This window comes from Esox lucius, chromosome 4 (assembly GCF_011004845.1).
Source record: "Esox lucius isolate fEsoLuc1 chromosome 4, fEsoLuc1.pri, whole genome shotgun sequence".
Taxonomy (NCBI): Eukaryota; Metazoa; Chordata; class Actinopteri; order Esociformes; family Esocidae; genus Esox; species Esox lucius.
The window spans coordinates 2998817-3070905 of NC_047572.1; the positions used below are offsets into that span (position 1 = coordinate 2998817).

Consider the following 72089-nt stretch of genomic DNA (forward strand, 5'->3'; position numbering starts at 1 on the left):
TTGTGGGTCATTATCAAGGCCAAACATTCTAGGGTATGTCAACTTTTGATCAGGACCATTTGAATGATTTCTGTTATCAGTGTAATTTAAAAAGGAGCCAAACAGCTATGTGATAATAAATGCCTTCATATGATCACTATCCTTAAATAAGAGATTTTTTGCATGATCAGACATATTTTCAAAATCAATGCCAAAATTTCACAGCATCTGCCAGAGTATGCAAACGTATGAGCACAAATGTATTTGTCTTGAAGTAAAATGAAACTGCAGTCAGGAGATAGTGAGACCTGATATATAAAAAAACAAAAAAAACCCAGAATGTTTAAGTTGCTTCAAATAATTTACCCCATAAAACATTAATCTTAACAGATCTGTAAATTTTTTCTAAATAATTTAAGAAAAATCCTTTCTACTTCTATGATTTTGGAGGCTTCCATTTGGCTTATCTAAGAACCACACCACAAATCGAAATTGGGATGACAAAAGTTGGGCTCACAAGAAGTTGTGTGTGCTATACTCCAGTTCCAATCCACTCACAAACTGGTTGGAACAAACCAGGGATTTGGTCAGACAAACATATCTGTTCAATGGAAATTGTTACATAGTTCAGTTTTTTACTAGTTTTTATTTAATCAATAAATGGCCAATTAATGTTTTACTGAACAAATAGGGGAATCAAAGACCACGAAAAATCAGCAGATTATTTATTACTTACAGAAACATGGAACAACAAAACAAAGCAAAAAGAGGAAAATGTAATTTCTGTTCATATACATGGATTTGTTAATGTGCATACTCACAAATGTTTAACAAGTGGTGAGTATGAATGCGAGCAATTTTGTACATGGTTTACTTCCTGTTTTTTTGTTGGGTTTTACGATATGGACAAGTGTCCTTTGAGACACTTCTAGCTTGTGCTATCTTTGAAAACAGTAAGCAGGTTTGGAGAGAACGGAATGTTCCCTTGTATGTGTGTGCACATGAATCAAGAGTGTTACTCTTAACATAAAATACAGACAAGCAAATAATTTGCAGTGTTTGTGACCTTCTTTCGATCCATCTCATTCTCTCGCAGTGCCGCTCAAAAGAACAGTCCTCTCATTCTCCGGCCGATCCCCTGTCTATCGTACAAGACGTTGAATTTATTGATGAACTGGTTCATGCTGTTGCAGGTCTTGGTAATGGTACCTAGGTAAGCCATGAGTCCCACATCATTGCATTGCTGGGGAGAGGGGTAAAAAGAGGGTTAATATTCATTTACAGTGCTGTGTGAACTCTAACCTGTCTGCGCATGCTCAAAGGATTACACAATCCTAATGCTGTGATCAAGTGTAAGAACTTTTATTTATTCCACAAAATGTATCCTGCTTAACTAGCATAGTCAATTAAGACAGGAAACCCAAGTGGTCATTGGTCAGCGATGTACCATGGCATTCAGGAATGCTCCTATCACAATATAAAATTTCATACTGATTATTGAATTGTTAGATTAGTCACTCAGTTCTGAAGCGTGCTGGTTTCACAAAAAGCGGGCGTGAACCCACCCACTACCCGTTTGATTGTTCTTTTAATGGAGGGATCGGTACCGCATACCTTGCTCATTGCCTATGATATTTGGTCTTTTAATGTGTGTCCCATAATGGGATGAACTCTCCAATAGGTTTCAATGCTGTACATGTTATGCATCATTTATAACAGGTACATGTTTACTGGATGAAGAATCCTTCAAGACCATGGGCCTAGCTTTGGATTTTGATAATTTAATATATGTACATGCGTGAATGTCAGTTTCTTTGTTTTCACTGTTTAGCCAAGGTGAGGTGATCCTATTATAGATGCAATGGGGAGTTTGGAATCAACCTGTCTGGTGGGGATAAATAGGGAAGCTTCACTTTGTTCTTGGAGTCTATCTTTAACAGAAGCTCCTAGCAGACCTTTGTGCTATAGTGTTTACAATATTTACGGTATACTTAGTAGACTGTTAGACTAGTTGGGAGGACGTTGAATCGTGTTGGTATGTAACCAAGTTTTGTATTGTAACTTTTATTACTTGATTTAAATAAATTGTATTACTTTGGAATATAGATTACCACAGCATTCCTCGCTTACCTTCATCCTCAAGCTCTGAGGGCGACTGATTATTACACACACAAGTATATCTAAGCGACCAGACATGTCATCCTTGAGTCCTGGATTTTGAGACAGACTGGTTAGGCCCAAGAACACAATCGACTTGTCATCCCTGAGTCATGTTGTAACCTTCTGTGTAGTCCCAGGAACACGTTATTTTACAGTATGGTTCATGTAACATGTTAAACGACCTACACCTTATGGCCGATTATGATAACTGATTTAGGCACATATGTAAATCGAAGTGACCAGACTGATCATCCATGAGTTCTGGGTTGCTACACATTCACTTGTTCTCTGTACTTCACTGATGAGGAGCATTGAGGATAATGTAGGCCGTGAAACACATGATCTTTGAAATGTTTGGCTTGTGATGAAAGATAAGCTACCATTTCTAAGAACTTCCAGCATATCGTGGTCATTTATGATTGTGCATGTTTTCAAACAATATGGAGTCAGATTATTAGATATTACATTATTACAAAAGGTTATAGATTCTGCACTAATTCTCCTACTGGTCCATTCAGTAGCATTCGAAGGGGTTTACCTTTATCCCCCATACAACAAATACAAAGAAATTGTGTAAAAAGGCAAAAAGTTGATATTCAATACAATGAAAGTACTAATTTGAAAAATAGAATAGACTATACATTTAGCATCCCAATTCTTTCAGTTACAACACTTTCTAAACAAATACCACCGTTCAAAAGTTTGGGGTCACTAAGAAATGACTCTTTACTCTCTTATAAAAAAAAAAAAAAAAAAGATTTTCAATTTTCCATGTCCATTTACATAAAATCAAACTGATCAGATATACATTGTAGACAATGATGATGTTGTAAATGACTATTGTGGTTGGTAATGAGTTGGAAATGCAGATCTTATTTACTGCAGATTTTCTTTTACTAGTCCCTTCACAGAACAGCGCAAATGGACTCTAACCAGCATAGAAAGAGAGTGGGAGGCCCTGGTACAGAACTGAGGAAGAGGACAAACACATTAGTGTGTTTAGTTTGAGAAAAATACGTGTCACAGATCCTCAACTGGAAGGTTCATTAAACAAGAAACCAGGCGAGCCTAGTTCAGCCAGCCCACAATAAAATGTGTTAATCGTGGCTGCCCTTTCGTTAACCAATACGCCACCGAACTGCACACATGCTGGGCATTAGTATAGCCTCTTCACACTATATTATTTGCACTTATTAACATCACGCCATGTTTGAATATTTTGTTAGACACCATTAGCTAGCGTTAAAATGAGTAACTTTTATTAAGTTTACCTCCACCACAAATAGTATCTATGAACTTTATGGCTTTTGCCACTGTATGCTTTAAAAGCGTATTAGCAAGTCATGTGGCGGGAGACTGTTGTTTGTGCATATGCCCCGAACAGCAGTTCGGAGTATTTGGCCTTCTTGGAGACCCTGAATGGAGTCCTGTATGAGGCTCCAGTAGGAGACTCCATAATTCTGCTGGGGGACTTCAACGCACACGTGGGCAATGATGGAGACACCTGGATAGACACGTGATAGGGAGGAATGGCCTCCCTGATCTGAACTCGAGTGGTCGTTTGTTGTTAGAGTTCTGTGCTAGTCATGGATTATCTATAGCAAACACCATGTTCGAACATAAGGATGCTCATAAGTGTACGTGGTACCAGAGCACCCTAGGCCGAAGATCAATGATTGATTTTGTGATGAGGCTGCATGTTTTGGCCACTCAGGTAAAGAGAGGGGCGGAGCTGTCAACCGATCACCATCTGGTGGTGAGTTGGGTCAGGGGGTGGGGGAAGACTCTGGACAGACCAGGAAAGTCCAAACGGGTAGCGAGGGTGAACTGGGAACGTCTGGAGGAGGCCCCCGTCAGAAAGATCTTCAACTCACACCTCCGGCGGAGCTTTTCTGGCATCCCTGTGGAGGTTGGGGGCATTGAACCTGAGTGGTCGATGTTCAAAGCCTCAATTGCCGAAGCTGCGGCGGGGAGCTGTGGTCTAACGGTCTTAGGTGCATCAAGGGGTGGTAACCCTTGAACACCCTGGTGACCGGTGGTCAGGGAAGCCGTCCGACTGAAGGAGGCGGTTGCAGTGTACCGACGGTCCCGAAGGGCTGCGACCTCTGCTGTGAAAGAGGCAAAACAACGGATGTGGGAGGAGTTTGGGGAAGCCATGGAGAAGGACTTTCGGTAGGAACACTTTGAGGAACTCCTAAATACCACTAACATGCCCTCTATAGTGGAAGCAGAGCTGGAGGCTGATGGGGAAGCATCGTCAATCTCCATGGCAGAAGTCACTGAGTTAGTTAAACAACTCCACGGTGGCAAAGCTCCGGAGATTGACGAAATGCATCCAGAAATGTTGAAAGCTTTGGGTGTGGAGGGGATGTCTTTGATGACACGCCTCTTCAACATTGTGTGGGAGTCGGAGACAGTGCCAAAGGAGTGGCGGACCGGGGTGGTGGTGGACCAGAGGGTGTGTGCCAATTACAGGAGTATCACACTTCTCAGCCACCCTGGGAAAGTCTACTCAAAGGTACTGGAAAGGAGGGTTCGGCAGATAGTCGAACCTCAGATTGAAGAGGAACAATGCGGATTCCGTCCTAGTTGCGGAACAACCGACTAGCTCTTTACTCTTGCAAGGATCCTGGAGGAGGCCTGGGAAGTAAGTCAGACTCATTCCAGGTGTGGGTTGGCCTCCACCAGGGCTGCGCTTTGTCACCAATCCTGTTTGTAACTTTCATGGACAGGATATCGAGGCGTAGTCGGGGTGGGGAGGGGTTGCAGTTCGATGGGTTGGGGATCTCATCGCTGCTTTTTGTGGATGATGTGGTCCTGATGGCATCATCGGTCTGTGACCTTCAACACTCACTGGACCAGTTTGCAGCAAAGCACGAAGCAGTTGGGATGAGGATTAGCACCTCTAAATCTGAGGCCATGTTTCTCAGCAGGAAACCGATGGAGTGCCTCCTCCAGGTAGGGAATGAGGCGTTATCCCAAGTAAAGGAGTTCAAGTATCTCGGGGTCTTGTTTGCGAGTGAGGGGACAATGGAGCGGGAGATTGGCCGGAGAATCTGAGCAGCGGGACGGTATTGCATTCCCTTTACCGCACCGTTGAAACGAGTGCAGTCAATGGGGAGAACCACTATTTGATACCCTGCCGATTTTGCAGGTTTTCCTACTTACAAAGCATGTAGGTCTGTAATTATTATCATAGGTACACTTCAACTGGGAGAGACGGGAATCTATAACAAAAATCCAGAAAATCACATTGTATGATTTTTAAATAATTAATTAGCATTTTATTACCTACCAACCAGTAAGAATTCCGGCTCTCACAGACTTGTCAGTTTTTCTTTAAGAAGCCCTCCTGTTCTCCACTCATTACCTGTATTAACTGCACCTGTTTGAACTAGTTTCCTGTATATAATACATCTGTCCACACTCAATCAAACAGATTCCATCCTCTCCACAATAGCCAAGACCAGGGAGTGGTGTAAGGACATCAGGGATACAATTTTAGACCTGCACAAGGCTGGGATGGGCTACAGGACAATAGGCAAGCAACTTGGTGAGAAGGCAACAACTGTTGGCGCAATTATTAGAAAATGGAAGAACTTCAAGATGACGTCAATCTCACGCGGTCTGGGGCTCCATGCAAGATCTCACCTTGTGGGGCATCAATGATCATGAGGAAAGTGAGGGATCAGCCCAGAACTACACAGCAGGATCTGGTCAATAACCTGAAGAGAGCTGGAACCACAGCCTCACAGAAAACCATTAGTAACACACTACGCCATCATGGATTAAAATCCTGCAGCCCACGCAAAGTCCCCCTGCTCAAGCCAGCACATGTCCAGGCCGGTCTGAAGTTTGCCAATGACCATCTGTATGATCCAGAGGAGGAATGGGAGAAGGTCAAGTGGTTTGATGAGACAAAAATAGAGCTTTTTGGTCTAAACTCCACTTGCCGTGTTTGGAGGAAGAAGAAGGATGAGTACAACCCAAGAACACCATCCCAACCGTGAAGCATGGAGGTGGAAACATCATTCTTTGGGGATGCTTTTCTGCAAAGGGGACAGGACGACTGCACCGTAATGAGGGGAGGATGGATGGGGCCATGTATCGTGAGATCTTGGCCAACAACCTACTTCCCTCAGTAAGAGCATTGAAGATGGGTCGTGGCTGGGTCTTCCAGCATTACAACGACCCGAAACACACAGCCAGGGCAACTAAGGAGGCCTAGCCAGTCTCCAGACCTGAACCCGATAGAAAATCTATGGAGGGAGCTGAAAGTCCGTATTGCCCAGCGACAGCCCCGAAACCTGAAGGATCAGGAGAAGGTCTGTATGGAGGAGTGGGCCAAAATCCCTGCTGCAGTGTGTGCAAACCTGGTCAAGAACATATGATCTTTGTAATTGCAAACAAAGGTTTCTGCACCAAATATTAAGTTCTGCTTTTCTGATTTATCAAATACTTATGTCATGCAATAACATTCAAATTAAATACTTAAAAATCATACAATGTGATTTTCTGGATTTTTGTTTTAGATTCCGTCACTCACAGTTGAAGAATACCTATGATAAAAATGACAGACTTCTGCATGCTTTGTATGTGGGAAAACCTGCAAAATCGACAGTGTATCAAATACTTGTTCTCCCCACTGTAGTTAATCTAGTCTTTGAAAAAGAACAGACAAGAATAACATTGGAACGGACATTAAACATAAAATGTAGACAAGATTGTTAACTATATTAACTTATATAGTTCAATGATGGCTTTTTTTTTTTTTTAAATAAGATCTGAGTTAGCACTGCTAGCATAATATCCTGCTGCTAGGAGAACGGAATGGCCATCACTAACAATAACTGATTTTTCTGTCAAGTGAAAAGATGAGAGAATCGTGAAGCCTGCCAAGTGTTTGTCAATCCTGAACAAATCTTAATATCCACCAGAACCGTTTTATTTCAGGCTTCCTATGACGTAGCTACGTAAAGTTGTAGCCAGCAAAGTATTTTCTGTCCTGAACGTCATAATGAGTTTAGTATGTTACCGGAAGCGAACGCGGGACCTGTTGTTCTGGAGCCCGCGTCTCTAATCACTACGCTATTTAACAAGGGGTAGTCAGTCAGGGACGGACTCCGTAAGAGACATTCACTCTTCTAGGCCCGGCTCCGCTTACGCTTAGGTCCAGCAATAATACCCACAAAACATGAGTTTCAATATCAACAGTAAAGAGGCAAGTCTAAACCAACTAAAGGCCAGTTTTAATGCTTCTCTAATCAGCACAACAGTTTTTAGCTTTGCTAACATAATTGGAAAAGGTTTTTGTAATGATCAATTAGCCTTTATAATTATGAATCTGTATTAGCAGATGCAACATGCCATTAGAACATGACTGATGGTTGCTGATAATGGGCCTCTGTACGCCTATGTACAACAAAAAAGTTTGGACGCCTGGTAAAAGGCAAATAAAAAGAGAAAGCAAAGATGTGCAAATCATTTATCCCTATATTTAACTGAAAATGGTACAAAGACAACATATCAAATGTTGAAACTGAGAAATGTTACTGTTCTGGGGAAAATACATGCCCATTTTGAATTTGATGCCAGCAAAACATTTCAAAAAAGTAGAGACAGGTGCATCTTTACCAGTGTGTTGCATCACCTCTTCTTTTAACAATTCTCTGTAAGCATTTGGGAACTGAGGAGACCAATTCCTGTAGTTTTGAAAGTGAAATTTATTCCAGGTCTTGCTAAATAAAGGATTTCAGCTGCTCAGAAGTTCATGGTCTCCTTTGTCATATTTTTCATTTCATAATGCGCCAAATGTTTTCAATGGTGACAGGTCTGGAAATTTCTTTGTGATGTAAAAGAATGGAGACAAAGATAAATCATTTCAGAACTTTTTCCACTTGTGACCTATAATGTGAACAATTAAATTGAAAAACAAACTGAAATCTTCAAGGGGGAAAAAATGAAAAATAGAAACCTTCAAAAAACCTGTTTGCATAAGTGTATAAGTATGGATGTGGCTGTGTTCAGAATTAACCAATCACATTCAAACTCATGGTAAATAGAAGTCATTACACACCTGCCATCTTTGAAAGTGAATCTGTTTACTCACAAATAAAGTTCAGCTGTTCTAGTAGGATTTTTCTGACATTTTCTTAGTTGCATCTCAGAGCAAAGGCCATGGTCCGCAGATAGCTTCCAAAGCATCAGAGGGATCTCATTGTTGAAAGATATCAGTCAGGAGAAGGGTACAAAAGAGAGAAAATATGGAACTACAGAGACATTATCAAGAACTTGATGTCCCTCCAAAATTGATAAAAAGACAAGAAGAAAACTGGTCAGGGAGCCTTCCAAGAGGTCTACAGCAACATTAAAGCAACTGCAGGAATTTCTGGCAAGTACTGGCTGTGTGCTACATGAGACAAGAATCTCCCGTATTCTTCATATGAATGGGTATGGGGTAAGGTGGCAAGACGGAAGCCTTTTCTTACAAAGAACCGGGGCCTTAGTCAAGGTGGAGGGAATTATGAACAGTTCCAAATACAAGGCAATTCTGGCACAAAACCTTCAGGCGCCCATTAGAAAGCTGAAGATGAAGAGGATGTTCACCTTTCAGCATGACAACGACCCAAAGCACACATCCAAATCCACAAAAGCATGGTTTCACCAGAAGAAGATTAACGTTTTGGAATGGCCCAGCCAGAGCCCAGACATTATTTATTTTTGTGTCATTCTTTTACATCACAAGAACCTTGCATTTTAACACTGTATGTGCAGAATGTGGTTTGGCATTGTGTTGCTGAAATAAGCAAGGCCTACCCTGAAAAAGTCATTGTCTGGATTAGGGATGTCACAATACCAGAAATGTAGTAGTCGATACCAATACCAGTGAAATTCCACAATTCTCTATACCCAATTCGATACCATGGTAAAAAACTAAAACAAAACAATAAATCCCATGTACTTCAACATACACTCCTTTAATAAAAACATAATTACAAAAAACAACAACAGTGTCATGTAGCCTTCAAGTATTTAAAACAAACAGTGCTGTGCTTAAAATACAATCAATCAACAACTTACGGTACAGCATTTCAATTGCAATACCCAGCCGAGACATGAAAAAATGAGGTAGACTACAAAATAAAAAGGTAAACATAGGCTAAAGATTAGAATAAGCAGAACACTGATCAGGCTCCAAGTATCAAGTCCTGCACTGGCACATAGCCTTAAAATAAGAAAAGCACCAGACACAAGTTGAGGAAATGTCCAGGTTAAACTATATTGCTGAACATAAAAATAGCAACAGTAAATCTGGATGTCTGTCTTTGAGGTGCTTCGCTAAGTTGGAAGTATTTCCTCCTTTAGTCTCAAAAGTTTCCCATTTGCATACAGGTTTTTGCTGATGTATTACTCCTTGATCAACCGCCTCGAACGCAAAGAACTTCCAGACATGACTCATACTGTTTTCCTATTCGACGAGTCAAGGCAGAGCTGCAGCTGCACTTGCTGCCATCTTTCACGTGTTGTATCCCTGGTACCTATGGTACTGTACTGTCATGTTTTCAGAATTTTGGCATCGCCTTGGTACCAAAGTATCCCTAGTCTGGACGGCAGCATATGTTGCTCCAAAACCGGTATATACTGTTCAGCATTAACGGTGCCTTCACAGATGTGCAAGTCACCCATGCCATATGCACTGATGCACCCACATAGCATTACGGATTCTGGCTTTTGAACTGTGCACTGATAACAAGCCAGCTTTAGTCTGGAGGACACAGCATCCATGATTCCCAAAAAGATATTCAAATGTGGATTTGTCAGACCAAGGGACTGTTTTCCACTTTGCCTCAATCCATCTTAAATGAGCTCAGGCCTAGAGAAGGTGGAGGCGGTTCTGGATCTTGTTTTTATATGGTTTCTTCTTTTCATGGTACAGTTTTAACTTGCATTTGAGGATGCAGCGACGTACTGTGTTTACAGGTGATGGTTTCTGGAAGTGCTCCTGAGCCCAAGCAGTGATGTCCACAACAGAATTGTGTCTGTTTTTAATGCAGTGCTGCTTTAGGGCCTGAAGCACAGCCATCCAATAATCTAATCTGGAATCTTATCTAAATTCTGTTTTCCTTTTCTTTTCACACAGCGTCCCAACTTTTTGGGAAACAGGGTTGTAGATAATCCATAAAAAAATCAGCCATTTCCTACTAAAATAGTAATTTACAACATTTACAACGTCGACACTGTATTTCTGATCAATGGGACGTTATTAAATGGACTGAAAATGTGTTTTTCTTTCGAAAAACAAGGACATTTCTAAGTGACACGAAACCTTCGAACAGTAGTGTATTTGCCATAAATATATAGTTATCTAACTGATACAGCTATTATTCAAAACAACACTTACAGCTACGGAAAGAATTAAGAGACCACTGCACCTTTTCCTTTCCTTTCCCAAAAAGTTGAAAAGGAAGGTTTTGAGTGAGGAACAAAAGGGTTAAAATAAAGAGACCACTGCAAATTGAACGCTTCTGTTCCTCACTCAAACCCTTCTTTTTCAACTTTTTTGGAAAAGAAAGAAAAAGGTGTAGTGGTCTCTTTATTTTTTTCGGAGTTGTATGTTCACACCAGAAACTGAGCTTTGTCAAGTGCCAAGGTGGAGATGACTTACATCGTAGAAGTCAGTCTTGAATTTGATGGTGCTAAGAACAGGCAGTCTATGGCACAGGGCATTGGCTTCTCTGAGGATCTCGTGGTTGAATGGCACCTCGCCTGAGTCGTACCAAATCAGAAAAAAATTATTAACAGAGATCTTGCTGTTGGAATATTTCTAACAAATATCTTTTGAAGCAAGGGCTGGAAATTACATCCATGGTAGTTCACCATTCTAGAGGTTCATTATTTTTGTCATTCTTCACTTATCACATTGGTAGTCTTACCTGCTTCCACTGCTTTGACGTATTCAAGGATGACTTTCACACGGCTGTGTAGCATCTTAATTGCACTATGCTGAGCTATGAGATGTTCGGCCACTGCACAGAAAAGAGAGAACGATAACGGGGAGAAAGTGTTTAATTGTTTTGACTTATCTTAAGAGCAGGCAATAAGGGGGTACAGGTGCATCCCAGTGGTCTAAGATGGTGATGTCGATGGGCAGTACAGAGATTCTACTAGGATCCTTAGCCACAAAGTCAGATTCTATAATCAAAGTTGAAACCAGAAACAAAAAAAGCTTTGAAGTCTTAATTTAAGGTAACGGTACAAGTTACCAGTTTAACAAATGTAATGGTTAAATTTAAAATAAATGAAAATAAAAAACTGAAAAAGTCAGGGGTTATGTTTTTCTGGCTCAAGAAACAAGGGATTAGAGGGACAGGACTCCTTTCAATACTTAACACAGAAGTCACACATGCCACTTTTGGATGCAGAAAGAAAGCGGTTACTATGTGTCCATTCAACATTTCATAGTGATTAATTATAAACCAAAATAAATGTGGTTTTCATGCATCTCATTCCATTTCTATTTTACCCTGTTTCCCACCAAATTCATGCTATAGATGTTATTAAGGCCATGACTCATCCCAGCAACTCCCAATTAACCCTCCATAACAGATTTAAATTACTTCAGCAGTCGCTAGCGGCAGATTAGCTAGAACGCAATCAGTCTTTTTTTAAGTATAATGCACTTACTTTAAAAAGACAGAAACATAATCAGTTGAACTTCCATAAGTTGGAAAATCCCAGCATATTCCAGGACAGGTATATGTTTAAAGAGTTTTTGGAAAGACATGTTCATGTAAGATGTTGTTGAAAGAGGAAATAAAGAAGAACCGTTAAACCCTTAACAACTACCTGAATGCCTGTCTCAACATACTTTAAGTATGGTTTTGCAGGCGAAAACGCTTTTACACCATAATACTTATATTTAGATGACCGAGACTTGTTGCCAGATAAATATATATATTTCTTTTTTTAAATAAATGGTTCAAAATGCCAGTTGGACTTCACCTTCTGAGGTAAAGTGATTTCTAAAGACATCATCTTGCTCAATGTGTATTGGAGTAGAAGGGGCGTTGACATACGAAGTTTGGTTTTAAGTCTATTATACACTGAACCATTATATTCTGATTACATTATATGCTAATTACGTAGTATGATATTTAAATATTATGATCTGTGTCCGTTTCCTATTATTGTTCTTCCTGAAACCTAGTAGTGTACCTTGTCCAGAAATAACTGTGCCTGACTCAGGCATGTTTCAAGTTTCTCTGTTAAATGTACTGAATAACACAGCGTCATCCTGCACAATGACATTTTTGTGACATGGCACCCGACGTCTAAGAATTAAGAAAAATACAAAAAGCACAATATATAGCAAAGATAAATAAATTCAAAGTGATAATATACATAACACTCTAAAACTAGCAGCAATTTAAAAAGAGTACTGAAAAACTAGCAGCAAATGGGTAGTATAATTAAATATTATAGATACAGCAAGTATGGCTATAATGTACATAAAGAAAACTAGCAACTTAGGAGGAGAATGCACAATATGGGTAGAGGCATTGAATAATATAGATATATTTAAGAGTAATATGCTTATGAATGGGAAATGAGAGGGAATATTCTAGTGTACATTGAAAGTATCTGAAAAGACATCAGAGCATCTGGAATGTTCATGTGTGAACAGCACAATCATGAATCTGTGTTGTTGGATGAGGAGTCTTGGTCTGAAGGAAAAAAACAAGTATGATGGTGAGTGCTCCAATGCACCGGTAGCGTCTTCCAGCAGTGCGAACAGACCAAAGCCTGGGTGGCAGTGGTCTTTGATGATGTTCCGTGCTATCCTCTGGCATTGTGTATTGTACATGCCTTGCATGGAGGGAAGATGGCAGCCGATGACGCACTCCACACTGCAATTAGTGTCTGTGTATAAATAGTAAATGAGTTTTTTAGCTCTCACGTGGATGCACTGAGCTGGCTAGATACTAAGCCGTGGGGAGCAGAAAAGAACTGTCAAAAGACCTGCATAACATAGTAATGGAACTTCATAAAGATTGAAAAGGATATCAAAAGATATCAAAAGTCTTGCAAATGCCTGTCAGTACTGTTCAAACACTAAGGTGTGGAGATTTCGGGGATCTCTTGATACCAAGCCACAGTCAGACAGACCAAGAAAGATTTCAACCAAAACTGCCAGAAGAATTGTTCAGGATACAAATAAAACCCCACAAGTAACCTCAGGAGAAATACAGGCTGCTCTGGAAAAAGACGGTGTGGTTGTTTCAAGGAGCACAATACAACAATACTTGGAACAAAAATTGAGCTGCATGGTCGAGTTGCCAGGAAGAAGCCTTTACTGTACTAATTCCACAAAAAAGACAGGTTACAATATGCCCAAAAACACCTTGACATGCCTCACAGTTTCTGGCACTGTAATGTGGAGTTATGAGACCAGAGTAGAGCTTTATGGTCACAACCACAAGCGCTATGTTTGGATTGGGGTCAATAAGGCCTATAATGAACAGAATACTATCCCCACTGTGAAGCATGGTGGTGGCTGACTGATGTTTTGGGGTGTGTGAGCTCTAAAGGCACGGGGTACAGTAGGCCCTGTAGTTATAACCTACAGTTGAATGTGAATCCCATAAGAAATAAAAAAGACGTGTTTTGCCAGCTCACTCATGTTTTCTTTACAAATGGTACATACATTAGCAATTCTCCAAGGGTACGCAAACTTTTGAGCACAACTTTATTTGAGTTCTGACCAGCCACTCGAAGCACTTCATGATGATGGAGGTCAGTGCTACAGGGCGGTAGTCGGTCAGGCAGGTGATGGAAAGTTACTTCAGTACAGGGATGATGGTGGTCTGTTTGAAGCAGGAAGGGACTGCAGACAGAGACAGGGAGAGGTTGAAAATGGAGGTGAAAACCTCCACTAGTTGGTCAGCGAACCCCCTGAGGACACGGCCAGGAATTTCATCTGGCCCTAGTGACTTCAGAGGGTTCACTTTTTTAAGAGCTCTCCTCATGTCATGGTTATGGACAGTCGTCCAGGTCCTATCTCACAAAAGTGAGTACACCCCACACATTTTTGAAAAGATATAATCAAATATTTACATGTGAAAAAATTTCACTTTGCTACAATTAGTAGTTAGTGTACAGCTTGTATAACAGTGTATATTTTCTGTCCCCTCAAAATAACACAACACAAAGCCATTAATGTCTAAACCTCTGGCAACAAAAGTGAGTACACCTCTAAGTGAAAATGTCCAAAGTGGGCCCAAAGTGTCAATATTTTGTATGGCCACCATCATTTTCCAGCACTGCCTTAACCCTCTTGGGCATGGAGTTCACCAGAGCTTCACAGGTTGCCACTGGAGTCCTCTTCCACTCCTCCATGACCACAGAGCTGGTGGATGTTAGAGACTGTGCGTTCCTCCATCTTCCGTTTGAGGATGCCCCACAGATTCTCAATAGGGTTTAGGTCTGGAGACATGCTTGGCCAGTCCATTTCCTTTACCCTCAGCTTTTTTAGCAAGGCAGTGGTCATCTCGGAGGTGTGTTTGGGGTCGTTATCATGTTGGAATATTGCCCTGCGGACCAGTCTCCAAAGGGAGGGGATCATGTTTTGCTTCAGTATGTCACAGTACATTCAATGTACCTCAATGAAGTGCACTCATGCAGCCCCAGACCATGACACTCCCACCACCATGCATGAATGTAGGCAAGACACACTTGTCTTTGTATTCCTCACCTGGTAGCCACAACTCACGCTTGACACCATCTGAACCAAATACGTTTATCTTGGTCTCATCAGACCACAGGACATGGTTCCAGTAATCCATATCCTAAGTCTGCTTGTCTTCAGCAAACTGTTTGCGGGCTTTCTTGTGCATCATCTTTAGAAGAGGCTTCCTTCTGGGATGACAGCCATGCAGACCAATTTGATGCAGTGTGTGGCGTATGGCCTGAGCACTGACAGGTTGACCCCCCACCCCTTCAACCTCTTCAGCAATGCTGGCAGCACTCATACGTCTATTTCCCAAAGACAACCTCTGGATATGACGCTGAGCATGTGCACTCAACTTCTTTGGTCAACCATGGAGAGGCCGGTGCTGAGTGGAACCTGTCATTTTAAACAGCTGTATGGTCTTGGCCAGCGTGCTACAGCTCTGTTTCAGGGTCCTGGCAATCCTCTTATAAGCCTAGGCCATCTTTATGTAGAGCAACCATTATTTTTTCAGATCCTCAGTTCTTTGCCATGAAGTGCCATGTTGAACTTCCAGTGACCAGTATGAAGGCGTGTGAGAGTGATAACACCATATTTAACACACCTGCACCCCATTCACACCTGAGATCTTGTAACACTAACGAGTCACATGACACATTTTCATTTAGGGGTGTACTCCCTTTTGTTGCCAGTGGTTTAGACATTAATGGTTGTGTGTTGTGTTATTTTGAGAGGACAACTAATTTACTGTTAAACAAGCTGTACACTCACTAGTTTACAATGTAGTTAAGTGTAATTTCTTCAGTGTTGTCACATGAAAAGATATAATCAAATATTTACAAAAATGTAAGGGGTGTACTCACTTTTGTGAGATACTGGATATGTGGGGACTGTGGTCACTAAGAACAGTCATGTTCGTGGAACCAACTTGAAATTAGTTGTGCTTTGTGACACTGGGCATTGTCCTGCTGGAAGTATCCATTTTAAAATGGGTAGACCGAGGCCAAGAAGGGATGCACATGATCAGCAACAATGCATAGGTATGCTGTGGCATTAAAATTAACAAGCTCAATTGGTATTAAGGGACCTAATGTGTGCCAAGAAATCATTCCCCACACCATTACAACACCAGCCTGTACGGTTGACACAAGGCAGAATAGATCCAAAGATTAATGTGTTTTTTGCCTAACTTTGACCATACCATCTGCATTTTGCAGCAGAAGGTCAATTGTAAATATTTACAGACCTTGGCTATTATATATTTACAGCTCTATATATTTTTTTTGTTTCCTATTTTGAAATTTTCTGGTAAACCTAGGGTTTCATAAAAAAGTATAAGATTGAACCAGATTGTCTCAAGCCTTGTTATTCAAATAGATATGGGATTGGAGCCCTATGAGATAACACAGTTTGGTGAAGGGATTCATTTATGCAACTGATTTATCACTATGCCAGAGGAAATGATAATGAAATAGGTATTCCAACTGTAAGAAAACAACTACCCATGGACAAAGGAACTATATTACATATTTAATAAAGCAAACCTACAACACAATAAAATTAAGTTACAGTGCAATGTCAACATGATCATGATCAAACAAAAAGTAACACTTACAAAGTAAGATGGTTGACTGAAATGCAACTAAAACCTAAAACTCAAAAAGGGGAAACATATAAAAAATGCCAATGATCCAGAACTCTGTCACTTTTCATCTAACAAGAAAAAAATATCCTTGTGTGCTCAGCTAAGAATTGGGATACTGCCTCCGGCCAATAAACTAGTTAGGTTAAATATCATAAAAGAGGGAGTTGATATTTAGAGTTTTAATATTAGGGAGATTGAGAATGAACTTCAGTTTTAATCTACTATATTTAAAATTACTACTCGGTAAGACGGGTTTAAAAAACAGAAAGCAAATCTATAAAAAATGTGGAGTAGTGTAGAAAACAGTATTTCTGTGTGTGTACATACATATCTACATTTAATCTTCTTAATTTCTATACTGTAAATTTCATCCCTTATTAAGCCTATGTAAGCTGGGTACCATGAAAAGAAGCATATGTAAGAATCTTAAATAACAGCGGTCTATGAGAACTCACTTGAGTTGTGCTACCAAGCGGGATGATTCGCACACTGTGTAGCAACATTAGCAAGGGCAGAACGGGGAAAATAATCCTTACCTGTAGAGTTCTCCCCGGTGCCCGTTGCAGTCATGCGAGCCACATGGTCCACCCCGATTCGCTCAGCCTCTTCTGTAGCCAGAGTGTACCCCAGCTCAGCAAATAACATTGTTGCCTGGGATTGGGACGCACAGAAAAACAGGCAAGTCTTACAAATTAGACAGTCGTAATAACCACAGTGGGCTGTGTGCGGTAAGAAAGCTTACCTCTCCGTTGATGATGTCAATGACAGACTCATAGACACTGACAGGAAGCTGGGGAGATGAGATATAGGTTATAACTACCATACTTAGAACATCTATAAACAGACATATTCTGAAATGTTTATACTTCATTGTAAAAGAGACAATTTTATTAAATATAAAAAAATTGCAACCATGCTAGAGAGCCACATGTGCCACATGTACTTAGATCAATGGACCACCCTAGCCCACACGAGAAGCTACTTCCACTATATCATACTAAGTACCTGTCTTACGTCAAACCTTTATTTAACAATATAATTGTAAACCCCTCCCCCCCATACATATAAAGAAATTCAGTAACACTACTAATTTCAATGATAATATTTAACATAAACTCACATCTGTGTGTTTTGTCATTGGGTTGAGCTTGAGGAAGAGAGGACTCTCAATGATTTCACACACCTGAAGCGAAGAGAAAGGAAAAGCCAAGAAGGATATAGAGCACAGATGGCCAAACAACAAACAAATTCCAACTTCTTTCTTTTATCTACCTACCTGCTTGTGAATGTGGATGTCTGACTGGTCGCATGGACCACCCGTGGTATACCAGCCGAGAAATTCCATGTCTTTGAAGACCTGTTTAACTGAGATCCATCAAAATGTCAGAAACTATTACACAGGAGAGAAAATGGAGCACACATTCGTTTTGGGCCAGCAGCATTGCATCCTCCATCCCACTGTTGGTTTGGCTCTGAGCAGATGCTGCAGAAAGAAGAGGGCCACTAGGGGGCAATGTTCCCTTTTGATCTAAAGATCCAATTCCAATGACCCAGGTGCGTTATGATGCGCAGTTTCCAAATAACTATTTTTCTGAACGACTCCTTTTATCGAATAAAGATTCAAATAGATTATGCTGCAGTGACAAAAAAGACACTAGGTCTACAACTAATACTTCATACAAAATCACAAATAAATACAACTATTTGATTAGTGAATGTTGTTGATGGTCAATGCTTAGTAGTCAACTCTCAGTCAATGCTTAGTAGTCAACCTGCTTGTTGTCAACTCTCAGTCGGAACCCAAAATGAACAAGTTTGCCACCAATAGTCTACGGTGTAATGTGCTGTGCTGCAGTTGGTGAAAGACACTGAGCTGTTCTCCCACTCTATAGAGCCACACACTAAATCACAATTTACAAACATTTTAGTGACAAGTGGTATATGAACCCATGGTTGAAATTACACTGATTAGTATCAAAGTATCAAAGGATATATACACACAAAAAGCAGAAAAATAATCATGTTTGACCTTAAATTTGTTTTTAAGGAACAAGGCTGTAAATTTGTTGGAATCTATGCTGGAAATAAAACATGAAATAGACTTGAAATCATTTTTTGCCTTTTTACATATAAAACTGTAATTTCAGGGTCTCAGAAAGCTGCTGTGATGTCTTTCTGAGGATGTAGCTGAGAGTGTGCATAAAAAAATTGATGATACCTATTACAGAAGTCTCTGTACAAGCCAAAATATCATAGTAATAACAGTCAAAAAACCTATAGTGTTCAAAGGGTTAATAATTACATACAACACATGGACGTTTGTGTGTTCCAAGTTAATCTGTGGCCCCCTGATGACCATTCCATAATTTCTGTGGCCCCCAACACCATCCAAGTTGCCCACCCTTATCTAGGGTTTGTTTGTCATTTTCTGTAGCCTTCCACCACGAGTCACTCAATCTTGTTGGCTAGCACTTGGTTCAAATGATTTTTTTCCAATAAACTGGGATTCTTGTGGAGACATCATGAAATCGATTGTTAAAATACAGAAATACAACTATATAAATCTATACATTTCCTCTTTGGAGTTGTTAAATGAGTGGGATGAAAGAACCAGCCATTGCGATGGGCAATGCTACACATTTGATATGCATTGAGGTATTTATAGAGCTGCTTCACGCTGGCTGTTTCACACAGACATTCAACTCAGCCATGCAGGCTGCTCTAAAACTTACAATGATCGCATGCTTGCATGATCAGGTGATGGACATTGCAAAACAATTTCGCCATAGCACTAAAGCCAGCTATGTGTTTAAAGAGAAGCAGAAATTGCCAGACCTGCCTTCACACCAGCTGCTGATTGACATGGTGACCCAGTGGAACAGTGTGCTGGGGAACCTAGAAAGGTTAATGGAACAGCAGCCAATAATCTCAGCAGGTCTGCTGTCACTAGATGTGGAGTTTAAGCAAATGATTTGTTCTTTTGGAATGACTTTTTACTGGCTCGAGAGTAACAAGTCCTTTTTAATGTTTCGTTCAACTGTATCAATCAGAGGATTTCTATATCATTTGTATCGTAAGTGGTCCTCCAGCTGTGCTCCAACCAACGGCTGCTGTGTACAGATAACGGCAGCCGCATTATAAAGACGTTTTGTTAAATAAAAAGCTTAATGAGAGGCTGTATAATCCATTTGAGTTTTCAGTTCATCGTCTGCCAATAGAGGTTCCTGTGTGCTCTTTTTCAGTGAACAACTCAGTGAATTCAGAGTCTGCAAAAAGAGTCAAACTTCCCTGTCACTACAGGGTAGTGAAGAGGAAATTATAGTAAGAATAAAGTTTTTAACACATGTATCCTGCTCTCTACCTCAGACCATCAGTCACAATCACTAATTGGCTCACAACAAAAAGTAATCTTTGAAGTAATATAGGCACTAAATATATGCCATCAATAACATATGTAAGTTGTGTGGAATAACAGCTAACTGCCTAAAATGTGACCTTGAACTTCCACCAGAATCGGTTATAAAGAGGAGTAGACGACAACCAACATTTTCTTGGTATGGTAAGGTTAGTGAAATGAACAAACTCACACTGCTCCTCCTTGGTGTAGTAGTACTCCTTGTCAATGATTGCTCGGTCATCGACCAGTTGGTGCAGCAGCTCAAAGGAGTTCATCACCTCAATGTTTCTGCCCTCCTGCTTCCCGATCAGTGCACCAATTACTGGTAGAGAGGGGAAATGCAATGTAAAACAGTTGGTTGAAACTAAGGTTATACAAAAGTCCACTGAACATGTTCCATTAACTGTAGCCTCTACCATACAATGCAGTTTATCCACATCACTGATGAGATGTTTTGTTCTCAAGCAGTAATAAGGTTTTTCATCCAAGCTTTGAAAGCCAAAAGTATATGAGTGTAAAATAAATATAGAAACAGGCCCATGTCAATGATCTTTTCAGGCTACATATACAGTCCTGACAAAATCAAATTAAAGCACCATTTTTTTTTTTCCAAGGACTTCACCTAAACCAAGTAATGCCAACATATACTGTCAATTAATCTTTAAAATGTAATATGATCACCATACTATTTATGTATTACCTTTGTACTTAACAATAAGCAATAAAGTAAACCAGCCCATGTATAAACACTTAAGTATTAAATCTCTCTTTTCTTAAATGTTTCTACTTCACCCATTAAAAAATCAATTTATTTAAAATGAATATAGATAGTCCAATTCAATATAGAATTGCATCAGAAAAACAACTGTCCAAAACCAACTGTCTATGCCATACATGGTTCAAATACTAGAGAATATTTTATATGATAATTTTGCAGGTTTAGAGTGAAAATAAATGTCATCACAACCACAACCAAAAAATGGCAAGCGCTTAATCGAACGCTGTAGCACTGGTCCGTATGTGCACACATCGGAGAAGGAATGCATCCAACTGAAGTAAAAAGAACAAACCGGCGATGAGCAGCAACGTTGTCAGCGATGTCAAAGTGCATAAAATTAGAAAACCAAACATTTTGAGCTAAAATGAGCTGAAACACTGACAGCAACAGCAGTTTTGTGCAGTCTTGCCTCTATATTTAAGTAAAAATTACACTTATTGTGGATAGTTTAACTGACAACGCCAGTATTAAAAGGGCATGTTCAGTGCAGTGTGTTGATAATCACATATGGTCAAGAGACTTCAGTGGGTACAACGATTTCAAGAAAAACTGTTGGCTATGTCATAACTAAAAACCAAATGTTGTTTATAAATATAGCTTTTTTAAGTGAGAGTAGTAGTCAACAAATATGGGACAGGTAGCTGGTTAACAAATACCTACAAGTTATGTTTAAAAGATAATTGTGGATAAGCTAGTTATTGGGAGGCAAAAAAAGACCAAGATGTGCAGTACAGTTGCAAGCTTGTGAATTGACAAGTTTAAAGTATGTGCGCAATAAAGGCACAGTTAACGTTCACCTTCAGTGTTTTCGCCTTCAGTCTATACAAACCCGATTCCAAAAAATTTGGGACACTGTACAAATTGTGAGTAAAAAAGGAATGGAATAATTTACAAATCTCATAAACTTATATTTAATTCACAATAGAATATAGATAACATATCGAATGTGGAAAGTGAGACACTTTGTAATGTCATGCCAATAATTGGCTCATTTTGGATTTCATGAGAGCTACACATTCCAAAAAAGTTGGGACAGGTAGCAATAAGAGGCCGGAAAAGTTAAATGTACAGATAAGGAACAGCTGGAAGACCAATTTGCAACTTATTATGTCAATACTTCCAGAAAACATTGTCGGTGAACACAATCCACCGTGCCATTCGCCGTTGCCGGCTAAAACTCTATAGGTCAAAAAAGAAGCCTTATCTAAACAGGATCCAGAAGCACAGGCGTTTTCTCTGGGCCAAGGATCATTTAAAATGGACTGTGGCAAAATGGACTGTGGTCAGACAAATCAAAATTTTAAGTTCATTTTGGAAAACTGGGACGTCATGTCATCAGGACAAAAGAGGACAAGGACAACCCAAGTTGTTATCAGTTCTCAGTTCAGAAGGCTGCATCTCTGATGGTATGGGGTTGCATGAGTGCGAGTGGCATGGGCAGCCTACACATCTGGAAAGGCACCATCAATGCTGACAGTTATATCCAAGTTCTAAAACAACATATGCTCTCATCCAGAAATTTTTTGAGATGTGTTGATGCCATGAAATTTAAAATCAACTCATTTTCCCCTTAAAGTGATACATTTTCTCAGTTGAAACATTTGATATGTCATCTATGTTGTATTCTGAATAAAATATAGAAATTTGAAACTTCCACATCATTGCATTCTGTTTTTATTCACAATCGTACAGTGTCCCAACTTTTTTGTTAACACAACTTGGTCAATATTAATATTATTCACATCTCACAAAAGCCAGTACCAGGTAAAATACATTTTCAAACTTCCTGGATTTTCCTTTACCTGCCATTTTTGACAGAAACAAATGCGACTGTGAGGGGGGCTACAATTGTAGAAAAATTACTGTTTCTGGGAAAAGCAGCTTCCACGTGATTCACACTCATCTCAGAAAAAGTTGAATAATTTGGGAATAAATTGTACTCAATTATGAGATATTTTACTGAAATCTCTGAGTATCTTCAAGTACTTTAAGCATTTCAAGGACCTTGGGTGACCCCTGATTTTTGAATCTATACAATTTAATATGGAACAACTGGCAGTGGAAATGCCTTTATTCATTTTTCCCCCACCATGTTATGCATTATAGGACCAGAAAGTGGTGACAGATAGAAGGGAGAGTTTTTCTGAACAGTGGTCCAGATTAAAACCCATGCTGCAGCAGTACACATGGACTAGAGGCATTAACTTAGACACCTGGAACAACCCCATCCACAATGCAATTAGTCACTGTGAATGAAAATCCACAGGGTAGGGAAAGTACACACTGATGAGCTGTGTATGCACCCGTTCAATAACTATGATATATAATGTCAATCTCAGCTGACCTACCAGCATTGTACATGCAAGGCAGGAAAGCTGTTGGCTAGAGGGCAAGTGTCAAGACTTATGCAAGCCCTAAAATGCGTCTTTTCAAACAAAATGATCAGTACAGATGGGGGGACGACGACGACGACGACATGTTATCACACACTGCTTCATCCACAAAACGTTTACTATAATGAACAAACAAAAAAACATTAAAAACTAAAGGGAAAGTTCATCCAATTTGTTATCTGATAACTTTGTCACTTGTTTCATCAGATATTCTCAGTAACTAAAAACAATTGATTTAAGAAGATTTGAAAGATAAACTTCAAGAAACAAAAGCATGAAAATAAGGCCAGTTGTAAATAAGAGTGAACAGTCTACCCATAAATTATAATTCTTTTCTAAATTGCTTTTCCAGTTTTAAATTAAAATTTACAAGTAACTACTGGAACAAATTGGTTTGGAAGCAATCACATGAATATCTGTTGATTTGTGGATTGAGACTGAGTTAGTGACTTAAATACTTTTGGGGTTGTTTTTGGACTTAAAGACTGTGTGTTTTCAGAGAATATATACTTGAAAGCTGATCAGCTCACATACCCTGCATGGGTCGTCCCTCCTGGGAGCGGATGCGAATCCAGTGGTCTGAGATGTTAAGAATGACAAGAGGATGCAGGGCAACAGAGACACTCCCAGTGACCCCAGAGGCCATAACACTGGGGCTGGCTGTGGGACCAATAGAGAAAAGTAGGGTTTCATTTAATGTTTTTCATCGTGCTAAATGTGACAGATGCATTACAACTTGCCTCAGCGCAAACTTAGAATCTATGTTATTGTCTTATTGAATATTGTTTCACTTGGACAGTTGTTACAATACGGTTGTTAGTACAGGTAAATAGACTGAATAACACGTCATAATCACCATAAAGCCTACCAGAAAATGTGATACTGGTTCTTTTTGCATTTCACCATTCATTTATTCCATAATGAATTTTAGAATCACTTCAAATAAGGCCTGTGTTTCATTTTGGTTTACTCCAGTGACCATGTTAATCTTTGCCAGGACAAGGAGACGTTTGTCAACATATTTGCTTCAATTACCTCTCCAAAATAATATTTTTTGACTTAATTAAGACAACTTGTCTTATATACATTTACTTAATTATGGAATTTGTGAGGTAAGCCTATACAAAACACAAACCTTATTTTAAGGGGATCTAAAAATTCCATCATGGAAGAAATTAATGGTGTAAAAACCTGAAAGAGACGCATTTCCAGTTGTGGCTAAGTTTTATAGAGATTGTACTATATTGTACTATTAACAAATAAGTAACTAAGCAAGAAACAAAACGGAATCACTACGAAATTTAAACAAACCATACAAACATGATTAACCATTTCCAGTGAACATTTTACAAAAACTTTGTTGACAAGAACCGGTTTCTGCAGAGCCAATAACGAGTGTCGATAAATAAATGAACTTTTCTGACAAGCTATGCAACGTTTCGTAACTACAGATATAATATCTACTGTAGATGCGGTCGAACCTCTGTCACCATAGAACTGCCCTGATTTACAGTTTGCTTAGTAACAATGAATGATCCAACTTAAAGATAAAAATGTGATCAGGAAGCTGGAGATATGTAGCCAAATACTTGATATGTTAGGAAAGACCAACTATTGCGCATTCTAATTAAGTCTGGAAAAAAAAGACGTTGTTAGCACCTAGTGTCTAAGAATAAGATAAGCATGTTTACAAACATTGCCACTCGGTCAACAATGTTGCGGCAGTTGAGGTACATAATTTTAGTTAACAAGAAATTATTTTAACTAAAGAAAAGCAATATCGTTACTGCAACGTTACCTAAATTTGATGGCTAACGTTAGGACAACTAGCTAACGACGTTAGTTAGCCAGCTACCGTTAGCTGGCTAAGTTAGTGAATGCGCTTTGGTATGTTTAGATTGCATTAATTTGGCCTGGCTAGTATTTGTTTTTCTACTTCAGCTAGGATAGCTAGCTAGCTACGTTAGCTAGCTATCCTAGCTGAAGTAAAAAAACACATACTAGCCAGGCCAAATTAATGCAATCTAAACATGGGCTAACACCGTCACCAAAGTGCATTCACAATATATATACAACCTCCTGATAGTCAGACATATAAAATATGTCTTCTAGACAAATGATTACCTGCCCCATCCACTTCCATCCCACCACCATTGCTCGTCGCCATCTTGTCCGATTGACAGCTGCGCATGCGCAGTAGAACAACACGTTTTTGCCTAAAAGCTAGAGTCAGTTTTTGTTGCCCGGATTTGCCATGCCGTTTTTTTGTGATGTTTCTGAAATTATGTTATGTTCGTTTATTAGAATGTATTTAGTGCTCTAATATAAGTTATCAACTTGCATTGGAGTTGTCAAGAACGTTTAGGAACGTAACCACTTTAGCAACTGTTTCCGCGAGATTTATTATTCGTACGCTACTTGGTACGTCGATGTATTTTGTCCGTGTACTCGACGGTACCTCGGGCGGTACTTTTTGTTTACAAAATGGCAGACTTTCGAACTTCTACTCTCGATTACTTCCCAGAGAACATTTTAATTGATATTTTATCATATTTAGGTGTGCGAGAGCTCATTAGAACTGGAAGGTAAAATATTTTTGCAGGTGTTGTCGATGAGATCAATATCAATGTTGATATTAGCTAACATTAGCTATTGGTGGTGGCTAGCTTGAAGACCACTTCTTTGTCATGTCATTCATGTTCATGTATGGTGTATTTGCAGGGTGTGTAAGAGATGGAGACGACTTGTAAAAGACCAAAGACTATGGCGAGCTGTTGATTTGACTGCATGGAAAGGGGTAAGGATGGTGTCTAGGCCCTATTATTGAATCTCGATATGTGACTTTCTGTTTTAAAACTTGAAATGAAAATATTTCTGAGGCTGCAATGTCTGTCTAAAGACGTCAGCCATTTTGTATGATACATAATATTGATCAGATCCTAAATGCAATGATATGGTGGCAGTCTTAATTTTATTATTGTGGTGTCAGAGGACTTACATTCTGGAACAACATTCAGTGTTCATACTTGCAATGTAGGTATGTTTCCTACCTGTTGACTAGTTAACTCTACATAATTTTGAAGTAATCACTCAAACACTGATGCAATGTTTTTTCCCAATCTTTCCCTCATTGGATGTTTTCATTCTTCAACTGCTCTCCCTGCCCTTGGTGTCAATTTTGGGTCAGGTGACATCGCGCATGCTGTGGGTTCTTCTGCGCCAGTATCTGGGCACTGGGCTCCGATGCCTTCGGCTGCGTGGCCTGCTGCTCTCTGCAAGGGGTGGGGCCTTTCTCTCAGAGTCCTGGCTCAAGGCTCTGTCCTCCAGATGCCCCCGTCTACGCAGTCTATCCCTTCTGCATGCAGACCTGAGGGGCTTGCGCAGTTGCCAACTCCTGCCTGCAACCTTGCAGGTCCTAGAATTGCGTGGGTGTGAGCTTCCACAGGGCTTTTTTACACAGACTCCACCTAGTCCTGAGAAACAAGCTGGAACAGCATCGACTGCTGCTGCTCAGCAACGGGGACGGGGCGGTCTGACTGGCAAAGTACCAGCCTCCACATTAGGGATCGCCATTGAGACAGTGGTTCTCGATAACGTGCCCTCCTTCACAGACCAGCACTTGCAGAGTCTGGCATCTTGGGAAAAGCTAAGCCGTCTAGAGCTTCGCAATGTCCTCCGGGTCACAGCAGAAGGCCTGAGGCGCAGTGCTGCCAAAGAGACTGAATCAGGCTTAAATGGGCTCATTAGGCTGAAGTACCTGGAAATTGGGCACTTTGGGCGGCCAGGCGCACAGCTGCAGATGGCCTCACTGGGGCTGGGGGTTGGCTGGCTGGGCCTAGAGGAGCTAAGCCTGGGCGGTAAGGAGGTTGGACCAGGCCTGCTTTCTGCCAGCCGTCTGAGGGACCTAAAGCGGCTGCGCCTGAGATGCTGCAAGTTGAGAGAGATGCAGGTGCTACGGAGCTGCAGGACATTGCGTGAGCTGCGCAGGTTGGAATTCTGTGAGGTGTTCTTCCAGGTTTGCCCGAAGACACCTGAGGGGGAAGGGGAGAGGCAGGGAGAAGGGGAGCAGGGGAGGGAAGATGCCTCAGATGGTGGGGACGGGAGCAACGATAAACTGGACGAGAATGACCCCGTGCCAAGCCTTCGCCGTTCCCTTGCTGCTCTCCTGCCACAGTGTGCACTTGTGTTTACCAACTGCACTGTAACAATAACCTCAGACTAGATTTCGTATTACTGGATCTACTGTATGTCACAATATGGTTCCAGTGTAGTAAAATACAAACATTCCTCTCACAACTGTATTGAATCGGTTTGCAAACAATCACATACCTTTTTTTATTCACACACACATTTTTCAAAATAAGATACCAATTATCCCAATCAAATTATATTTTCAATACATTTCACCTGTTGAACACATTATGCAATTGACAGTTGCACATATATGCATGTGCAATGACATTTCATAATGTTCTTGAAACATTTCACCTCAACAGCTACATAAGCACCTGATTCCTGTTCTGCAATTAAAAAAAAAGTAAACAAAGCAAAATGTGCAGCGCTGGTTAAACCTTTTCCCAAGGTTTCAGATTTACACCAGAGCAGCACAGCAATGACCAGTAAACTCTAAAATGTACTGTAAGTGAATACTTGCATTTTCAGAAAGGTTTCATACTTGAGTTTATGTTGTGTAAGTTTTGTTACACATTCTACCATTATGTCTACTAAATGTGAGCAAGAGGCCAAGACATAAAATGAATGCAGTCAAAGTCTGGGGGGAAGGATAGTAATAACCACAGCCAAAGCAACATGTATGTATTCATTTAGAAATGGCATTGTACACATAAAACACCTTTAACCCTTTTACATATGAAACCCGTATGGGCAAATATAACTGTACTGGTCATGAAATATTAGAATGGGAGAATGGCACCACATATGTATTCAGGAAATAATCATTAATGAATACTTTTTTCAGCCAAACATTTTTCTCTTTATGTTTGTAAATAATTCAGAAAATAATAAATCAGTGATATTGGGATACAGTGATATGTTAGCTGGAAATGTACTATATTATAAAATTATCAACTTTACAAATGAGTTTAACGTGCATAAGAGAGAGAAGTAACTTAAAACAGAGATATGTTACATATCCATAAGAAAATAGCCTGACACAATGATTAAAAACATTCTAGATTCTTAGAATAAGGCCTGCAAACATAGTTAAAGTGAACGTAGGTGTGGAATCTCAAATTACTTTGTATTATGAAAGACTCATCTGTAAACCATTTGAAATAAAATATTTTAAAACCACTTTGAAAATGTTATGGATTTACTGCCTCTGAAACATTTTACTTACAGTTTAACTGGATGTTTTCAAAAACAGATTTTGGTATATTTCCCATTTGTATACAGTTGTGCTCAAAAGTTTGCATACCCTTGAAGAATTGGTAATATATGTACCATTTGTAAAGAAAACGAGTGAGCAGGCAAAACATTTCTTATGGGATTCATATTCAACTCTAGGTTATAACAGAATGGCAACAAAATAAAAGAAATTGTTATCTGATGCCCCAAATTCTTGCAGGTGGTATAGCTGCCCATTTCTCTTGGCAAAATCCCTCAAGGTAATGCTAAGTCTTTGGTGGTCTTGCATGAACCGCCCTATTGGGATCTCCTCGGAGTGGCTCGATTAACCCTTTGATTCACAAGCTATGCAAACCCCTTCTAATGCACAACATGGGTTAAAAATGACCCATATTCATTCCCTATGTTATTTCATGCATGGCTGAGTGTTTCTTTGCTATATCTTTTGAAATAAATGTATTTAATCATATAATATTCCAAGAACTTAATAAATACCTTGTTTTTGATTACCACAAATCATAATTAATTTTTTTTCTTACTTTATGAAAATCGTTTTTGTATTATTACATCAACTTTACACAAATGACCCAAGTATGCAAGTGTAATTATAAGCATAAAGACATACTATAATAATATTTTTTGTTAAAATATTTATTATAACAGTGATTTGGACCAAACAATAATAAGTAAAATAATAATAGTAAATATGTAAAATATACTGATAACCGATAACACTGATATTGAACTGTAGTGCAACTGGGTACAGCACAAATTGCCATCTCAGTGCTAACATTCCGAATAAATGACAACAATATGTTTGTGCTTGTACGCAGGCCTGGTGCAATGGGAACAGATCTTGCACCTCTTTCTCTTCACTTATCAATCCAATCTGATGTCCTCCTATGGCTGGGTGGTGGCTGTGTTTTGTTTTTTGATCCCACATCTTCCCATTGCCTCTGTAATATGCTTTTGGAGGTGTGGTGTGCTCTCCATGCCCCTCTTCATAAGTGGCACGAAAAGCTCTTTGCCCAGCTCCTTAATGAATAGCCGCCATGCATTGGTCATACCGCCCATGTAATCAGGGTGTTGTGCAGGGAAGGTGTAGGCATTGGTCATACCACCCATGTAATCACGGTGTTGTGCAGGGAAGGTGTAGGCATTGAGGGGGGGCAACCTCCAGCACATTGTACCAGAGCACCATGGGCCACCTCCGTGTGCTCCGCTTACATGTAGAAGTGCCAACCATCTGCACATCTGTGTCCACTCCTTCTGTCATCATGGTGCTCAGGAGGACAACAGTCTTTCCCTTCTTCGGCACATGTTAATGTTGCCATTTAATCCAAATTCTGAGCAATTTAACTATTAAAAAAAAAATTCAATTCAATTTGGATGGCTTCATGACAGGCGGTATGTCCGGCTTGTTCTGGCGAAGAGTCCCCACAATGGTCAGGTTATTCTCAAGGAGCTTCTCTGCAAGAGGGACACTGGTGAAGAAGTTGTCCATTGTGACGTTGTGACCTATGATATGATTTATGAATAGTTGTCCGTAGTAAATGTTCCTAATTGCAAACATTTACAAATATCAAAAGTTCCTATCAAATTCCTTAGTGAATATATATGACCAACAGTAGCTACTGGAATACATGGAATACTGAATGAAGAAATTAATTTATTACAAAAATAAAAACTCAGTCGGGTCACTTTTGACCCATGTTGTGCATCAATGGGTTAACCTCTTGTCTCTATCCTGAACAAATCCTCATTTGCCACTGGCCATTTTAACAGTTAATTGGCCATTCGTGATTGACACTGATACAGTTAAACTGACTAACGTTTCTTACTAAGTTTACCTCCACCACAAATAGCGGCTATGTATTGCGTTTGCCACTGGCTGTTTTAACAGCCTATTAGCCAGTAATAAGCTTTACCGGTATCTACTAAATTACTGCAATAGTCATAATAATTTAGCAATTGGTAGCGAGTCTGCCAAAGCTTTTTCATTTCATGGCATGAGAAGATATTTCTTTCTTTCATGGCAAAACATTCGTGAATGACATTTATACAATAACTATCAATAAAGGTGATGATAACTATCTTTTGAAGTGAAAAGACGAGAGAATTATGAATTCTACCACAAATAATTAATAAACATTGTTGCTCTCAATAGATTCGAACTTAGGTCTTCCACATGAGAGGCACTGTCTATAACCACTACACCACTGCATTACACATTTCAGCAGTCGCTAAACTCTACTGAGGATTGTGTTAAACTGACTAACGTTTCTTATTAAGTTTACCTCCACCATAACGTCTATGAACTGTTTTGCTTTTGCCACTGGCCGTTACTAACAGCTTATTAGCCAGTAATAGGCTTACTGGTATCTACTAGCAATTGCTAGCGAGGCTGAAGATTAACTATTCCATGCCAAAAACAGTCGCAATATAACCGTATACAGTTTCGGTTAAGGCTTACTATAATGTAGATACTAACGGTTTTAGCCAGCGAAGTTATGTTCTATACAGAATAATTCATAATGCATACTCTGCTTTGCCTGTGAGGAGACACGAACTTGGGGACCTATAATTCACAAGTCCGCTTCTCTAACCGCTACACTATTTAAGGTGTAGTCAGTCAGTCAGTCACTCAGTAAGAGACATTCGCTCTACTTAGCCGGCTCCGCTTACGCGGTCCAGCAGAAATTAAGAGACCACTGGAAAATGATCAGTTTCTCTGGTTTTACTATTCATAGTTATGTGTTTAAGTAAAATGAACAGTTTTGATTTATTCTATAAACTACTGACAACATTACTCCCAAATTCCAAATATAAATATTGTCATTTAGAGTATTTATTTATAGAAAATAACAACTGGTCAAAACAACCAAAAAACATACATGGTTTTCAGACATCAAATAATGCAAAGAAAACGAATTCATATTAATTTTTCAACAACAAAATACTGTTTTAACTTAGGAAGAGTTCAGAAATCAATGTTTGGTGGAATAACCCACATTTTTTATGACAGCTTTCATGCATCTTGGCATGAACTCCACCAGTGTGTCACATTGCTGTTGTGTGACTTTATGCCACACATGGCACAAAAATTCAAGTAGCTCGGCTTTGTTTGATGGCTTGTGACCATCCATGTTCCTCTTGATCAAATTCCAGAGGTCTTCAATGGGGTTCAGGTCTGGAGATTGGGCTAGCCATAACAGGGTCTTGATCTGGTGGTCCTCCATCCACATCTTGATTGACCTGTCTGTGTGGCATGGAGCATTGTCCTACTGGAAAGACCAATTCTCAGAGTTGGGGAACATTGTCAGACCAAAAGGAAGCAGGCATTCTTCCAGGATAACCTTGTACTTGGCTTGAGTCATGTGTTCTTCACAAAGACAAATCTGCCCGATTCCAGCCTTGCTGAAACATCCACAGATCATCACCGATCCTACACCAAATTTCACAATCAGTGCAAGACACTGTGGCTTGTAGGCCTTGTAGAAAATGTATTTATTATTATATCCTTTTTTTCAATTTTCTGTTAGAAGGCCTCCTTACTCTGTTTGCTTGAAACATTAGGTTTACTCAACAACCTGTTTTTCCCTATCAGTAACCCATGATGTCTCTATCTGTGTTCAGGGGCAGTAATTAATGGAATGTTGGCTGAGTAATGCTCCTAGTCTCCATCTATGTGTGGTAGACTAGGCCTTGGCCCTATCAGAGACCACTAGAAGAAGTCTCCCTTTTGGGGGTACGTCTTAATAGCAGCAGTGGGGCTCCTGTTATAGTGGTGAACAGGACTCTATTCCTTATTGGGAGAGTTGAGTTAGCAAAACCACCAATAGTAACATGCACCTGCTGTCGTGTGTGAGCTTTCACCAAGTTGTCTGGGCAACCGACATTCTTTGATTACCTGTCTCCTGGACCTATGTCTGTATGCAACTTTACATTCTCTAGGTTACATCATGGCAACAACAATTCTTTGTATGTACATTTTTGTAAGTGCTGATGTCGTCACCTGTACTGTTAGAAGAGAATATAAGCTTGAACCTGAAATGCCATGATCAGAACAACTGTCATGACACCACTCTGTGTCTCTGTACTTGTACTCTTTTTGTCATGATGCTTTTTCCTGTATATATGATTAAACCTGAAATAATTAACTGTTATGCTAAAGACAAGTTTTTACTTGATAAAACTTGAACATTTTCCATCTTCCACAAACTCTCCAGGTCGCCGTCTAACCATTAGACGACCAGGTTTTGGGCAAAGCTGAAAATTTTAATCGTCAGAGAAGACGACCTTACTCCATTCCTTTACGGTCCAATTCTTATGGTCTTTTGCAAACTTCAGCCTGGCTCTTCTTTGTTTCTCATTGATGAAGGGCTTTTTTCTAGTTTTGACCTCAGCCCTGCCCCTAGGAGCCTGTTTCAAACAGTCCTCATCGTGCACTTCACCCCAGCTACTATTTGCCATTCTTTTTGTAGGTCACTTGATGACATCCTACGGCTGTTGAGTGACAGTCATCTCGGTCAGTGGTCGTTTTCGCTTTGTTGTCCCTAATGTCTGTTGCTTAACCTTGTTCTTATGAACCGCCGTCTTTGAAATGTTCAGGATGGAAGCAACCTGACACTCACTGTATCCCTCTGCCAGTAAAGCCAGTAAACCTATTCTTTTCAACTCTTTTGTCATGCTGAATAGTTCAAATAAGCTTTGAGGTACTACTTGCACAGTTTTTGCCATCCAGCAGGTTAGGATAGTGAAGTGTTTTTTATACTTTTCTTAATTAAATTAGATTTTTTTCAGTTAATCACCTAATCAGCACCTCATTAAGTAAAATGAGGTGTGCCTGTGTTGGAATTTAACAGACTGGAATGGAATGGCTGCCATACATGTAGAGATGCTGATCAACCCTACTATGTACAGCTTGATCTGGTGGTCCTCCATCCACAACTTGAATGAATGACTTGAGTGTCAAAACAGTAACTGACAAACAACCACAACGCTTTCTTCCACAGTCACTGGGTGTTGATCCATCTATAACCCTGCCTTAACCTCAAACTGATCATCAGAAAACAGTTTATTACTCAGCTCTGACAGATACTAAGGAATTCTGATTCAGTCCTTTAACTGGAAGCAGTCACAGCAAGGGAAAGCTTTCCAAGACTCTCAAAGCTGATTAGCGGGGTTGTAGGTAGGATGTCAGTGTGCAATTTTCCACCAGTAGTAGGTCTATTCAGACACAGGCGAACCCACACACACTTGCATTTGTGTAAATTAGCTGTCTAATCCATTACAACATGCCCTCCACTCTGCAGACCCAGTATCAAAGATAACCTACAGAGAGACAATCTAAAAACAGATGTTTCTGTTGTTCTCATTATCTAGGCACATTTTACTTTCAATAAAACATACTGCTGATTTTGTATGCTTGCCCAGAAAAACGCATGTCAAAAATGTTATGAATTGATTTGCATTTTAATGAGTGAAATAAGTATTTGATCCCCTCTCAATCAGAAAGGTTTCTGGCTCCCAGGTGTCATTTATACAGGTAACGAGCTGAGATTAGGAGCACACTCTTATAGGGAGTGCTTTTAATCTCAGCTTGTTACCTGTATAAAAGACACCTGTCCACAGAAGCAATCAATAAATCAGATTCCAAACTCTCTATGGCCAAAACCAAAGAGCTGTCCAAGGATGTCAGGAACAAGATTGTAGACCTACACAAGGCTGGAATGGGCTACAAGTCCATTGCCAAGCAGCTTGGTGAGAAGGTGACAACAGTTGGTGCGATTATTCGCAAATGGAAGAAACACAAAAGAACTGCCAATCTCCCTCGGTCTGGGGCTCCATGCAAGATCTCACCTCAATCATGAGAACGGTGAGGAATCAGCCCAGAACTACACAGGATAATTTTGTCAATGATCTCAAGGCAGCTGGGACCATAGTCACCAAGAAAACAATTGGAAACAAACTACCCCGTGAAGGATTGAAATCCTGCAGCACCCGCAATGTCCCCCTGCTCAAGAAAGCACATGTACAGGCCCGAAATCGAGCTCTTTGGCATCAACTCGCTGTGTTTGGAGGAGGAGGAATGCTGCCTATGACCCTAAGAACACCATCCCCACCGTCAAACATGGAGATGGAAACATTATGCTTTGGGGGTGTTTTTCTGCTAAGGAGACAGGACAACTTCATCAAAGAGACGATGGACGGGGCCATGTACCGTCAAATCTTGGATGAGAACCTCCTTCCCTCAGCCAGGGCATTGAAAATAGGTCATAAATGGTTATTCCAGGATGACAATAACCCAAAACACACGGCAACAAAGGAGTGGCTCAAAAAGAAGCACATTAAGGTCTTGGAGTGGCCCAGCCAGTCTCCAGACCTTAATCCCTTAGAAAATCTGTGTAGGGAGCTGAAGGTTCGAATTGCCAAATGTCAGTCTTGAAACCTTAATGACTTGGAGAAGATCTGCAAAGAGGAGTGGGACAAAATCCCTCCTGAGATGTGTGAAAACCTGGTGGCCAACTCCAAGAAATGTCTGACCTCTGTGATTGCCAACAAGGGTTTTGCCACCAAGTACTAAGTCATGTTTTGCAGAGGGGTTGAATACTTATTTCACTCCTTAAAATCCAAATCAATTTATACAATTTTTGTCTGTCGTTTTTCTGGATTTTGTTGTTGTTATTCTGTCTCTAACTGTTTAAATAAACCTACCATTAAAATTATAGACTGATAATTTCTTTGTCAATGGACAAACGTACAAAATCAGCAGGGGATCAAATACTTATTTCCCTCATTGTATATTCATATGATTCTACAAGTGATAGAGAATCACATGAAATACAGACAGTTTTTTTTTATTTCTGTCACGCCCTCCGCATCCACCTCCTCACAGTCGGGGCCAGGCTTTCTCTCTCTCCTGTCTGTCCGTGTATGTGGGGCTTTCCCCGACTGCCCCTCAAGTCTCTGCACCTGCTATTCATTCCCTCATCAGCCTGCCTATATATACCCTGGTTTCCACCTGCTATTCATTCCCTCATCAGCCTGCCTATATATTCCCTGGTTTCCACCTGCTATTCATTCCCTCATCAGCCTGCCTATATATACCCTGGTTTCTACCTGCTATTCATTCCCTCATCAGCCTGCCTATATATACCCTGGTTTCTACCTGCTATTCATTCCCTCATCAGCCTGCCTATATATACCCTGGTTTCTACCTGCTATTCATTCCCTCATCAGCCTGCCTATATATACCCTGGTTTCCACCTGCTATTCATTCCCTCATCAGCCTGCCTATACTTGTTCTCCCCACTGTATATACCATGGTTTCCGTCTGTCCGGCGCTAGATCGTTGTTATCCATTACTAGGTAGGAACGTTCACGGGCGCTCCAAACCATAGTTTGAGCACCTAGTTTAGTTGTTCCTTCCTACTAACACTGTTTGTTTCCCGTTACCAAGACTCACCTTACCCAGCCTCCAAACACCTCCACCTTTCTGGAAAAAACAGAAAGGTGCAGCCTACCAGCTGTCCTGTATGCCTCGCCCTACCTACCTACCTACCTGCTCAGCCCCAACCCCTCCGGCCTGGCCTCAGTCCTTCCATCCTAGCCACCATTAAAACACCCTTTTAGTTTCCATCAGACCACATGACCTTCTCCCATTCCTCCTGTGGATCATCCAGATGGTCATTGGCAAACTTCAGACGGGCCTGGACATGCGTTGGCTTGAGCAGGGGGACCTTGCGTGCGCTGCAGGATTTTAATCCATGACGGCGTAGTGTGTTACTAATGGTTTCTTTGAGACTGGGTCCCAGCTCTCTTCAGGTCATTGACCAGGTCCTGCCATGTAGTTCTGGGCTGATCACTCACCTTCCTCATGATTATTGATGCCCCATGGGGTGAGATCTTGCATGTAGCCCCAGACTGAGGGAGATTGACCGTCATCTTGAACTTCTTCCATTTTCTAATAATTGCGCCAACAGTTGTTGCTTTCTCACCAAGCAGCTTGGCTATTGTCCTGTAGCCCATCCCAGCCTTGTGCAGGTCTACAATTTTATCCCTGATGTCTTTACACAGCTCTCTGGTCTTGGCCATTGTGGAGAGGTTGGAGTCTGTTTGATTGTCAAACAGGTGCAGTTAATACAGGTAATGAATGGAGAACAGGAGGGCTTCTTAAAGAAAAACTAACAGGTCTGTGAGAGCCAGAATTCTTACTGGTTGGTAGGTGATCAATACTTATGTAATGCAATAAAATACAAATTAATTATTTAAAATTCATACAATGTGGTTTTCTGGATTTTTGTTTTAGATTCCGTCTCTCACAGTTGAAGTGTACGTATGATAAAAATTACAGACCTCTACATGCTTTGTAAGTAGGAAAACCTGCAAAATCGGCAGTGTATCAAATACTTGTTCTCCCCACAGTAAGTGAGGACCAGAAGGGTTTAAATTAAGAGACCACTGCAAATTGAATGCTTCTGTTCCTCACTCAAAACTTTCCTTTTCAAGGTGCAGTGGTCTCTTAATGTTTTCCGGAGCTGTAGTTAACACTATAGTCTGTAAAAAAGAACAGAAAGGAAAGATATTGGAATGGACATTAAACATGAAATGTACAGACTAGACTGCTATATTGCCTAATGTATTTCAATGTTGGCTTTTATTTTGAAAAAGAAAATCTGAGTTAGTGCTGCCAGCATACTATCCTGCTGCTAGAAGAACGGTAATGAAGCCTCGTATGGCCATCACTAGTTACAGCACTCTTTTTGTCTCTGAGTTTGTGAGTGACTGACTCTTGTTAAATAGTGTAGTGGTTAGAGATGCACTCCTGCAACCAATAGTTCCTGTGTTTGAATCTTGTCACAGTCAAAGCAAATTATGCCTTAGGATTTGTTCCGGATAGATAAAAACTTTGCTGGCTACAACCTTCAGTAGTACTATAAATGTGTAGTACTGTGGGGTAGTGGTTAAAGACACAGCCACTGATGTGGGAGAACCGGGTTCAACTTATCACTTTTAATTGTGGCCCTGTGAACTAGGCTTGCCTGGTTCCTTTTCTGGTTATACTGCTGCTATGTGTTATGTACAGTATATTATTGCTTTATCCTCTTGATATATTTTTTGCTGTGTGTCATTTTTTCTTCTTCTTAATTCTCACTACATAGTTGTAGTGTGCTATACCACCATCCATAAGCTTATTGCACTCATATATATCCATAATATTCAATAACTCCACCAATTGCTGCTAGTTCACACTTACATATTACTGCCATACTTGCCATCTCTAAATGTTCAATTATACTACCCAGATTGCAGCTATATCAATAATACTACCCAGATTGCTGCTAGTTTACAATGTTATGTATATTGTTGCTTCATTTTATTATTATTTTCTGTCTAGCTATATATATATATAGCTTCTTCTTAACCCTCACTACATAGTTGTCGGGTGCCATTTCACAAGAATTTCATTGTGCAGGATGACACTGTGTTGTTCGGTGCATTTGACAATTAAACCTTGACACTTGAAATTTGGGCGGAGGAAGAACAGGAGCTGTGTCAAAAGGAGGAGGAGCCAGCGGGCTACTGGGGTCCATGTTTCTGGCCAAACTGTCAGAAACAGACACCATGAGGGTGGCATGAGGCCCAATGTCCTCTAGTGGCCTTTAAGTGCTTCCTTAATGTTTAGCGCAATGTATATCCGAGGCATACGCATGACTTATATGGCAATTAGTTACTGTCCCATTCCAACTCGCATGAACATCAAAGCAAATGCGACATAATCTAACATTTAAACCAGCAGCTTACATTACTTGTCGGATAAATGTGGATTAATAAACCTTACTAACAGGCCTAACACTCAGCACTCAAATATATTGTTGTACAATATACAACCCCGTTTCCAAAAAAGGTGCATAAAATGCAATGATGATATAATAATTTATCCCTGTACTTAATAGAAAATAGTGCCAAGACAACAAATGCTGACACAGAGAAATGTTATTGTTTTTGGAAAAATACATTTTGAATTTGATGCCAACAACACATTTCAAAAAGGTTGGGACAGGGGCATGTTTACTGTGTTGCTTCACCTAGTCTTTTAACAAAACTCAAGTGTTTGGGAAATGAGGAGACCAATTGCTCTAGTTTTGAAATTGATATAGGATTGCAGCTGCTCAAAGTTTACTTTGTTGTATTTTTCATTTCATAATGTGCCAAATGTTTTCAATAGAGGACAGGTCTGCACTGCAGGCAGGCCAGTTTAGCACCCAGACCCTTTTACTACATGGTTTGGCATTATCTTGCTGAAAAAAGCAAGGCCTTCCCTGAAAAAGACATTGTCTGGATCGCTGCATATGTTGCCCCAAAACCTGTATATATTGTTCAGCATTAATGGTGCCTTCACAGATGTGCAAGTAACCCATGCCATATGCACTAATGCATCCCCATACGATCACAGATGCTGGCATTTGAACTGTGTGCTGATAACAAGCTGTATGGTCCCTCACGCAGCAGACAAATAATTATACATTTTGTTTAGTCAGGACAGTTTTCCACTTTTTAAATTAGCTTGGGCCCAGAGAAGGCAGCGGCTGTTCTGGATCTTGCTTATATATGGTTTGTTCTTTGCATGGTAGAGTTTTAACTTGCATTTGTGGATGCAGCAACGTACTGTGTTCACAGAAAATGGTTTTCGGAAGTGTTTCTGAGTCCATGCAGTGATTTCCACTAAAGAATTGTGTCTGTTTTTAATGCTGTGCCTCCTGAAGGCCCGAAGATCATGGCCATCCAGTATTGGTTTTCGGGCCTTGTCCCTTGCATAGAGATATTCCTCTGGATTCTCTGAATTTTTGTATGATATTATATACTGTAGATGATGTGATCCCCAAATTCTTCGCAATTTTACACAGAGAAATGTTATTCTTAAATTGTTTTACGATTTGCCTGTGCAGTGTGGTGAATTTGCCACAGAGTGGTGAACCCCTTCCCACTTCTGACAGACCCATCCCCTCTGGAATGATCTTTTAGTACCCAATCAAGTTACTGACCTGTTGCCAATTAACCAAATTTGTTGTGTGATATTCCAGCAGGTTTCGTTTTTTTGCATTACTCAACTTTTCATGTCTTTCCAGTTGTGGGATCATCAGGGACCCTTCACATCCATGCCACAAACTGTTTGCCCTCCTACCATCAGGCAGGCGGTAAAGGTCTCTTCGTTTCCACACCAGTTGGCTCAGGAACAGTGTCTTTCCATCTACTGTAACCCTGCTTAACTCTGTGACCCAGAGAACTCTGTGACCCATCAGTAACCATACTCACCCCCACCTCTCATGGACCTGGTCGGAAGCAAGGACAAGGACAACGCTGGGGGTAGTCAGCAGAGTGGCAGCTGAAATCATCAGGTATCGTCTTGACCTGCAACACAACCAGGAGGACTTTGGACAAGGACAGCAACAGGCCTTTCAAGCCAAAAATGCGGGCGGGGTATTGCCAGCTGGGTTCAGCCCAATTGCACAATGGGCGCAACAGAGAAACAACAACAAGCCAGTGACTCCGCCCCCAATGACATTGGAGGTAGGGCATCCCAGTAGCGATGAGAGCCCACCTGGCAAGACAGCAAGGCTGGACAGTATCAAGCCTTTCTGGTCACCTTCACACCCCTGGGCCAGACTACACTTAATCATAGACCATGCTAAAGAGTTGAGACTTAGTAGACACCTGAAAGTTTGCACTGAGTCTGCATTTCTTACCTTAATTGGCAAATCATTCCTTAATGGTGGAGCTCTATGAGAGAAGGCCCTGCCACCAGCTGTTTGTTTAGAAATTCTAGATGTATTCATTACAGCTAAAATGAAATGTGCACTGCTTTTTTATTAACTTTACAACTGTATCAAAGAGACATTTTTGATTGTTTATGTTCACCTCAATCAAGTTGGAGAAATAAGCTGATCGAGCAGATGTGAGTTCTATTAGGTATTGTCGTGTACTGTCTATCCAGGCTAGTCTGAATAGTTCCAACCTGGTGGAGCGCCACTTGCGCTGCAATTTTCTGGAGGCTTGCTTGAGTACTCTAATATTGTCTGTGTACCAGGGAGAAGTTTCTTGTTGCCTATTTCTTTTGTTTTTAGTTGTGCAACCATATCAAAAGTATTTCACCGTGTTGAGTTTAGATCCTCGATTAGGTCGGTGGCAGATTTATTTACTCTGTCATCGATGAGCGAGCTTAGAAGAATATCAAGAAATCTATTTGTAGTCCGAGAATTTATAGTACAGCTTTTGAAACTCATTGTTTGTGGAGCAAGTGGGTTTCTTGTTTTAACGGTAAATGTAATAAGCCAGTGATCCGATATTGTCATGGTGCGGTGAGCAGCAGCGCCACCGTGCCATGTTTTCACAAGTTCCCATATCTCACGAACACATCCCGGACTGTCACATGTTTCCAATCTTCCACACCAGGTCCCAATCTAGCTCGTTGTATGTGTATATATGTTTCCCCTCTGCTCCCCACATTGTGGATCATTGTTGCTGTCGCTGTCATTGCTGCTGTTTGTTAGTTAATCGGTGAGTGTTGTTTAATGTACTGTTTGAATGTTTATTGCTAAGACGCATGTTGCGCACTTTTATTTCATTCAGTCATTAGTATTGTTTTCCGTTCGTGTTTGGTTTGTTTGTTGAGTATTAAACCCACAAACGAGATTACTGCCTGCGCCTGGTTCCTAACCAACACTACACCACGACAAGTGTTACAGATATTCCAGGATTTTGTGGGGAAATTATTAGATCTACAATATCTATTTCTCATGACAGGACTAAATCATGATTGTGGCAGTGCGTTGGACCTTAGACATGTTGAACAAAACACATTGAGTCAATTATGGCTTGAAAGGCTTTTTGAAGAGGGTCATTGGACCTTTCCATATGAATATTGAATCGCCAAAAATTATAGAACTATCTGGAATGACTACTACTCCCTTTGTACTACTCTGACAATGCCTTGTAAAGTATAATAATGGAAGTTTTCAGTTGTTACAGGTACGTGTCTACCTCGGGAACTTTACTGCTGCTATCCCTGCATTTCAGTTCCACATGCACCTTGCACATTCTATTAGCCTCTTTTCACATTTAGAATTGCCATCGTGCTTGCATTTTATACAGTTGTTACATACACATGTCTACCTCTGACTTCATTGCTGCCGTCTCTGCATCCCGGTTGCACATGCTACCTTACTCCTTAAATTTGCCTCGATTGCACATCTAGAATGCCATTTAGAATTGTTATCTGTACCCGCGCAACTATTATCCCACTTGTAACATACACTATACTTAATAATTGTAAATTTTCTACCCGCCTCTATTTGCCTTAATTTCACATTTAGTATTTCCATTTGTACTGCATTTGCCTTCATTGCATATCTATACATTCCACTTGTGATATATATATATATATATATATACCTAATGTTTGTAAATACTTGTAAATGTTCTGCCCTCTTATAGTTGCACTTCTGTTTAGATGCTAACTGCATTTCGTTGTACTGTACTTGTTCAATGACAATAAAGTTGAATCTAATCTACCTAATCCAATCTTTTGTTGCCTCTGTCCCAACTTTTTTTAAATGTCTTGCTGGCATCAAATTCAAAGTGGGAATACATTAGACATATCGTCTTTGTACTATTTTCTATGGAATATAGGGTTTAAATTATTTTGATTATAGATCCTCGAAGTACTCCTTCCACCGCCCGACGACATCCCCAGTTGAGGTCAACAGCTGCCCACCTCCACTGTAAACAGCATTGGTAAGGCACTGTTTCCCTCTCCTGAGGCGCCGGACGGTTTGCCAGAATCTCTTCGAGGCCAGCTGATAGTCCTTCTCCATGGCCTCACCGAACTCCTCCCAGGCCTGTGTTTTTGCCTCCACAACCACCCGGGCTGCAGTCCGCTAGGCCTGCCGGTACCCGTCAGCTGCCTCAGGAGTCCCACAAGCCAACCAGGCCTGATAGGACTCCTTCTTCAGCTTGACGGCATCCCTTACTTCCGGTGTCCACCACCGGGTTCGGGGATTGCCGCCTCGACAGGAACCAGAGACCTTACAGCCACAACTCGGAGCGGCCGCTTCGACAATGGCGGTGGAGAACATGGTCCACTCGGACTCAATATCTCCAGCCTCCCTCGGGATCCAGTCGAAGCTCTGCCGGAGGTGGGAGTTAAAGTTCTCTCTGACAGGAGAATCGGCCAGACGTTCCCAGCAGACCCTCTGTCCAGCTTCCTTCCCCGCCATCGGATCCAACTCACCACCAGGTGGTGATCAGTTGACAGCTCCGCCCCTCTCTTCACCCGAGTGTCCAAGACATACAGCCGCAGGTCAGATGAAACGACAAAGTCGATCCACGACCTACAGCCTAGGGTGTCCTGGTGCCACGTGCACTGATGTACACCCTTATGCTTGAACATGGTGTTCGTTATGGACAAACTGTGACTAGCACAGAAGTCCAATAACTGAACACCGCTCGGGTTCAGATCAGGGGGGCCGTTCCTCCCAATCACGCCCCTCCAGGTGTTATTGTCGTTGCCCATGTGGGCGTTGAAGTCCCCCAGTAGTACGATTGAGTCCCCAGTCGGAGCAATTTCCAGCACCCCTCCCAGAGACTCCAAGAAGTTTGGGTACTCTGGACTGCCGTTCGGCCCATAGGCACAAACAACAGTGAGAGACCTATCCCTGACCCATAGGGACAGGGAAACGACCCTCTCGTTCACCGGGGTGAACTCCAACACATGGCGGCAGAGCTGGGGAGCTATAAGCAAACCCACACCAGCCAGCCACCTCTCACCATGGGCAACTCCAGAGTGGTGAACAGTCCATCCTCTCTCAAGGAGTGTGGTTCCAGAGGCCAAGCTGTGCGTAGAGGTGATCCTGACTGTGTAGCCAACGTTTGGTAAATACAATTATTTGCTACTGTGGCTAGTTTTCTATGCCAGGATGATGACTATTATAGGGCTAATGGATAGTATCAATAATATAGCTTGGTAACTTAGCAAACTATGTTTATTAGCTACAGTAGCTCTTGTTGGTATGCTGTTAAAGGTAGTATCATGTTTGTTACAGTACCTGATTGATTTGTACTAGTGATTAATGTTACAAATTAACTGGTTGGCCAAGATTCTGGTTAGTCTGTTTTCCTGCTAAAGGATCAGCCAAGGGTACGTACTAACTTAGCTAGTCTAACAGTCTAATGTGTCTTAGTCAAATGTGCACATTCAGTAGCATCCACACACCATATGACTGGTGTGTAAAGTTACAGCTACACATGTTTTCTATTAGTTTTGTGCCTAGATCTAATCACATCACCCAAAGAACACCATACCCACAGTGAAGCATGGTGGTGGCCGCATCATACTTTGGAGCTGTTTTTCTTCAGCTGGAACAAGGGCCTTAGTCAGGGTGGAGGGAATTATGAACAGTTCCAAATACCAGGCAATTTTGGCACAAAACTTTCAGGTGTCCGTTAGAAAGCTGACGTTGAAGAGGAAGTTCACCTTTCAGCACGACAACAACCGAAAACACACATCCAAATCCACAAAAGCATGGCTTCACCAGAAGAAGATTAACGTTTTGGAATGGCCCAGCCAGAACCCAGACCTGAATCCAATTGAACATTTGTGGGGAGATCTGAACAGGGCTGTGCACAGGAGATGTCCTCGCAATCTGACAGATTTGGAGCAATTTTGCAAAGAAGACTGGGCAAATATTACTGATGTGCCATGCTAATAGACTCCTACCCAAAAAGACTGAGTGCTGTAATAAAATCAAAAGTTGTTTCAACAAAGTAATAGTTTAAGGGTGTGCACACTTATGCAACAAGGTTGTGAGTTTTTTATTTATTTTTTCTCAAAGATTTCAGTTTGTTTTTCAATTGAATAGTTCAAATTATAGGTCACATTAAAGGTGGAAAAACTTCTGACATGATTTATCTTTGTCTCATTATATTACATCACAAGAAGGGGTGTGTGGACTTTTTATATCCACTGTATGCAAATTTTTGTTATAGATACCTTTATATTTAATTACTAAAAATGACATTGCTTTACAATACAGAACTGCATTATTAATCAGTTATGATAAGTTATGGAAAGATAACGTTATGGTCATGGTAGAAATGCAAAATAGGTCAAATCCTATTTATTTTGTAATTGTTTAGCATATTTTAAAAAAACTTAGAACACACATCACCATTAGTAGTGAGTCAAAACAGAAACTGAAACCGATCTGGCACAAAGGCAATCCAGAGGTAACATTTTATATGGTAGATTTGGGTCTGAGCTGGGCCTATGCTGGCCCAAGTCTGTTTTAGATCCGGATTCCATTTCCGTATCGGCATTGGCCCATTGTGCATCTGGACCCCGGGCCGGGTCCGTTACACGCATCCAGAACAGATGTTGCAATACATCCGGTACGGATGTGGCGGTGTATATTCCGCTTTTGAGAAGATCACCGTTCTAGATTTCGCCTCTTTTTTGCGACATAGTAGCTGTTTCTCAATGTCAAGGATCCTTCCTTGGTAGGACTAGTCATCCAAGGAAGGATCCTTCAGAGGCTAGGACAGCCTCCTCCTTAGCATTCGAAGAACACGTACAATGGAACAGGCTAGCAAGTGCACGTCATTGCGTGCTTGCGTCATTGAAAATGTTTCGCCTTCTTTTCCGCGCTACATTTCAAAACACCGGACGAAATCGAGTTGGAACTGTAAACGGTGCTGTTCAATTTTTTGTTGCGATGGAGGAGGTGAATCAGCGTCAGTCTGCTTGCAGGAGGAGAATACTCTGTCGACAACTTTGCCCGCAACGTGCGAAGGTAGGTAACGTTACCGTTAATAATCTATAATATAAGCAATGGTCGTTTTGTGTTATTAATTTCATGTCAATAAAGTAAACCCTCGTGGGAGTTAATGTTTGTAGTTTTCATAACACTTACCGGTAAGGAGAATTGCATTAATTTATCTTATTTACATTAAGCTTTCAGTAGCTAACCGTTTACATTAGCTTGTAGTTTACTGCATGTATGTAACATTAGCTCATTGTCCAGTAGCTTCTAGCTTTCAGACAAATGAGGTGCAAAACATGAACAACAAGGTAAACGCTACCTGCTAATAAAGGTTGCCACAGGCAGTATGATAAGCAGTAAACTGCAAGTGAGAAAGGTTAAATAGTACTGTAAACGCACAAGCTACAACCAACATAGGAAAAGTCATAACACCATTGATAAACACCCACTAACACAGTAAAGGTAGGTTTTAAGTGTGTCAAATGGTCAGCAGTTGTCAAATAAGACCATGATGAAGAAATTACCATTATGTTACAGCATGTGTAAATATACTTTATACAAATGTTATCTTACCAGAACAGGTTGGATAATTAGACTAACCTAAAGCTTTCTCCTTCTGTCTACAGTCTGGAAGCATCCCCATCATCGGCAGCTGAGTCTCATCGCCGCTTCATGTTAAATATACTTGTGTACAGCTTATAGTCATGTTTGAATAAATGTTATAATAAAGATATGTTTCGTTAATGTCTTTTTAGAGCTTGTATACCTAACGAGTTATTAAAACAGGTACAATCTTAATAATTATTCAGCTACAAGTTTCCTATGTGCAGATCACAATTTGATGGAAAAATACACATTGAACAACAGTTTATATAATATACACACCCAAAAAAATAATTACACAGACAAACCAGTTAATTTAATGCATTTATTTTTAGAATGTCAATCTCAAATATAGCAAATAATCTATTCAACATCTGTCTCCCTGCTTGTCTTTGGCTTTCCCATCCCCAGTGACAGTCTACGTTTGTTCCTTAGTCCCTGTTAACAGAGATCAAACACAAGAAAAATGTTTACAGTTATGAATGCTATAACGAAACGTTACAGAACATTATACTTGTAACATGGGAAACTACACATACATTTTAGCTTTCATTTAACGTTGCTAGTGAAGTTAACAAGGTGCAGCGTTACCTACCATCCTGAAGCTACAACTGATAAACACATAATTTTCAAAATATCTGCTAACGTGACGTGCCGTGACATTAACGGCTTATAAAAAGAGATGAAAATGCCACCGGACATTAAACTTTACAAACACAAATGGTAAAAAAGACGGCAAGCTAGCTAACAGCCTAATGTTAAAAGATAGGTTCAGTTAGCTAACGTTATATATATCTACCTAATTATGATAGCTATTTGTACCAGCATTAAAGCGTTAAGCTTTACATTGATTTAACACATTAACGGTGATAACAAATGTACGGCAAACACTAAAGATACTTACATTTAAATTATTATTTCGCCGTGAGCGATGCCGCTCCAACTGCTCGCTTAATTCCGCCATTTAATTAATTTTTACAAGCTGGCAAAAGCTGTGCGCATTGGATTGTGGGTGATTTGGGGCCGCGAAGGATGCACTTGTGCATCCTTCGCCGTCTATGGGAAATTCTCCGAACGAAGGACTCAATCTTCATTTCGATGATCGCTTGTTCTGGGCTGTTTATGTACTCCGTGCGCGTGCGCAATGCAAGCTTGTTCAAGCCTGGTTTGAGTTAACGTTGACAAGACGCGGTTAGATTGTGTTCATGGAACGGTTTGAGCCTTCAGTGGAAGTTGGCGTTCATTCAAACCGGGCTCTTTCAAATAAGCGCGGATTTCATTAGCAACGTTGATGGAATACCCACCCAGGTGCATATAACGACAAACGTATGGTCGAGACAGATGACAAAACAAGGACTGGAATTCGGGGGCGTTACAGTAGGGCTATTTGATAAGGAAATGTAATGAGCTATTTTCTTTAAGTCTTACAATGTGCCTTTAGCGGATTTAACCCATTATTTATATTATCCATGAATGAAACTGCCTTAGGTTACATTGTGAGTGACTATGTATTGCCTATCAAATTTGTACATTTAGAGTCACTGATTGTTTTTCAATCCGTTTTAGAAAGGAAAGATGACATCAGAGGACAAAGAGGAATGAGATGATGATGGAAACGGCAATGAAAATATGTGCACAAGAGACAAAGAAAGAAGTGGAAGTGATATCTAAAGAAAAAAGAGTCGGATGCATGTGAGGTCCAGCTCAAAAAATAAAAGACTTGAAAACCAAATACAGTGGGGAGAACAAGTATTTGATACACTGCCGATTTTGCAGGTTTTCCTACTTACAAAGCATGTAGAGGTCTGTAATTTTTTATCATAAGTACACTTCAACTGTGAGAGACGGAATCTACAACAAAAATCCAGAATATCACATTGTATGATTTTTTTATATTTAATTTGCATTTTATTGTATGACATAAGTATTTGATCACCTACCAACCAGTAAGAATTCCGACTCTCACAGATCTGTTAGTTTTTCTTTAAGAAGCCCTCCTGTTCTCCACTAATTATCTGTATTAACAGCACCTGTTTGAACTCGTTTCCTGTATAAAAGACACCTGTCCACACACTCAATCAAACAGACTCCAACCTCTCCACGATGGCCAAGACCAGAGAGCTGTGTAAGGATATCAGGGATAAAATTGTAGACCTGCATCAGGCTGGGATGGGCTACAGGACAATAGGCAAGCTGCTTGGTGAGAAGGCAACAACTGTTGGCGCAATTATTAGAAAATGGAAGAAGTTCAAGATGACGGTCAATCTCCCTTGGTCCGGGGCTCCATGCAAGATCTCACCTCATGGGGCATCAATGATCATGAGGAAGGTGAGGGATCAGCCCAGAACTACACGGCAGGACCTGGTCAAAGACCTGAAGAGAGCTGGGACCACAGTCTCAAAGAAAACCATTAGTAACACACTACGACGTCGTGGATTAAAATCCTGCAGTGCACGCAAGGTCCCCCTGCTCAAGCCAGCGTGTGTCCAGGCCCGTCTGAAGTTTGCCAATGACCATCTGGATGATCCAGAGGAGGAATGGGAGAAGGTCATGTGGTCTGATGAGACAAAAATAGAGCTTTTTGGTCTAAACTCCACTTGCCGTGTTTGGAGGAAGAAGAAGGATGAGTACAACCCCAAGAACACCATCCCAACCGTGAAGCATGGGGGTGGAAACATCATTCTTTGGGGATGCTTTTCTACAAAGGGGACAGGACGACTGCACCATATTGAGGGGAGGATGTATGGGGCCATGTATCGCGAGATCTTGGCCAACAATCTCCTTCCCTCAGTAAGAGCATTGAAGATGGGTCCTGGCTGGGTCTTCCAGCATGACAACAACCCGAAACACACAGCCAGTGAAACTAAGGAGCGGCTCCGTAAGAAGCATCTCAAGGTCCTGGAGTGGCCTAGCCAGTCTCTAGACCTGAACCCAATAGAAAATCTTTGGAGGGAGCGGAAAGTCTGTATTGCCCAGCGACAGCCCAGAAACCTGAAGGTCTGTAGGGGAGGAGTGGGCCAAAATCCCTGCTGCAGTGTGTGCAAACCTGGTCAAGAACTTATGATCTCTGTAATTGCAAACAAAGGTTTCTGTAACAAATATGAAGTTCTGCTTTTCTGATGTATAAAAGACGTATGTCAGGCAATAAAATGCAAATTAATTACTTAAAAATCATACAATGTGATTTTCTGGATTTTTGTTTTAGATTCTGTCACTCACAATTGAAGAGTACCTATGATAAATTACAGACTTCTACATTGTAAGTGGGAAACTGCCGATTTTGCAGGTTATCAAATACTTGTTCTCTCCACTGAACATGTCACAACAATTGTTGTAAAGGCTTTCATTATTACTGATCCAAAAACATGATAAAATCTCATGTATGTGAACTGGCTAATAGGAATTTTGAAAATGCATTTTGCTATGGTTGTAAGATTCCAGCAGATGTGATTTTGAAGACATGTGCAATTCTATTATTAAATAGATTTTGATTCTTCTTTTAGCTATTGTTTTATAGCTTTATTGTTATTTAATGGTATAGTTCAGTATATTTCACGGTATGAGTTCAGTAATAACTGAAATGGATTGTGTAGTACTTACTTTTACTTACTTTTCAAAATACTACGTTTCCAGAAATTACTCATTAATCTATGCACATAACACCTGAAACAAAATCTAAATCGTAAACATTCAAAAGTCAACCTATGTTTAAAAAATATAACTACGTCTTCGTAACAGGCTAGGCCTAAGCTTTATTTCTAGCCTATATGGGGTGTGGACATGTTGGCTCGAAAACCATTAGATCACCATTTATGGTTCACAATTCACCGTACTTTGTGTACAATTAGTGGTTCTTCTTGTGGAGGATCTCTTGGCCCATCAGTAAGTATAATATTATATCAGTTTTTGTTGCCTATTAATACAAAATAAAGTAAAAACGTATAATAATAGCGATTTCCTATGAATATGGTTGTAGATAGTCAGTTGAAGGGGATATTGTAACAGGTTTAAGTCATTAACCTAACACCAAGATTTAAATGACCAAATACGTAGTAGACTAATATCAACAGATGTAATAATTATTAACTTCAATTTTATATTTTTAAATGTTTAACCCTTGTACCTTGTTCACCTAAATAGTTAAGAATGTATTAGTATTATCCGTTTGCATATGGGCTGCTGCAGGGTAATTCAGAACTTTTTTGTGTTCCCGGCTTCTTTCCGTGTACGAAAAAACGTAATTAGAAGCACATTGATATAACTACGGTGTTTTACTGTTCACTGCAGCAAGATTGATGATGTTTTCATTATAGTCATTATAGCGGCATCTTCATTATATTTTTATTGTTATTATTTATTTACATAGCCACAATTATATGGATGATGTTATGTCACTACCCATCCAACTGTAGAGTCAGACTCAGTCATTTTATTTATGAAATGCACCGATTAATTCTGAACAATAAAATTCCTGTGAAATGGCACTCAGCATCTATACGCAGTAAAGAAATCAAACTGTAGATCGAAGTGTCATCCAGATTGTTACTACCAATATTACAATATAAGTTTTGTCTAGGCTGCAATGCTTACGGATGACGGAAGGCAGCAGAAAAATATATAGTCTAAACACCTTGGGAAATAGCTTGATGTGCTATATTTGACAGATATTCGGTAATTCAATGCTTAAAAGCTCACAAACTACTTATGCTACACAGCTCAAGTTAAACTTCATATGAAATGAAATGGGTGTTAGCCTACAAAATTTAACAGGTCTTGTTTTTTCGATTCCGAACCGAGTGTTAAAATGGCAGTATACATTTTAAGGCGACGTCTTATGATAAATTTGGATTAGCAAATACTAAGTGCCATAGAACACCGGACTGATGGTTACTGACAATGGGCCACTGTACGCCTATGTAGTTATTCCATAAAAAAGCAGCCGTTACAGTAGCCTAGTCCGCACTGTTCTACAATTTGATGTTATTTTAATGGACAAAAAAAATAATCAAATTTTCTTTTGAAGGGCGGAAAATCCCAGGGGGGTCGGGGGGGTCAGGACCCCCCACCCATCTAAGGGTTGTTCCCCCCTAAAAATATCCTTAAAAACAATGCTGTGTATTGTAAATAACATAATGATATATACTTAAATATATTTATATGTCCATAAGTATTAAAACGATACAAACCCCAAATTATGCTTTTTAAGTTTAGAAACATTTTGAGTCCCCCCTCCCATGCCTCACAGTGGTTTGGTCCAAAGCCTGCCTTACCCGTCCAGCGAGAGCATGGGCGAGAGAACAACACACTGGTAGTAGGATTCGCTACAGTAACGCTGGTTGTGGATGTAGCAAGTAGGCGGTTCAAGGCTATTTTATTTTATTCGGATGAAGGTTTTCTTTTCTCAAATAGAAATGATGCTGAGTAATTAATAAATTAGTCATGACATAAAAGTTCGCTATGTTTAGTGTAATATTATGTAACGTTACCTAGCTTGTTTAATAGCTTGTTGGATAGAAATGCACCTGGCCACTGCAACTAACGTTACCACGTTATCTGTGAACTGATATTAGGGTTAATATTGAAGATCTACATGTTGTGTTCTGCTCAATATGATGTTAAGTATGGCTGATCAGTGGGTTTGCTGCTGTTAAATATATATCCTCTGTCCCAGACGAAACCTAATATTTATGTGGTTGAAGCAAGATCATTTTATAATTATAATATGACCGCGTGGTGAACCTAATGTAGGCCTATACTTAGACATCTGACGTTAAAGATTTGTGTTGCTGCCCAGATAAAATGACGGAGAAGAGAAAAACGGACATAAGATCCTTTTTCAGTACACCAAAACGCAAAGTAAGTACAGTAAGTCGTCATATGGTCAATTTAGTCAGCTTTTTCATTGAATCAAGAGAAACACTGAAAAGAAGGATGATGGTACCATGCTAGCCCACACTAATGATAGTATTAAGGCTTTCCTCTGTGTACACATGTCCTCTACAAGTATAATTGTGGCTGTATTATTTGTGTCCCCTTCAAAAATTGCTCTTCAGAAATGTTATGTTTATTCCCCCCCCTTACTGTTAAATCAGATTTACGCCCTTGTTGAAAGGACATTTTAAAATCGAAAACTTTTGAACGGTAGTGTGGTTATTTTTGCAAATGGGCGAGGCTGATCATTGAGCTTTCTACTATGCTAGGCATAATGGTCCGTGTAACGCTTATCAGTTTATGAATCTAATTAGTATCCTTAAATAGGAATTTAAAAAAAAATGGGTTGAAAATTCTAATATTCTATCATTTTTCTGTCGAAACAGAGAAAACTCGCCCCCCTTTGAAATCCGTATTGAGTCTGAAGAACATTCTTCAATTCCATACAAGTTAAGTCAAACTATTCCACTGCTTCCAAACTCTGTCTGATATTTTATTTTTTACAATAACTTCATATGAAAAATGACTGTCAGATCAGACTTAGATGTAAAAGTGTGGGGACCAAGTGTACCACTATTTAAGATAGCTGATCTGTGCTGTGACAGTGTGTCTAGGTTGACCCAAGAACAGAAATTAGGCTGAGTACCTTCTGAAACAAAAACCTTTCTTTTCTAGGGGACAAACAAAATAGCATACACCAATGGCATCAAAACTCAAGACATAGCACATATCAGGTATCTTAAAGCAACTTAAATAGTAAGTCACCCAGTGAGGAAACAGTTTAAATCAATGAACTAAATAAGCAATGAAACGCAGGTGAACGCAATAACCAAATCAAAAACAGCCAAGGAGGGAAAGTTCTGGGGTGTGCTAACTTTCATACGGCCTTTTCACACTGCATTTTTCTAAGACTGGCCCCGGTTAACTTAGCCTGTGTTCACACAATAATTTGCTATTCCTGTGCTAATGTTTAACCTTAGGCTAAGGAATCACAATTCCTAAGCCCTGGGCTAACGGACAAACACAACACAATCTCTGGCATACGAATAAAGTTACAGTAGCCTACATCACTGACACATGATCAATGTTAGGCTACCATGATTCAATTAACGACTTTATGACATTGGTTGATCAAGATGCCCACCCTGTCGGTATTTGCTTGGACAACTTTGTTAGAACTACGCAAAGAAAGAGAAAAACGTTAGTCAACCTTAATTCTTTGGACATATTTGCGAGAATTACGTCCAAAGTAAGCTACAATAATTATTTAGCAGGCATTATGAAACGATAGAAATTCGCAGAGTGAAAGGACCAAAAGTGACGGACCGGGGTAAATTTGGTTTTATGTTTGATATTCTGAGTTTGATCGTCAATACCTCTTTCAAAAAAAATCGTACAAAGACGATAGTGAACTATATAAAATTGGATTAGGGTAGAGGGCAAAGGTACACCCTTTGATTTTATCGAAAATCTAACTTTTCGTTTAGCAGAGCCCCAAATGTTGCAAAAAGCTGTCGAATATCTGTTCAGTAGTTTAGAGACCATCATGAAAGTGCAATACCGCTGATTCAATCTGACTTAAAAATATATTTTATTTTGTGTCAACCTAATAATACCTTCACATTTAAAGGAAAATCATAGGCACAGACACTTGTTGTGTTATTAAACATAATAATATAATTTTCTACATATATTTTGTTTGTTGAACCTTATATATATTTTTTTTTTTAAATAGATTCATATAGAGGTGACATATACACCTACAACCACTTGTATATTGGTAACTGACCTTCAAATTTGCCACTTTTACATTTCGGTGATTATATCAGAATTGATCCTTCTATACAATACGTTATTAATAGCTCACTATCCATATGAGTTAGAGAGCTACAAACAAATGTGTTGTTTCTTTACCTCTCTTCTAAATGGTACACCTCCTGTTTTTTCCAAATTCATTATCTGTAGTTCATTTTACAATTACATGCATTATTACAACCCTATTACCTAATACACATTACATATTTTTAATAGCTTCCAATACAGATGACATGGACCTATATAACCCCTTGCATTTTGTTCACTGACCTTCCTTGTCAAGAGTACGCCCCTCAAATTTGACATTTAAAATGTTGGTTAATTTACAGGAATTTATCTTTCGAAACCACTCTTTTTTAATAGCTCACTATCCATATGAGTTACAGATCCAAGTATAAGTGTTGTGTTCCTATACCTCTCTTCTGAAAGGTATCCCTCTTCTTTTTTCCAAATTCATTATCTTGATTTTAAAATTACGTGCATTATTATAACTATATTAACTAATTCATATGAACTATTTTTAATAGCTTCCAATCCAGATTACATGTACCTCTAACACCACTTGTATTTTGTTCACTGACCTTTCTGGTCAAGAGTATGCCCCTTAGTTTGGCCATTTTAAATTTTGGTTAATTTACAGGACTATCTTTCAAAACCACTTTTAATAGCTCACTATCCATATGAGCTAGAGATCTACAAACAAGTGTGGTGTGTTCTTTTTCCTCTACTTTCAATGGTACAACTTTGACTTTTTATTCCAATATGCATGCAATGTTTACATAACACAACTACATTTTTAATTTTGAACTGTCACAATTTTTACAATAAGTTATGGACTTAACTATAATGTACCTCTATGCACCTAGGGACCACGGTCAGAGTTGGACTGCAGAGGTGCCTCTAGGCATCCACGTTGACTCTGATTGGGGATGCTATTTAAGTTAGCCTTTTTGCTTTTCCTGTTGTGGAAAGGGATGGGTAGGTTACTTTTTAAATTTAATCCATTACAGTTACAAGTTACCTGTCCACATATGTAATCAGTAACATAACATTCCTGGGAAGGTGTTCCGGTCCCGTCCCACCGGGAGGAGACCCCGGGGAAGACCTAGGACACGCTGGAGGGACTATGTCTCCCGGCTGGCCTGGGAACGCCTCGGTGTCCCCCCGAAAGAGCTAGAGGAAGTGTCTGGGGAGAGGGAAGTCTGGGCATCCCTGCTTAGACTGCTGCCCCCGCGACCCGGCCCCGGATAAGCGGAAGATGATGGATGGATGGATGGATGGTTGTGTAGGCTACAGTCCTTTTGGAAAATGGTTTCTAACCTGCGATTATTATGGCCACCTGTGATGGATTTTCAAAATGCAAATTAAAGAAATAAACTGATTATAAACCTTAGCTTAAAGTAAATGACATCAGCAGCCAATGATAACCAATGAACAAGGGCGGGTGTTTTGTAAAAGCACTGTGACAACTGCTAATGTAAAAAGGGCTTTATAAATACATTTGATTGATTGAACACAATTTTCAGAGATGCAAAGCCAGCAGAATCACATGGCCTACCAGTATGGATGGAGTTGATATGGCCGTTTCAAATCCTCAAATGTCGTGGTAAATTCCATATAATGTTTTATCTTAAAGGGAGCGCCATGTTACAGCTATCTAACAAATAGTTGCCTAATCTATTAAACAATTCCTGTAAAAGTTATTCGGTGCAACTCGTCTTGGCTGTGTTGTTCGGTGCATTTGACAAATAAACCGTGAAACATGAAAAAGATATAACACCAGGTAGGCCAATTGCCTATCATTGTTCTGAGAATTATTCATTGAGTAGATAACTAAATAAAATGTTATATGACTCGGCTAATATTATCGAAGTTTTTACCAGCCATCCAACCAACCAAAACCGGAGAAATTAGCTTCCTCTTTCACTAAACTGTTTATGCGCGTCCACCTTTGCTGATCACACACAAAGCGCGCAACAAATGTTTTGGTTTAAATAACAATGTTTTTATTACATTAAATAATAAACATACAACGTGTCATAATTATTTCGCACACCTATTATTTTTCAATTGAAGTAATCCAAAAGTAATCATACTGTAGCGTCTGGCGGGTAGCGTCTCGAACCTTCGGCTCCCCAGGCGGGCACTCAACCAACTGCTCCAAATAGGTATATCCCATTTGGAGGGTCGAGTAGTGGCCTTACCAAGGTCTCTACAATAAATTTTTTCAAAATATTTGTAATCCCATCACAATATTTTTGTTGGTAAAGTAACGGATTACAGTTACTGTTTTTGTGTACATTACATATAACCCAACTCTGGTTGTGGATCATTGTTTGTGCCAGTTGTGTTGTGCATTAGTTCTAATTTTTGCCTCTCCTTTTGTTATTTTGTTGTTACAATTAAAAGGATTTTAACCTGCTATACCTCTGCTCCTCGTGTCCTGCCTTCCTTCAAATGGGACAGCATACTCCCATTCCCAATTTAAAACATTTTTGAATGTTAATGTGCAGGCGACATAACAATAGAATCCACCAAAGTTTGCTGTAGTGTCAATATTGATTGAACAGAAAAGCAATTGGAGAATTAAAGCTGCAAGCATCATTTAGCAGGTTTTATCACTGAAGCTACCATTTTTTTTACTTATATCCATTGTTGCAAGCAATATGTCATCTATTTTTTTTCCTTTCCTATAGTGCCCTCATGTGGCCAACTTAAAACATAATTCACACAAAGCAAAATCACAACCCTGATCATGTGCAGCAAATGTAATCTCACTGAGTGAAAAAGAGCAACAGATATTGTGTTACGGCTATTATGCCGCCGCTGTTTGGCCAAACTGAGTTAACTTGCATTTTACATTTTACATTGCAACTTAAGCACCAAATATTTTTCAGTATGTAATCAATGTACCCTAATTGCATGGTACATCTAACTGAATGGAAGTCCCCAGCACAGAGCATGTTAATGATTTCAACTTTTGCTTGTTATGCATTCTGGCTAGTGGTAGCTTTATTGAGTTTTATTGAGTGTGTGGACAGGTGTCTTTTATAAAGAAAAAAAGGGCTTCTTAAAGAAAAACTAACAGGTCTGTGAGAGCCGGAATTCTTACTGGTTGGTAGGTGATCAAATACTTATGACATGCAATAAAGAAAAAATATAAAAAAATCATACAATTAGATTTTCTGGATTTTTGTTACAGATTCCGTCTCTCACAGTTGAAGTGTACCTATGATAAAATTACAGACCTCAACATGCTTTGTAAGTAGGAAAACCTGCAAAATCGTCAGTGTATCAAATACTTGTTCTCCCCACTATATGTATTTTTTATCTTAGTACTTTTTAGTTGATGTTTTGCTTTCAATATTAATTATTTTGTTTGCAATACTAATACTTTTGTTTGTTCTTATTGAAACATAATTCACCACGTGCTGGATTGGGTCTGTGTCTGCCCACTGCAGAGGTAAACTGAAAAACATTTTAGTGTCCACATTAAGGGTCCTCAGATTCCAGCATAAATCTTTGGCTAGAAATCAGACAATAAGTATCATTTCTGAACATTCCCACCCTTATCACCCACTTTTACTGCAAGGCAGTACAGTTGGTAACTGGACAATATCAGAATAAACAAATAGTACACAATATGCTAATAAGAATGATGTTCTGATATTGTTATAATTATTATTTTCTTTTTCATTTTTATATTTTACCATATTTTCCTCCCAACCCCACTGTACAACCATGTGCCACCACTACAACAGTCCCTGCGGAGCGAACAGAGTTGTAGCTCGCCACAGGCTTCCTCTGAAACCTGTCTGATCAGCTTCTTTACACCCCTTCCCTTAACCATGAAGTCAATGTGAGCCAACACTCTGGAGGACATGCTTGCTCACATTACCTTATATGCATTGCCAGGTCTGAGGCACCCGCCCCACCAGAGACATTTCTGGAACGCAGTGGCACAAGGAAATCCTCTGTGCTGAATACCTCTCCCAAGGTGACACCAGCCCAATATGCACCACCCTACCAAATACCCCAGCCACAATCGACAGTGGCATGACTGGGGCTTGAACCCATGGCAAGAGCGGAGTTTCACATTTATAACTACTAAGTCAAATGTGACAATGAAATTTAAACAAAAGCTGCAACAGGAAAATAATTTGTAGGTGAGGAATGTTAACATAATTGTGTTTTATTATTTATTAATTCCATCAATATATTGCAATAACCACTGGAGCAAAATAATCATTGCAAGTAGGTACACAGAGTAAAAGGCACTGTGATCAATGGCTCCAACTAGGCAAATAAATTGATGAAATAAAATAAATGTATGGTTTCAGTGCAAGCATATTCTGAATACACTAAATCAGTGATATAAAACTGGTTCCACAGAGGGCTGAGTGTCCGCAGGTTTTTGGTTTTCCCTATAAATTGGTTCCCAGTTCACATCTAAACAACCAGGTGAGGGTAGAAATGAACCAATTAGTAACCTAATTAATCAATCAAATACAAGGTGAGAGTAAAAACCTGCAGACAATCGGCTCTCCGTGGAACCTGTTTGATACCTCTGCACTAAAGAATGAAAACAATTTACACACAAATAAAAAGTATATAAATTTGGTATAAAAATTAAAAGCTGTACCTTTATAGAGGGAAAATAACACACAACACTTGTTTGTAGATCTCTAGCTCATATGGTTAGTGAACTTTAAAAAAAGGATTGTATAGAAGGATACATTCTGATACCTCATGTGAATTAGATAATAGAGTTGTAACAATGCATGACATTTTGAAATAAATCAAGATAAGGAATTTGGAAAAAATCTGAGGTGTACCTTTCAGAAAAGAGGTATAGGAACATAACACACTTGTTCTTGGATCTCTAACTCATGGATAGTGAGCTATTAAAATCGAAAAGACAAATTCCTGTAAATTAACCAAAGTTTGAAATGGCAAATCTAATTTAAAGAGGCCTCGCTAGATTCACAATACATTCAGGGTTAAAGAGGCCTCGCTAGATTCACAATACATTCAGGGTTTAGCCCACCCACCCGCCCCACCCGGGACAGAAAGTATATTCGGGGCTTAGCACACCCACCCCCCCGGCTCGCGTTCTATGGTTTTGTACATGACCCTGTTTCACAATGGTTATTTTGTCAAAGTGTTTCTGGGTCTAGCCCTGAAAAGTTGGTGCTAACCCTGCTCAAGAGCTGGGCTAGCTAGTGATGGCCAAATGAGGCTTCATTAGCATTATTTTAGCAGCAGGATATTGTACTGGCACTCAGATTTTCTTCATCACAATAAAATCATTGGAATTTATACAACAATATAGTCTGTGAAAAAGAACAGACACAAACAATATCTAAATGGACATTAAACATAAAATCAGAGGTGGGGGACTCGAGTCACATGACTTGACTCGAGTCTGACTCCAGTCACAATTTTCAGGACTTGTGACTTGCTTGATTTAAGTATGGAAATGACTTGACTTTGACTTGAGAACAAGTTACTTGAGACTTGACTTGAAGTGGAAGACTCGACAATGACTTGAACTTATAATAAATAAACAGCAATACAATTATTTTATATGTTGTGACATCAGCACCACTAATCAGCGTTTAACGCTGCACAATTCAAACCGCGCCAAACATGGCAGACAGTAACGTTAGTCGAGCTCCACAAATAGTATCGTTTGGATACAAGGACTTTGAACTGGACCGTGTGAATAAAAAAAGATTTGCCAGATGCAAAATATGCAACAACCTCAAATTTCATTCGTCATTTTAAGAACCACAAGGAAAGGTAAGAAAGTAATATCTTTATATTCAGTTTCACTAAGATCTATAACGATTAAGTTACTAATGTAATGAATTAATCTTTTCTGTTGGTCATAATTTGGCCTTGGTTGCATATTATGTTTTTTTTTTTTGCTTGTTAGAAATGTGACCATTATCATTACTGAATACGTCTGGTAAATAGATGTAAGGGAATTTGACTATAACAGTGGCAAAGCCTGAATTTTAATGTTGATGGGCATCTTAAAATGAGCGGGCATGTATATCACAGGTGTCAAACCGCTTCCACGGAGGGCCGAGTGTCTGCAGGTTTTCGCTCTCACCTTGTACCTGATTGATTAATTAGTTCACTAATTGGTTAATTTCTACCCCCACCTGGTTGTTCAGGTCTGACCTGGGAACCAATTTAAAGGAAAACCCAAAGACCTGCAGACACTCGGCCCTCCATGGAACCGGTTTGACACCCCTGATGTATATTATTACACGTAGGCTATAATGTCTGTATTAAATGTGCGCATTTTCAAGTGTTAGTGGACTGCGTGTGGAAACCATAGACTGTATATAAAATGGACGACGCCCTTTCGCTCTTTTCCATTGGTGAAAAATGAAGCCGCCAGTGTCCCGATACGGTGCTGACATCTTGGACTTGCGTCTGCGCAGATAGCGATCTTGGGACCAGTTCTGCGCAGTAGTTATGCGCAGTAGCGAGCAGGAAGTAAAGCCGTAAAGCCGCGAAATTAACGGCCCCTCCCCTGTGCCCCACCCTCACTCTCCCTCGCAGAATGCGCATACCGTAATCAATCGCAAGTCCAAGTACAGTACAACCTTTGCTTGTTAAACCTAGACGATATGTTATAGCCTAACTTACATCATGTTTAACCTTAATTTAGAATAGGCCTAATACAAAAATAATTGGTAACTTCTAGCTAACGATCACCTGCTAGCTATTAACGAGGCTTGTTGTCTTTTAGCTAACGTTAGCTAGCCCATTACATTTATTTACTAATTAAATAGCTTATAAATTTAACTTACCGAAAAAAATAACTGGGACCACTCACCAGGGGGCGATCGAGACGTTTTGGCTTCACTTTTCAGGGCTTGTGCGGCACGCTTGGTGGAAACTAAAAAGCATTGTGCTTACACCATAACAGTTAACTTTACTGCATGAAAGGCTAACATGGAGGCGCCGAAGTGATTACTAGCACCTAAAATATTTTTTTTTACTCATACAGACAAGAATAATTACAGCGTAATTACATATTAGGCAGTTTTTCAGTCACAATAATTAGTTTATAAGGTTGTTATTATTAGCCCTTATTACATGGATTGGCTGAATTCCAGTGCAGATTTCTTGATAACAGACCGTTGCCATGAAAAACAGCGCGTTGCTATGGACGCAGCAGGATTCTAACCAGAGACGGAACGGACTATTTTCTTTAGAGGAAGCAATACAATCGTTTTTAAATCAATAAATTCCTTTTGAAATCAATATTTTGTGTCAAATTATTGATTTATTTGGTAGGTAGCCATGTAATAAGCGGGATAAGGTATAGCGAGGCGGTTGTTATAGCGAATACAACCCCTTCAGGCTGATTCAAGATCCCTCCGCTTCGTCCCCCCAAAAAATAGTACCGCGGAGGAGAAAAATATTTGATTTTGAAATTGAGCTTCGCACCGAACGCACATCAGAAACAGAGGACAGTGTGTGTGTGTGTGTTCGTCTCTTTAGTACTATGACTCGACTTGACTTGCTTAGGGTGAACCATTGATTTGACTTTACTTGCTTCATTTATCTGAACTGTGACTTGAGACTTGACTCGAGACTTGATGGTTAAGACTTGAGACTTGCTTGTACTTGACCATGTGTGACTTGTCCCCATCTCTGCATAAAATGTACAGACTAGATTGCTAACTATATTGCCAACATATAGGTACTAATATTTCTATTAATTTACACATTTGCACTAATCGTGATTGTTTGTTAATACTGTCCTTACGTTTACTTTTTTCGTTTACCAACAGATTAAAGGAGAATGACAAGACAGCAACTGATATTGACTTTGATTCTACTGATCTGTATTATTGTTTTTTTTGTAAGTACTCTAATTCAGTCCAACCATGTGCTTTTTGTAACATCTTTCAGTGTACTCTGTGTAATGCCTATCTAAGGATACGACTCAGGAGGCAGATGGATGGTCCCACTTGCAGAGCATGCAAATGTGTTTTTAATGAACAAGCAAGTTTATTTATATAGCACAATTCATACATAGAGGCAATTCAATGTGCTTTTTAAAGAAAACAGAAAGAATATAAAAATAAAATAGCATAAAAACAAATACTGAAATGAAAACATCAAAACGACATCATAATAATAAAACATAGAATAATAAAATAGAAATAGAATACAAATGGAAGTTTATTCCAGTTGTGTGCAGCACAACTGCTAAACGCAGCTTTACCTTGTTTAGTTTGGACTCTGGGTTCTACTAGCTGACTTGTGTTCATGGATCTAAGAGCCCTGCTCTGTTTATATTCTTCAAACATATCAGAAATGTATTTGGGGCCTAAACCATTCAGTGATTTATAAACTAAAATCATCACTTGAAAATCTATTCTGTTACTGATTGGAAGCCAGTGCAAAGATTTAAGAACTGGAGTGATGTGCTCTGTTCTCTTGGTCCTAGTTAACATTCTAGCAGCACCATTCTGAATGAGCTGCAGCTGTTCTACAGTCTTTTTGAAGAGTCCAGTTAAGAGGCCATTACAGTAGTCAACCTTACTAGAGATAAAAGCATGGATGAGCTTCTCTTGATCAATTTGGGACACTAAGCCCTTGATTCTGGCTATATTTTTAAGATGATAGAATGCTGTTTTGGTGACCGCTTTGATATGACTGTTAGTCATGTGAGGTCTGAATCTATCAGAACACCAAGATTACGCACTTGGTCCCTGGTTTTTAGGGCCCAAGAATCCAGCTCTTTACTAATACTAGTTATTTTATTTTTTGCTGCCAAAAACAATAATCTCAGTTTTATCTTGGTTTAATTGTAGGCAATTTTGGTTCATCCAGGTATTTGTGTGCTCTTCTACAGTGACACTGAGTCTATTGAGCTGTTATCATACGGTTCAAGAGCCATATATATTTCAGTATCATTGGCATAGCTATGGTAGTTCATGTTTTAATGTTGGACCAGACGTAGCATATAGAGATTGTACAGAAGCGGTTGGGTAAACACGGCCAAAGCCGGCCAAAAGCCAAGGGACTTGGTCAGAACAGGCAGAGGTCAGTACACAGATATTCCAGGCAAAACCGGCAACAGTACAATAGGGGCGATCAGAAGGCAGAAAGTCCAAAACCAGCAAACAGGTCAGTACACGAAAGGCAGACGCAAAAGTACAAAACAGGGCTAGACAAATTCACAAAAACCAAAAGGCAGGCTAAGGTCAAAGACTGATCGATAATAGGGTTCAAACAGGCTCAGTATGTCACACACGTACTATCAATACCACACACTGATGTGTGAACGTACCTAGGTAATATACTGACAGGCTGATGGAAAACAGGTGATCAGAATTCCGGTGATTGTGAACGTGGGAGGAATGGTGCGTTTGCCTGAGCTGGGATCTTGGCTGTTGGAGGTTGGGTCATCCCGTGGAAGCTGCCGAGGGTTAGAGCAGCTCACAACCTAACTTAATTTTAAATGCACTTTTAAAGATGGAATAAAAACAATAATATACTTTGGGTCTAGAAAGTCACCGAACAGCCTGAAATGAAAACACTAAATGAGACTTTTTCCAGCTTTATTCACACACATTAACTCATAATATCCAAGTGATTTTCTCTGAAAATGTAGTAATATTTAAACAGTAAAATACCCCATTTGGATAAGTGAACACCTCCACCTTAGAATTCCAAACTTTCTGAGGTATAACCAACCACTTTCCAGATCACAAATCATGCTAATTAGCTTCAATTTGTGATCAATTAAAGTGACTTTGATTAGTCCAGAATAAAAGCAGTTGTTGCGTAGTAGTGCAATTCAAAGCAAAGAATCCACAGTGGACAGAAAGGTCCTTTCAAAAGATCTATGGGTTAAAGTTGTGGAAAGGCATAAGTCAGGGGATGGAAATTGTATTCATGTTTTTTATTGCGTCCAAACATTGTTGAAAAATGCAATTTGCAATTTCTCGAAAATGGTATTGACATTAGTGTGAATAAAAATCAAGATATCTGTAGCTTTTGGCGCATACATTAATCTGCTGTAGTCTGATATTTTGCTTCACCACCACCAACATGTCAAAACGTTGCCGAAACCCCAGGCACATGAATGCACGTTTGCAATCGTGAACAAACCCCTGCACACAAATAGGTTTTACCCATGCGGTTCCTCCTGTGCTGTGTAAGCTTTGCATTGATTGGGTTGTTTTTGTTGACAGTAAATGTAACAACAGCGTTGTTAGAAATATGCTCCGTAAGGAATGTTATCCAGACGCAGTCAGAATAAATTATATTCTCAGGGAATTTTCAGTGGAAGAGGTTAGAAATATAGGAACATGTTTTCTTTCATTTCCAGCCCTAGTTATTTAGTTATTTATTTTTTGTTGTTTATTTGAGTATTTACCTTTTGTTGGTGACTGTCTAAGTTTTGTTGTGTTTGGTTTTGCTCTTTTAAACCTGAGGCAGTGGATGTTTTTTTCAAATGTATTTGCGATATCTGAAAAAAAAAGGGTTAAATGCCCCTTTTTGATTAAGTTAGACCTCTAAACTGATTTTTTATATGTCAATAGGAAGGCCTTAGGCTAAGTAATCCACTTATAATATCCACTGATAATACTTTTTTGTACAGTAGCAATCCTGTTTTTTTGTGGTGATTATGTTTGGGGGTATGGAATAGTCATAAGAATTGAACAATTGCTAGCGAAACTGAAGATGAACTTTACACTGCCAAAGCAATTTCATTTCATGGCACAACAATGTTCGATTTTCTTTCATTCATGAATGACATTGATACAATAATATAGGTGATGATAACTGACTTTTTCGTTGAGTGAAAAGACGAGAGAATTGTGGAAACCCCTCTTCTTTTACTGCGCGAGGGGTTGTGATCTATACTACCCCAAAAAGCATGCACGGATGCATTCTTCAAAAATTCTCCAGAAATAGTCACAATATAACCTTGAACAGTTTAATTTTCGGCTTACTATAACGTAGCTATTGAAAGTTATAGTTTTTGTCTATCCTGAACAAATCTTAAAGCGTAATTTGTTATGTCTGCAGAGAGACTCCACTTGCGTGGAAGGACGAATCTTTAACCACTGCGCTATACAAGGGGTAGTTACTCATTCACTAAGTAAGACATTCGCTCTTCTTGTCTGGCTCCGCTTACGTGGTCTGGCAAAAAAAATAACACTCCTCAAAAAGGTAACATCAAGTTTTGTTTTAGCTTTTCCAATAGCAAACATTGTAGATTCCAAGCCTAAGTGGCAAAAGGTGCTGTGGTCAAATGAGACAAAAATCTAGCAATTTGGCCTGAACCAAAATGATATGTCTGTTGAAAACACAATACATCTTTACACTCCAAGAACACCAAGTCTAGAGTAAAACACATGGCGGAGCAAGCACAGTGAAGCTGTACAAAATGTGAGGTGTATTCAAAGACACTAATGGTTGTGATTCAAGCAGAAGGTGGTTCCACCAAGTATTAACTCAGGGGGTATTCACTTATCCAAATAGTGTGTTGCTGTTTTACTGTTATACATTTTTTTACTTGGATATTCTGGTTAAAGCTGGAAAAAACTGGAAAAGTGGTGATCTTCTGTATTTTCTCAGAAATATTAACCAATTGTCATTTGCAGTAAAAACCTGAGGAACAATTAGGGTTAACGTCCTTGCTCAACAATAAAACAACAGAGTTTTGCATCTAGCATTCTTTTGGTTACTGGTCAGATGCTCTGATCACTAGGCTTCCTGCAACCTCCAATTTATGGGCATGGGGAAATTCAACCCCTTTGCATAAACAGTCCTCAGATGCAAAGACTGGAATGTCATCCACAGAATAATTTTATTATTTTGTGCAAACATTTTTAAGCTATATATTGTTTACAAACTAATTAATGATTATGAGAGGCCTGATAGTCATCTATATATGCTCTAAAGATACAATCAACAAATTATTATATATTACTTTAACAATGCTTGGCTCAGTCGGTTGTTCGGCAATATCAACAAATTGTCTCTTTCTTTCTGAAGGTATGTCAGTACAACCAGAGTCCTTTGAAAATGTCACCCTCCAGTTACCTCATATTCAACCACACTGTCTTTTTAAGTCGTTGTAATGGAATGACCAACACAACTTTTACTGCAGTCAGTGATCCTTTGATAAGTGCAGAGGAATGGGAGTCTCTGGTCAAAAATCTAATGTGGCCACTACCACCTAAAGCCTTCTCATCCACAGAGGCTACAGATGTGACCAAATGCTCATTCTCTATTGTCAACCCTGATTCAAATCACACAGTTGGAGGGTTTGTGGATGTGACAATAAAAGCTAGAGATGCTCAAGCACAGGACAAAACCTATGGTGGGGACTTTTTCCAGGCCAAGTTGTATAATATGGAGCTCAAGGCCAGTACTTATGGAGCTGTAACAGACCACTGCAACGGCACCTACACTGTCCGTCTTGCTCTGCTTTGGCCTGGTCCTGCCAAGGTGTCCATCCGCCTGGTACACTCCAGTGAAGCTGTGCAGGTACTTTGTAGGCAGAGAGAGCAGGACCCAGATAAGGTCTACTTCCTAGGCCACTTTACGGAGGGTGACAAGCAGGAAACGGCAATCTGCAATGCCCAGAGAAGTTCTAGGTTGGTGGGGGACAGCAAGCAGTGTTGCTGTGAGTACAAAGACCCATACACTGAAGAATACTGGTGGTGTCGGCGGCCACCTTCCTTGCCTTGTCAGACGTTGACCTACCACAGCATGGGTGGTTACCAGGCAGTACTCTCAGAGTCAGAAAAGACACTTCTTAAGAGGTATGTGCCTTCCTATTTATACAACTCAAACACCACATTAAATATGTAAAATTTTATGTATAATTGCAGGCTATTATACACAACACAATCTGTATTACAATAATGCTTAAGCCACAAACTGAATGGATAGATTGGTCCTGTTATCCTGTAGCTCACAATGGTTGTGGATTAGATTCCCATGGAGTGGAGGGAGGCAGTACAGAAAAAGGATAATAATGCACTCACTACTGTAAGTCACTCTAGATAAGTGTCTGTTAAATGACTTAGATGTAAATGTACACACAGAGGGACAAATATAGCTTTTAGTCATAGCTTGGATGTGTGTAATGAACATGTAGGACCTAGGCCAAGGATTACATAAAGAAGCTGTATCGGTCAAATTTAAAGATGTTTATTCAGAAGACGTGGGAATCTCTGTACCCTGCAGGAAGTTTTGGTGCAACCAAGTAATTCAAAGACAAGATTATCCGATGATCAGCTTCAGTAAGTTTGCTAAGCTCTGAGAGACCTTTAGGCAAGGACAAAACAGCGTGTCTAATAAGAAAACATAATTATGACATTTAGAAGCATTCCTCTGGTCTTACAGTGTTGGCAGTGAGCAGAATGAGAACAGATGTGCCTATATTTGTATTTCTTTAATGCTGGCAATCGCATTATGGTCATTGTTGGCTCATGTAAGGCATATTTTATATAGTTACCTGTAATTAATTATTGGATTTTCGAGGAAGGTTTCCCATAAACTGGCCATCATGCAAGATCCAATGGATAATGCTTATTTTGCAGAACCCTCATACCTCACTTCCTCCACCTTAGGTCTGCTGCAAACCTCCTCCTCCACTTGTAGCATCTGCTTTGTTACCCTGATGATACATTTTAGCGCAGGCACGTGCTGTGGACACGCTTGAGGGCACTGGCCCAAAAATGTTGGTGTTTAAATACTTTAATTTGTTGATCCTGTATCGCTTGACATATTCACTAAATTAGTAATGAGTTATCTCTCATCTCATGATGAGTTGTAATGAGTTATAAACCCACAAATTGTCAACTAGACCCGATTCCAACAAAATTACTTAAGGAGCTATTTCCGGTGCTAGGTCAGCCAATGTTGAAAATAATAAATTGCTCCCTTTCCTCCGGATGTGTTCCAAACTCACAAAAAATTGCAAAAATCTAAAAATACTAAATCTAATCTACATCCAGACATATTAAACAATTATAGGCCAATATCGAACCTCCCATTCCTCTCAGAAATCTTAGAAAAATGTGTTTCCCAACAACTGAATGCCTTCTTGAAGACAAATAACATTTATGAAATGCTCCAGTCCGGTTTCAGACCCCATCATAGTGCTGAGACTGCACTTGTGAAGGTAACAAATTACCTTCTAATGGCCTCAGACAAAGGTTCCGTATCCGTTCTGTTGCTTTTTGATCTTAGTGCTGCCTTTGACACTATTGATCACTCCCTTCTCTTAGAGAGTCTGGAAACCCATATTGGGCTACGTGGACATGTTCTAGCCTGGTTTAAATGTTATTTACCTGAAAGATATCAGTTCGTATGTGTGGATGGCATATCCTCTGACAAATCAAAGATATGTTTTGGTGTTCCCCAAGGCTCGGTTTTGGGCCCATTATTGTTCTCACTATATATGTTGCCTCACTTGGTGATGTAATCCGGAATCAAAATGTCAATTTTCACTGTTGTGATGATGACACAAAGTTATATATTTCGGTGAAGCATGGAGAAGCCCCAAAACTGGCTACTTTGGATGCATGTGTTTCAGATATTAGGAACTGGATGACAGAAAACATCTTGCTTTTAAACTCAAGAAAAACAGAAATGCTTGTTTTAGGACCAAAAAAACAAAGAGCTTTGTTGGCAGATCTCACTGTGTACCTCGACGGCTGCATGGTCATATCCCAAAAACTGTAAGAAACCTTGGCATTAGCCTCGACCCTGACCTCTCCTTTGATGATTGCAAAATAAATCTCTTACCTGATTTCAAAATAAATCTCTTTCATAGAAACAATCCCTATTTAATGTTACTGGTAACTGCGTCTCATGACACCTGGGCATTGTAGTCCTGTTGTTGTCTTTGTCTGTTTTCTGAACATGTTGGTGTCCTGCTGTATTGATTTTGCTGGACCACGTAAGTGGAGCTGGCCAAGAAGTGCAAATTTCTCTTCCTGAGTGAGGGAGTGAGTGTCACTGAGTACCACTTGTTAAATAGCGTAGTGGTTACAGACACGGATTGCCATGCAGGCTATGCATTAGGATTTGCTCAGGATAGACAAAAATAGGCTACAACCTTCAGCAGCTATGCTATAGTCAGCCTAAAATAAAACTGTTGTGACTATTTTTGGTGGATTTTCGAAGTATGCATCCGTGCATGCTTTTTGTGGTAGTATAGATCACAACCAGAAGTAAAAGTTCATTTTTTGTACAATTACTGTATATTGTTTTTATATGAATGTAAACTAACATTTCCTTTTTCTCTACAGTTCCAAAAACAGTATTGTACCAGGCGAGGATGCAATCGATGTTCAGTCACATATAACTGAAATCCGTAAGTTGTTTCAAACTCATTAAGTAACAGCCAATCCAGTGTAAAGTTACTTGATGATTGAAAATATCATACTAAATGACAACACTATAGAAATGATTATAAAAAACAATAGAAATAGGAACACATAACTGCCAACTTAATATAAAATAATAGTAACATCCAAAATCATATTTTGGTTGTCAGTTTCCAATTTCCACCACGTTCTCACCTTTTATCCAGTGGGGGACCGTCAGGGCCCTCTATGCCCTCAGAGAGGTCTTAAGGAAAGATACAAATCTGTATATTTTCTCCCTGATATTAATTGGAATTTTGTTTTCATTGATTTAATATTTTTTTTGTCTAAATTGGAATGATCTTCCTATCGAATTTCTTCAGTTTGTGTTGGAAAAAGAAGGGTTAATATCCAAAATATTATCTTTGGTAGTCTCTTATCTAGCTGGGCTCAACGCCCATTGGGTACACATTCAGGCTTTGAATAGAAGGCACTAGTGAATGTCATTCACATGACAGTAAAATCAACCAATCACAAATTGTCCTGTAATAGGTGGGACAATTGTATAATGTATAATGGAAAAAGTATATGTCACTAATTCAGAGCCAATAGCGAGCCTTATCATGTTTTCTCAGACTTGAGCGTAGCTAGCTGGCTAGCTTTTTGTAGTGAGTGTATGTAACGATGGCGATGGCCCGACTTGTTCACCCTGGCTTTGATCTCAATCGAAAATAACTTTCTTACGGATTTAAAAACAAAAGAGAATCTATATGAACCTGCTGATTTCGTTGCCAATTTCATGAAGAAGTTACGGAGCCCCCAGAGGAGACAAGGGAATAAAATACTATTTTGAGGGAACAAAATACTATTTTGGGGGAACAAAATACTATTTTTTAGACACTGCAATACAAATTTCAGGGACACAAAATACTAATTCGAGGCCACAAAATAATTATTTTGAAGGAACAAAAAACTTTTTTGAGGTAACAAAATACTATTTTGCCAGAACATAATACTATTTTGAGGCCTCAAAATACCGCAAAACAGAAGGGATACAGCTTACGTCAAACTGATGTCACACTCAGTTCTTTTCATTTGTCATGGCTAGAAGGGATACAGGTCATGTCAAAATGGCATTGCTCTTGGGTGAGTTTGAAGCATGTCTAGCTACAGTTGTGATCATAAGTTTGCATACCCCGGCAGAAATTGTGACATTTTGGAATTGATTTTGAAAATATAACTGATCATGCAAAAAAATAAAATTAAAATAAGGATAGTGATCATATACAGTGGGGAGAACAAGTATTTAAAACACTTGTTCAACTCGTTACCTGTATAAAAAACACCTGTCCACACACTCAATCAAACAGACTTCAACCTCTCCACAATGGCCAAGACCAGAGAGCTGTGTAAGGACATCAGGGATAAAATTGTAGACCTGCACAAGGCTGGGATGGGCTACAGGACAATAGGCAAGCAGCTTGGTGAGAAGGCAACAACTGTTGGCCAATTATTAGAAAATGGAAAAAGTTCAAGATGACGGTCAATCTCCCTCGACTGGGGCTCCATGCAAGATCTCACCTCGTGGGGCATCAATGATCATGAGGAAGGTGAGGGATCAGCCCAGAACTACAAGGCAGAACCTGGTCAATGACCTGAAGTGAGCTGGGACCACAGTCTCAAAGAAAACCATTAGTAACAGACTACGCCGTCATGGATTAAAATCCTGCAGTGCATGCAAGGTCCCCCTGCTCAAGCCAGCGCATGTCCAGGCCTGTCTGAACTTTGCCAATGACCATCTGGATGATCCAGAGGAGGAATGGGAGAAAGTCATGTGGTCTGATGAGACAAAAATAGAGCTTTTTGGTCTAAACTCCACTCGACGTGTTTGGAGGAAGTAGAGTTTTTAGTACAACCCCAAGAACACTATCCCAACCGTGAAGCATGGAGTTGGAAACATCATTCTTTGGGGATGCTTTTCTGCAAAGGGGACAGGAAGACTGCACCGTATTGAGGGGAGGATGGATGGGGCCATGTATCGTGAGATCTTGGCCAACAATCTCCTTCCCTCAGTTAGAGCACTGAAGATGGGTCGTGGCTGGGTCTTCCAGCATGACAACAAACCGAAACACACAGCCAGGGCAACTAAGGAGTGGCTCCGTAAGAAGCAACTCAAGGTCCTGGAGTGGCCTAGCCAGTCTCCAGACCTGAACCCAATAGAAAATCTTTGGAGGGAGCTGAAAGTCTGTATTGCCCAGCAACAGCCCCGAAACCTGAAGGATCTGGAGGTCTGTATGGAGAAGTGGGCCAAAATCCCTGCTGCAGTGTGTGCAAACCTGGTCAAGAACTACAGGAAACATATGATCTCTGTAACTGCAAACAAAGGTTTCTGTACCAAATATTAAGTTTATTAACTGAATTTTTCTGATGTATCAAATACTTATGTTATGCAATAAAATGCAAATTAATTACTTAAAAATCATACAATGTGATTTTCTGGATTTTTTGGGGGGATTTCGTCACTCACTGTTGAAGAGTACCTATGATACAAATGACAGACTTCTACATGCTTTGTAAGTGGGAAAACCTGCAAAATCGGCAGTGTATCAAATACATGTTCTCCCCACTGTAAATACAGGGATCATAGCAATGTACGTGTCTTCCCAAGTTAGACACTTACATGTAACAACTGAAAACGAACTTATCAGACTTTGCAAGACAGTGTCAGAGTCCAGTTGTACAAGGGAGTAGTGCAACAAGGTGGGCGGGTTAGTGATGGGTCACAAATGGTTAGTTAATGGTCACAGAGTTCCGCAAGGTTACAGTAGATGGAAATAAACTGTTCCTGAGCCTGCTGGTGTGGGAACGAAGAGACATGTACTGCCTGCCTGATGGTAGGAGGGCACACAGTTTGTGGCATGGATGTGAGGAGTCTCTGATGATTCCGCGCACCCTATGCAGACATCGCTTGTGCTGGAGGTCTACTACGATGTCTGGGAGCTGGGCACCAGTGATGTGCTGGGCAGTGTTCACCATCCGTTTCAGGGCCTTCTGGTCGACCACAGAGCATACGCCAAACCACACTGTGACACAGTTCGTC

The 72089-nt window shown here is 39.9% G+C and overlaps 3 protein-coding genes and 1 long non-coding RNA gene across 4 annotated transcripts in view; 2 read left to right on the forward strand and 2 right to left on the reverse strand.

Annotated features, from left to right (window-relative positions):
* Positions 1-687: 687 nt before the first annotated feature.
* Positions 688-25306, reverse strand: cops6 (COP9 signalosome subunit 6). The gene is made up of 10 exons (XM_010866360.2): positions 25204-25306; positions 23614-23739; positions 20099-20230; positions 17788-17876; positions 17632-17694; positions 17254-17301; positions 17048-17162; positions 11073-11165; positions 10805-10905; positions 688-1222 (listed from the first exon to the last, which is right to left on the reverse strand). The coding sequence occupies exons 1-10, from the start codon at positions 25268-25270 to the stop codon at positions 1082-1084; spliced, it is 975 nt and encodes a 324-aa protein (XP_010864662.1). The 5' UTR covers positions 25271-25306; the 3' UTR covers positions 688-1081.
* A 37-nt stretch (positions 25307-25343) lies between these two features.
* On the forward strand, positions 25344-28392 carry LOC105007429 (F-box/LRR-repeat protein 12). The gene is made up of 3 exons (XM_010866361.3): positions 25344-25664; positions 25801-25876; positions 26267-28392. The coding sequence occupies exons 1-3, from the start codon at positions 25564-25566 to the stop codon at positions 27299-27301; spliced, it is 1212 nt and encodes a 403-aa protein (XP_010864663.1). The 5' UTR covers positions 25344-25563; the 3' UTR covers positions 27302-28392.
* Positions 28393-46180: 17788 nt separating this feature from the next.
* Positions 46181-46935, reverse strand: LOC109615516. The gene is made up of 2 exons (XR_002196495.3): positions 46774-46935; positions 46181-46307 (listed from the first exon to the last, which is right to left on the reverse strand). It is a non-coding gene; the product is annotated as an uncharacterized LOC109615516 (long non-coding RNA).
* A 14508-nt stretch (positions 46936-61443) lies between these two features.
* The window catches only part of LOC105007431 (NXPE family member 4-like), a 10801-nt gene continuing 155 nt past the window's right edge, over positions 61444-72089 (forward strand). The window contains exons 1-4 of the mRNA XM_029119560.2: positions 61444-61503; positions 65661-66433; positions 66861-66879; positions 71951-72089. The exon at positions 71951-72089 is cut by the window's right edge and continues 155 nt beyond it. Of these exons, the coding sequence (XP_028975393.2) occupies positions 61444-61503; positions 65661-66433; positions 66861-66879; positions 71951-72089 (991 nt within the window). The remainder of the gene's footprint in view (positions 61504-65660; positions 66434-66860; positions 66880-71950) is intronic.

Bases quoted from the DNA above. Each gene is read 5' to 3' on its own strand.
- cops6 (XM_010866360.2), bottom strand. From the start codon at position 25,270: ATGCGCAGCTGTCAATCGGACAAGATGGCGACGAGCAATGGTGGTGGG. The intron at 23,740-25,203 runs GTAATCATTTGT...TTGGTCCCACAG, and splicing joins GATGGAAGTGGATGGGGCAG to CCAGCCCCAGTGTTATGGCC. The intron at 17,877-20,098 runs GTGAGTTTGTTC...GATGGATCTCAG, and splicing joins CTACACCAAGGAGGAGCAGT to TTAAACAGGTCTTCAAAGAC.
- LOC105007429 (XM_010866361.3), top strand. From the start codon at position 25,564: ATGGCAGACTTTCGAACTTCTACTCTCGATTACTTCCCAGAGAACATT. The intron at 25,665-25,800 runs GTAAAATATTTT...GTGTATTTGCAG, and splicing joins GAGCTCATTAGAACTGGAAG to GGTGTGTAAGAGATGGAGAC. The intron at 25,877-26,266 runs GTAAGGATGGTG...ATTTTGGGTCAG, and splicing joins ATTTGACTGCATGGAAAGGG to GTGACATCGCGCATGCTGTG.